Here is a 60,948-nt window from a genome sequence, read left to right as displayed (position 1 = left end):
TCTTGCAACACAGGAAAGCAAAGGTAGCTCCTCAACAAGAGCAATTTCAGGACCGTATTTGTAAATACTGAATTTCTAAGTAATGCTGGTTTAGCTTTTCTTCCCAGACAGACTATTTGTCAGTGGCCTAAGTTTGTAAAGGACTTGACATCTTTCACAGTGAAACTGTTTAGTATTTTGCCACCCCACTGGTGTGACATGTCAGTATTTTATCTGCACCCTCTAATCATTATAGATGACATCCTCTTCAGTGCCTGTGCATGGTTTCTTGTTTAACAACCTTCTCTAGTAATGTCATAAGATGTGTCTTAATACCCCAGGGCAGTGTAAACAATTGGAAACGCAAGTGGGGGAACTTTGACCAGCTCGGCGCTGTTTCAAAGTCAGTTTTGTCTCATGAAGTATTACAGTTTGTCTCCAGGGCTTCAGGAAATGCCTTGCACCCCAAAGTAGCAGCATAGGCACAATAAACAGGATTCAATCCTTGCAATTAATTTTTTAATATAATACTGTAATTAGACATTACATTTATTACGTTGAAGGATGCTAATGGCAGCTCTGGCTGTAATAGGTGACTTGCTGTAGCCAATATACAGGTGTCCTTCAAGACCATGATCATTTCCTTTATGGGCTGATCTTTGAGGGTGGGTTGGTTGGTTTTAAGTGTGGTAGAGGCTGTAGATTTTATTAATTAGCCACAAAAATGTGTTCGTGCTCAGCATGAAAGCATACTCTTTTCTTGACCGAAAACTTCACAGGTCAAAACAGCTGCATCAGGCACTGCTGATTTAATGTCTGTTAGGTTGCAAGTCAGGATGTTTCTACAGTAGCCACAAACATTTTACCTTTTAGGTTTCTTCTTGCTTTCTTTGCCAATACTTTTTCCTGAGGTAGAATTGTTATTTTTGTTATGAGACAGTCCTTGGCTAACACTCAATGGTGTCCAATTCAATCTCTTCTGTTGTACTTGCTGCAAATAAAAGGATATTATTATTGATTGGCAAATCTATTGGAAGGCCAGCATTCCAAAATTAACAACGCTGTCTTAATAGCCGAGACATTTTGAACTTTTTAATATTAGCTCAAGCTTACTCATATACAGTTAGGTTTTAAATATGTTTTTTCAAAACATTGAACTGCAGAAAGAGTCCCTCACAATCTTTAAAGTGACACTGGTTTCTTCCAGTACAAGACTAAAGACTATGAAAAGCGAAGTCCATAGGGCCTGTTCTTATACCTCTCTTTGTGGCTTCTGAAAGGAGGAGGGCTCTTCTAAAGTGGAACGGGGGCAGAAGTTCTCTGCTTCGGATCATGTTCTGGGAGATGACAAAGCAAGTCTCCAGAACTGTGGTTTTCCTGAACCCTGCCAATTAACTGTATTTGATTCGTCTCTGGAGGAAGATTGGCTTTATCTGGAGGAAGAAGAGGCTTTATCCAAACCAAAGCCTGTATATTCTGGCGTGATAGGGAAATTTTCAGTAGCTACAGAAGTTCGTGAGCGGTGTGTGCACCATGAAAACAGCAGCAGCGCTTAGAATGGTAGGTCAGCAGCAGAAAGGAAAAGACAGCTTGAGCCAGATTAATCTCATACCAGGTTTTGCAGAGTTGACACAAAGTCTGGGCCATGAGGCTTAGGATTCTTGAGTGTCTGTGTTGGTCTAGTCAAATACTGGTACTTAAACCGCTTGTTGTAGCGTAACCACGTAAGCAGTGCTTATTAAAGAAACACAGACCTTTTACCTACCAGACAAGAAGCCACTAGTGGATCTGCACTTACAAAGAAGGGAGGTAAATGCCTGATATGTTTTGAAGTGGTAAAAGAAATGTCCCATCCCAAGCATGTGCCCAGAGCTTGAGCCCAGACCTGCAGTGTGGGACCTTGTCTTGCTGCCTGGGCTCAATATCCCTGGCTGTGACTTGGAAACTGCTTCTCTAGTATGTGAACATTCCCTTTGGTGCAGCCCTTGTGTTCCCTTGATCTTCTCATGCCTGGTGTATTTGGCGTGTTTTAGGAGTCTGGTTTTGGTATTAGGCAGTGTTTGTTGGAGTCTGCAACTGGATCAAACATGAGGACAGATGAAAGGGAGTTTGAGAGGAGAAGGAGGGGTGCGATCCTCCGTGAAATGAGGTGGGGACCACTCCCAAGGACCATTTGAGTATTTTTCTGTAGGAGATACCTCTTATGCAGACCCCGAGAGCATTGCTGATGCTCTTGACTTTGTCTCCTGCCTTCTGATGGGGGTTATTGCAGCTCTGGCGTCTTCTCCCTAAGTTTTGCAGTTAGCAATGTTGGGAAGTGTTTTGCAGTTTCGATGTAAAATATATAAGGTAGATGTCCTGTGGATCATTCTGCAACTCAATACTTATTATTCTGTTGCCTCAGCTAGTAAAGAGTTGAACAGGGTAACTGAATTTAGCCCTTCCAGTCTTGTTTCTCTGTGTCCCTGCTTAGCACCTTTATGGCCCAAATCACAAGTGACTTTAGGCTAAAAATTCAGACTTAAAAACCCCTATACCTGGACGGCATTCTTAGCAAGATACCTGTTAGTTTGTGTGTTGTCTTTTTCTGAAATAGATGCAGAGATTTATTACACAGCCACATGAAGCAGATCAAAATGGCAGATACTGCGGCGAGAAATGCAAAGAGAACTGCTACAAAATGTAAATCTTCATAGATGATCTCTGCAGGGAGGATAGAAAAAAATAATATTATAAAATTGATTATGAGCAGATTAATGTTGAAAGACAATGTAAAGCCAAGAACTCTCATCTAGTTTGTACCATAAACGTTGACTATGATGGTGCCGTAGGTGTTGGTTCCATGCTCCTCAGTTACGGTGATAAAATAGTAGCCGGCATCTCTCACGCCCACGTTCAGAAGCTGTATTGAGCCATTTTCAAAAGTGGTCACTCTGTCCTTGTAGACCGTGGATATGTTGATATAATTCCCACTTTTCCACTCAACGATTGTGGTGGTGCCCCAGCTGGACACATGCTTCCACTCAATGGTGGCGACGCCTCTGCAAGAGTATTCAACTGAGAGGAGGATGTTTTGTGCCACCGTTGCGTTGATGTTGGGTTGTGGCACAACTAATGTTACTCCTCCAGGAGCTGAAAGACAAAGGAGGATGATGAGTGTGGAGGTGACGCTGAACCAACTGAACTGGGCAGGATGGGACCTCTGGGGCGTGATTCATCCTACCCATCACAGTGGGCTGATTTAGGAGAGGATGGATTATGCTCTGCAGTTTCTCTTTCCTTCTCCTGACCATAAAAGCAATACTTAAATTAAAGAGTAAATACACATTTTTAATCAGTGATAGGCAGGAGAAACACTGCCACCATCCAGGACAAGTAATTATATGTCTTTCTGCATTTTAATACCCATGAGGGCAGACTTTGGACAAATCTTTTGGGGGAAGGGAGTGTAACATTTTCTGAAAACTCTGAGCAATGCTTTTGTATTCATCAGTAACTGGCCTTCCTTTAAAATCCTGCATTTAAGTGGAAAGTTTAATCACCATGGTCAAGGTAACCTACTAAATTAATTACCATCTCCCGAAAGCAAGAACTGTAGAAGGCTTAAGTATGTGAAGACTTGGCAAGGACTTTTGTAATATTTTCTGGATGTGTAATCAATGTTTGAGACAACAGCTTCGTAAAGGCAGCAGGTTATATGCCAGTGCAGACACACTGCATGTAATCAAAGGTGCCCAGTTTCACGCAAAGTCAGGGACTTCATGCTCCTGATGATTTCCAGGAAAAAAAAGCACATGAAAGAATATTTAATTCTTACCCAGTTCTCACTGATGTGATTACAGAGTTGTTCGTAACACTGTGAAACTGAACTGACCATGTAGTTTAATGTGTAACTGCAATAATTTCTGCATGAAGATTTGGATAAACACCAAACATCCAAGTTTCAATTGGCATACTTTTTTTTTTTTTAATAATTAGTGGCATGTTTGAGACACTTGGCTGGAGACTGAAATCCTGTTATCTACCCGCAAAAATCAAACCAGGCAAAAAGGCAGATAAAGCACAGAGTAAGCCTCACCGGGAAATGCCTTTTCCTGGTTTGGCTTGGAGCAGCTCACCCGCTCTCCTCTCATACTGTGCCAACAGCCTGAATGCAATAGCAGAACCAAAGAAATAATGCTGAGCTGCACGTGTCTCTAATGCAGCAGGCAGGGAGGATGAGACCCTCAGCTACACTGCAGGAGCGCAAAGCTGGACCCCTGGGGATGCCCCTGGAGGTTTTTCAGACTTCAGGGAAAAAAATGGTTTAAAAAAAGCAAAGAAAAAAATCTCCAAGGGAAAAAAAAAATCTTTTAAAAAACCTTATTAGAAAATAAGAAACCCTCTCTGGCCAGCAAAACCTCAAAGCAACCACAAATGGGGAGAGATGGGTAAATGAATTACAAGCCGACTTCACTCTATTTGCAATCCGTAGCAGAATTCAGAAACTCTGCTGGTCAAGGCGAGGCTGGGAAGCTCGAGAAGCCAGTGTGATTCCCAGGTCCACACCTATGGGACCGGCACAGGAGAAAGCCCCAGCCTCTATCTGTTTATTAAGCAGATGGGATCTCAGCTTGTGCCCAGATAAAACCCCTGGGATCCCCATTCCATGGGTATCTTGTCATGCTCGTGTTGCTTGGCAGGGACGTGATGCTTTCCGGGCAGCCCAGCACATCCTCAGCTATGCTGTGCTCTGCCCTCCAGCCTGTGTGCGGGAGAGACTGACCAGGGCTGTGAAATGGGGTTTGTGCCAGCTGGAGAAACAGAACAGACGCGAACCTCTGATAATCGCTGCAAATTGTTCTAATTGTTTTCTGCTCCATGTTTATTTAAAGGCCTTTTGCTCTGCTTCTGACTAGACAGGAACTGAGTGTCTCACCAGTCAGTGACCCTTTTACGTTTTGATAAGGGTATGGCTTTTTTTTTTAAATACACGATTGCAAGGTAAATGTAAAAAAAACTAATAATACTTCTATTAAATTATTTGCAAATGTGTTCTGTCCCTATCCAGCACACGAAGCCAAAAAAGGCAATGCAATAACCATTCAAAAATATGTTTAATACATAGTCTGCCCAGATCACCTGAAGCAGTCTAATCTAAACAGAGCTGCATGAGCCTTGAGAGCAAACATTACACCCACCTGCAGCACAGTGCAAGGCCATCATGCGCTGCTGATTGCAAAACCAGACCCTTCACACCCAGTACAACATGCACAGAGGAGGGTACTGGTGCTGCTCAAAGTGCAGCAAGTTTGCTGTCCCTGGCACGCTGCTGCTGCACTCCAAAAGTATTCACCTGGCTGAGAGTCAAAGCTGCTGTAGCAACACAGCCGGGCCTGCAGCGTGCTGGGCAATGGGTGGAAAAGGGCTGGCAGTCAGGAGCCGCCAAGCAGGCTTTCTAAAATGGGGAGGACAGCTCCAAATTGGAGCTCCAACACTCAGGGGACAGTTCCTTCACCCTTCAGTGTCACCTGGATGATGAAGAAGACAGCCGGACGTGTCCAGATGAACACCCCCGGTGGCACTGCCCACTTCAATTCCCAGGCATGGGGGGGCTGCAGCCTACTCTGGCTGTCACTTGCAGAGGACTGGCCAGCTCTCCGTGTGCTGCCCTGTCCCCCCGCACTCCCACAGGGTGATGGGTTAAAATCCACCTTCCCTTCAGTACTTAGAAGGGGCCGGTAAGAAAGAAAGATGGGGACAGACTTTTTAGCAGGGCCTGTTACAACAGAAGGGGTAATGGTTTTGAACTGAAGCAAGGGAGATACAGGCTAGACATGAGGAAGAAATTTTTTGCAATGAGTGCAGTACTGGAGCAAGTTTGCCAGAGAGGTGGTAGATGCCCCATCCCTGGAAACGTTAAAGGCCGGGGTGGACGGGGCTCTGAGCAACCTGATCTGGGTGAAGACATCCCTGCTCATCGCAGGGGGTTGGACTAGCTGACCTTTGAAAGTCCCTTCTCATCCAAACCGTTCTATGATTCTGTGACTCCCTCTTCGCCGCTGCGCTTCCCAAGCGTGAGCTGAAGCCCTTCGGGCTGGTTAAAAGGAATTTATTTCCTCCTCCATGCTTGTCCCCGCCGTCACTGGTGAAGCCGCGGGGCGGCGGCTGCTCGGGGCTGTCCCCGCCGGACCGGTTGCGGGGCTCGTTCCCCCGCAGCCGCAGCTCCCCGGCCGGGCTGCAGCCCCGGGCTGGCCCCGCTCCGCTCCCCCGCTTCCTCAGAGCCTTCCCAGGCCTTTTGCAGCCTGTGGAGAGCAGCGGTGCCTGCCCGAGCCCCCTTATGTCCCGTCCCCAGCCCCTCCCGCAGGTCTCCGCGCTCCGGCGGGGTCAGGCAGGGCTTTCGCCGCATGCCGGGGGTAGCGCGGCGAGGAAGAGGAGGAGGAAAGAGCCGGGGGAAGAAGCGGAGGGGAGAAAGGGCCGGAGTCGCACACTTACTCTGCAGAGCCCACCCGGCGGCCAGGCAGAGGGTGACGGTCCCCACGACGACGCCCCGTCCCCGGCAGCCCTGGAGCGGTCTCATCAGAGAGAAGCCGGTGCCCCAGGGGTTGCATTTAAGCGGCTGGGCCGGCCAGCGCGGCCCGACCCCGGGGGCTGCCCGCCCCGGGCCTCTTCCTCGCTCCTCTCCCTCCTCTTCCTCCCACTCTTGCCGCGGCGCCGGTCGCTGCTCCCCCCGGCGCCCGCCGCACCGGCCCCCGGGCTCTCCCACGCCTCACACCCCGCGATCCTCCGATACGGATTGAGGATGCAATTGGCTGAGGAAGAGAAAGCGCTGCCCGGCCGGCTGCCATCGCCCCAGCCAGGAAATGGGCGCTAATGGGCGGCCGGGGGGGCCGCAGCCCTGCCCGCTGTGCTGCTTCCCAGCGGGGGGGGCGAGCCGTGCCCAGGGCTGGGGGCACTCCATCGAGGATGCTTTGTGTGTGTGTGTGTGTGTGTGTGTGTGTGTGTGTGTGTGTGTGTGTATGATTGCTAAGGAAACACCCATCTGCAAGGGAAATTTCCTGTCGGGGTGTTAAAAAGAACTTTGTCGCCCCGAGGAGTCTGGTGATGCTGCGGGTGAGATGGTGGGGCTGGGCAACAGCATCTCTGTGTCCCCAGGGTCATCTCAGATGACCACGCTGGAAAATGAGCCTGGTTCCCATCCCACCGTACACAGCACAAGTGCTGTGTGTTTATCTCTTCCTTCCAACGTCTTCCAGAGGAGGTCCCTAGAAATGCTTGTTTTTCTTTTGGACAGCATGAGCTAGGGAGAAATGTGATTAGAAAACATCCAAGTGCCCCAGTCCTGAAAATTCATCCTCACTCAGGGGCGGATGCTACAGAAGCCACGTGCACACCCAGGGTGGGGAAAGAATTAAACACCAGGTTGGCCCTTCTGCAGGTCTTCCATCCCCTTCTTCCTCTTGTTTCCTCAAATTTTCTTTGGTAGGGCATGGATAAAAGAGACACCTCAGTCTGCTGGTCAGCACAGGCTTCTCAGAGCGGATGGGAGGGGTCTGCCAGAGCCCTCTAAGCTGGGCAGCCACACCTCCCACTGCACTGTGTGAACTGGAATATCGTGTCCAGTTCTGAGCCCCTCAGTTCCAGAAGGACAGGGAACTGCTGGAGAGAGTCCAGCGCAGGACAACAAAGATGATGAAGGGAGTGGAGCATCTCCCATGTGAGGAAAGGCTGAGGGAGCTGGGGCTCTTTAGTTTGGAGAAGAGGAGACTGAGGGATGACCTCATTAATGTTTATAAATATATAAAGGGCGACTGTCACGAGGATGGAGCCCGGCTCTTCTCAATGACAACCAATGATAGGACAAGGGGCAATGGGTACAAACTGGAACACAGGAGGTTCCACTTAAATATGAGAAGAAACTTCTTCTCAGTGAGGGTAACAGACACTGGAACAGGCTGCCCAGGAGGGCTGCGGAGTCTTCCTCTCTGGAGACATTCAAAACCCACCTGGACACCTTCCTGTGTAACCTCATCTGGGTGTTCCTGATCTGGCAGGGGGATTGGACTGGATGATCTTTCGAGGTCCCTTCCAATCTCTGACATTCTGTGATCCTGTGATCCTGTGACTAGTGCAAGTTTCCCTACATACTGGTTGTCTGCGAGGATGACAAGTGAGTCCTGTGAGGGTCTGGGTGGCTGAAGCACAGCCCTGGGCAGGGGACGGAGGAGGACTGGGGCTGGGCTTGCTCAGGGCTCAGCTGTGGGGGACCTGCTCCCCCTGGGGCTTTCCAATGAGTGTGGTGCAGCCAGATGAAAGCCTCCATGTGACTTTAGGGTTTCCTACCAGCACACCTCAGAGGGCACTTCTAGGATTTAGGTCAGGCTTTGGCAATAGGGTGCAATCTGCATGGACTCCAGGGCTCATCTGTTTTATTCAGGGTGCAAGAAAATCTCCAGCTTCTCTGACTTCTGGTGCATCTCTTGAAGCTTCAGCAGTGAAAATCAGGTGAAGGGACAGGAGGAGAGAAGTCAGTGAGGACACACTGCCCAAATATTTGATCTCACGTAGGTTTTGCAGCCTGCCATGGTGCTGGGGATGCCTGAAAGTGTGTTTGCACTTCATCCACAGAGGCAGCCTACGGAGTGCTTCCCTTCCACCCCATCTGTCTGAGCTGTGCTTGGCCAAATCACCTCTGCTGCGTCAGGCCGGCATCGTGCCTGGGTGTCCCTGCTGAAAATGAGATTACAGGAGAAAGCAGCAGAGCCCTTCCCCTGGGAGAGATCCCCGCTGGCAAAGCTTCTTCCTGATCCCATTGCTTCATGGCAGTTTTATTCCCGAAGACACTAAAGAAGGTTTCATGGTAATGTGACTTTATGTCATTTTCCTTTTCCATTTATTTCAACCTTCATTTAAATTATTTTTGAGCTCTTGGCCCAGTGATCTGTTTTGGCAGCACAACATACAGGGTATATGCTCATATAAAATGAATTGAACTTTGAGTAATTAAAAATGTATCACACTGGTTGTATTAATGTAATCCACCCTATCAGAAAGGCAGATGATAGTCATGAAGTTGAAATGCACATCTGAAGCTTTTCCCAAATGTTGGGATTTTTGCTTTGCAGCACAGGTCAAATGTTGAGCCCTGGGATAAGAAATGAATTTTTGTTTTCAGCATCAATAACAACATAAGAGCTTTCAGATTCCTTCTTTTTAGAAGGAAATTATAAAACATCTAGAGGTTGGGTTTTCTTAGTATAAAATGCACCTCAGTGATGCATATGACAAAATGTCCAGTATTAAGAAAGTATTTAATCCAATTTTTATAAATTTACCTGGAAGCCATCTGGTTCCTTTCTCCCCGAGAGCCCATTGCAAGCAACATTTTCACCCCCTGTGCTGCAAACAGCCCCTTTGCAAGGGAAGAGATTTCTCTTAAGCAGAAATGCAGCCCGGTATGGAACGGCAGCAATGGGGAGCGCTTTGGGCAGGGTGGGAGCCCGTGGCATCACAGCAGAGGGCAGGGGTGATTTTCGGGACAGGTTCCCTATTGACAGCCCGTGGAGGAGCGTGGCTGTGGCGAGCGGCACTGTAGGGGGTCGTGTTTGGAACCATGGGGTGCAGCCCCATCAGCCAGTGACTACAGTGTGAATCACTTGACCTCAAGGAGTACCAATAATAGCTGTATTATTGATTATCAGCCAACATATCACCAAATTTACCCCTGATGCTTGGCCCCTTGGAGTCACTGCCTGTCTCCCAGCACTCCAAGTGCAATGGGGGATGAGCCTCAGGAAATCTCTCCTGCTGTTCGGATAAAATTTGAAGAGGATGCTGCGGACGAGCCGGTGGTGGGTCCTGTGCGTGGGTGCAAGGCTTCAGCGTGGAGCTGGTTCTGCTGGGTGGGAGCAAAGGGTGCGCCCTGCCCGGCTCTGCTGCATGGTGCTGGTTGGGTAGCTACCTCACAGTCCATTTACAAGAAAACCAGACGGGAGTGTTAATCCTGAGATTACTTACCTTGGCATATTCATGATGTATTTTCCTAACAAGGTTTTTTATTGGAATCCTGTCCAACCACATTCAGATGAAGCTGATGATATGCTGCTCTGGGTTATAGACGTTTCATCCGTTAACGCTGCTCTTCTGGCTTTATTTTTCTCTGCTTGTCAAACAGCAATTCTAGGAAATATATATGTATCAAGCAATATTGTACAGGCTGTAAGAAATTAATTATTCCTTGTTTAGTTACAAAGTGCCCTTAAACTAGCAGGCTCTGAGAATGATTTACAAGCTTTGTAAAAGATTTTGTTCACAATCCCTACACTGCTGTAGACATCTGCAGACTTTTATTGCTGCATGATCAGTATTTTAAGTTACCCTTCTCCTTCCCTTTGCTTATTTCCATTATTTTAAGGGATTTTTTCCCTTCCTTCTCTTTACCATTTGAGAGTCTCTCAAGTTTGCCTGGAAGGCCTGATTTCTCTTTCTGGTGTCATTAATAATGGAACAAAATCACATTAACAATTGCAACTACAGCCAGATAGAAGCCAGAAAGCTCCTTTCGCTCTCTAATATGCCGCATGACTCTGAAATGCTTTATAAAGAGGGTTTGCTTTTTTTTTTTTCCCCCTCACCTTTTTCCATTGATGTCTTTTTGGACTCAACGAAATGCTTGACCTTGTCTTTTGCTGAGGAAAAGATAAAAGCCACCAGAGCTAAAAATTCATAGAGATTCCAGACCTACATTAGCATTTAAGAGATATTTTCATCCTGCGATTTCTCGCAGGAGAAAATTCAGCAACGAAATGTTATGAGGGGCTGTAGGGCTTTGCGTCTGCAGGGTGGGAGGGCTGGGAGCTGCTCACCGCTGCCTTGGGATGCTTTTGGTCGATGCAGAGAGCCAGCAAACAGCTGGCAGAGAGCAGGAAAGAGCTGCAGGCTTCTGAACCAGCAACAGAAATGTACACCAGGCACAGGCAGACAAGAAAAAGAGGAGACATTCTGCTGGACCTTCCCCTTTCATATGTAGTTGGTGGTCCAGAATTACTTTATTCTGGTCTTCTGGAAGTGAAACGAATATTAACTGGGAGGTCTTAGTGTGTAAAAACATTCCTCTCATCCATATAAGATGAAAAAAAGTATTTTTCAGTATTTGAAGTAGAACCTGGCCAAATCTGCACCTTCTTTGTCATTGGTTTCTTTTTGCCTTTTATTCTTTTTTTGGCTGAAGCACAGTACAAAAAACCCTTCTCTTGCCCCAAATCAATCAATAGCTGTGAGAGACCATGGGCAGTCCCAGTCTGTCAGTGTTCCTCCACTTTTTAAGCAATCTAGATGGCCTTAGTCTCCTTGTGGTTTTGGTCTGTGGTTTTGGGGGTTAGGAAAACAGAGGAAAAAATGAAATGAAGTGAAACTCAACCTTGAAAGATGCAGAAATGTATATCTGAGGACACACGGATGCTTAGTTGGAGGGAGACATTTGGAACCAGCTTTTCTCAAATGGGAGGTACTGAAAGCACACCTTTGAGTGGGGTTAGCTGGGTGATTGTTTGCCCACAAGTCACTGTTTAGTGTCAGAAACAAAACAGGTTTTTCCTATGTGGCATTAAAACTCCCAAGGTGTTACATCCTCAGCCCTCTGCACCCTTTGGTAGTTACAGAGATAGCCATACACTCGGTTTCTTCAAACAGGAAACCAAAACACAAAGTTGCTTCTTCCTAGGAAGTTTATGGCAAAACAGAGAAAAAAATCATTTACTTTTTTGGGTCTCTGAGGTTGCCTTCATCCCTTCCAGACGGTGGGGCAAGAGCACAGGGCACAGTCAGCACAGGGGTGGTGGCTGCAGGCCAGCACTACAGTAGCAGAAGGCATGTTACATGGCCACTGCAATTCATTGAGGTCTTCATTAGCCTTTTTCTCTTTCTTTTCTTTCCTCCTTCTTTTTCCACTTCCTCATGCTCAATACACCTGCCTGCATTGATTATCAACACTAGCTGCAATTCTTGCACCACAAGCAGTGTCAAAAAAACCAGCTTGACCCAGAGAAGCAGCTATGGCACCAATCATGGAAGGTGTAACAGCCATGAAAACATACTCAAATCCTTCAAAATTAGAAGTACATCTTGTAGGAGTTGTCTACAAAGGCTTTCTGGTATGGCTGTGCCATCAAGATCTTCCCAGAGACTGAAGGAAGGCAGTGGCCACATCCATGACTCACTTTTACTACAACGAGTGGTTTGGGATTTCCAGCCAGGTGCAGTCGGCACGTGTGGCTGGGGACCTTGGAGACACTGTCTAAAGACACAGGTAGGCTGGCTCTCCCAGAAAGCTGGATATGTGTCACTCAAAGGCTTGTTTCTCAGATTTTATAATCCAGCTCTATAAATCAAAGAGGCTTAAAGAATCCCAAGCATCACCCAGTAGGTAAGTCTATTATAAACAAAAAACAAACAGTTTAGTTCGTCTAAAGCAGTTCAAGAATTTGAATGTTATTTGATGAATATTTTCAGGATTCTTTTCCCAGGCTAGAGTGCAAAGGCCCATAAGCAGGGTATACTGTCTTTCCCCTTTTGCCTTGTGTTCAACAGCTCAGGGGTGGAAACTCTCACCCAAGAAATGGGAGACTGAGGTCAAATGTGGACAGTTCTGGTGAGGTGGAATGGAGGAGAATAACTGGATGCCCATTTCTTTTACCTTGAAATGTTAACCCCACAGCACATAGTAGGCTTTAGTTTCAGAAAAGAAAGACAAAGTAATAGGATCATAGAGTCGTAGAACCATAGAATAGTTTAGATTGGAACGGACCTTTAAATATAATCTCTTCCAGCCCTCCCGCAATGAGCAGGGACATCTTCAACTAGATCAGGTTGCTCAGAGCCCCATCCAGCCTGGCCTTGAGTATCTCCAGGGATGGGGCATCTACCACCTCTCTGGGCAACCTGGGCCAGTGTTTCATCACCTTCAGTGTAAAAAATTTCTTCTTCATGTCTGGCCTGAATCTCCTCTCTTTCAGTTTAAAACCATCACCCATTGTCTTATCGCAACAGGCTCTACTAAAACGTCTGTTCCCATCTTTCTTATCGTCCCCTTTTAAGTACTAAAAGGCCACAATAAGGTCTCCCCAGAGCCTTCTCTTCTCCAGGCTGAACAACCCCAACTCTCTCTGTCTCTCCTCCCAGCAGAGCTGTTCCAGCCTCTGATCATTTCTGTGGCTCCTCTGGCCCCTCTCCAACAGGTCCATGTCTTTCCTGCACTGAGGGCTCCAGAGCTGGACACAGGACTCCAGGTGGGGTCTCACCAGAGCGGAGCAGAGGGGCAGAATCACCTCCCTCCACCTGCTGGCCACGCTCCTGATGCAGCCCAAGATACGTTTGGCCCACTGGGCTGCAAGTGCACATTGCTGCCTGTAGCTGGAGTAAGAAGGCTACATTAATAGTCTTCCCCTGACTGGCTGGTCTGTAGTAGACACCAACCACAAGGTTTCCTTTGTTGCCTCGGTCTCTAATTCGAACCCATAAGCTTTCAGTCTGCTCATGGCTATTCTTCAGAGACAGCTCTTCACAACCTATCCATCTCTTGATGTAGACTGCAACACCGCCACCTCTCCTTCCTCACCTGTCCTTTCTGAACAGCCTGTAGCCATCAATAACTGTGGTCCAGTCCTGGGATTCATCCCACCAAGTTTCACTAACGGCAACTAGGTCAGAGCTTTCTAGAATCATGGTGGCTTCCAAGTCCGCCTGTTTGTTGCCCATGCTGCATGTATTAGTGTAGAGGCACTGCAGCTGGTCTGTTGGCCATATCACCTTCTTAGAGGAACACCCCTTAATCCCTTTGTGGTGTTTCAAAGGTGTTTGCCTGCTGGCTGCTATTACTTCAGGTATCCCTGGCTCACCTCTGTAAGACTTCAGGTGTGCTGCAGTGTAGACAGCACAACTCAGAGCAACAGGCTGAGGGCCCTTGCTAGCATTCTGTCCCTTTAACCTTGGCATGTCATCCCGCAGATTGTTGGGGGCAAGCCTGAGATTATCCCCCTTCACGTCCAGTTTAAAGCTCTGCCAATGAGCTGCGCTAGCTTGTAAGCAAAGACCCTTTTCCCCCTTTGAGAAAGGTGAATCTCATCTGATTCCAGCAGGCCTGGTGCCACGTAGACAATCCCATTATCGAAAAACCCGGAACTGTGGCAGTAACACCAGCCATGGAGCCATGTAGTAATAGTCTGGGTCTGTCTGTTTCTTCCAACTGGAAGGAGAGAGTTAAAAGTAACCTGTGCTCCAAATTCCCTTATGAACCATTCCAAGGCCCTGAAGTCTCTTTTGGACTATGCATTGTGGTAAAAATAACAGCAAAATAATAATGCACTTCTGATTAAATAAAAATATTTATGTTCCAGGTTGGCCAGAACACCAGAAGGTTAGTCATTCATATAACCCTTTGCCTCACATCAATGTCTGAAGTTATTGTCTGTTGTATAGAAAAGGTTTTGGTTAGTGTTACACCATACAAAGAAAATATAAAATGAGCTTTTATGGTGTGTAAGAATCATCTGACTATTTCCAAGGTGCTCTAATTCTGCTTTGCTGTCCCATGGTACTTTTCACCTTTAATCATTGGCAGTGTGAACATTTTCAACTGCAGAATTCAGCAAGGCAAATGGCACATCTGTCCACTCTGTGCAGAATGAGAACAATCATCTCAAAAAGGGGCAAATAGAAATGTGACTCTTGTGTCTTCCCTTTTTTCCCTGTGCATTTTAATTCTATACTCTCCATTAGAAGAACAGCACAAACTTTTGTCATCTCAAATCTTGGGATGCCCAAGGCTCTCAAGCCTGTCTCCCATCTTCAATTCAGTCACTGTCCTAAGATGCAGGAGATACACACAGATTGGGTGAGAACTTAAATAGAATTAAGAATGAGTAATAATTAAGCAAACAATAATTAAGCATGATTAAGCTGGTCTAGTTGCAATGGACTATTTAACTATCTACACTTTGGTCTCAGCAGATTTTTTATGTGGATCACCTGAGCACCTCTCCATGTCATTTGGTGTAAATTTGGTGCAAAGAATTTACTTCAACCTGGCCTGTCAGCACAACCATGTCCTCACATGATCTAAGTGAGCTGACTAAACCGGAAACCTCTTTTTCTATCACTGGCTTAGTCTCCCTCAGCCCTTTGCAGAAGGGCTGAGCAGGAGCTGCCCACAGGGTCTCTCCAGAAAGCCAGTCTTGATGCTCCTGGCTGCAGACAGCCTTGCTGCCCATGTTGGCTCCCATGGCTGCACATGGTGCCTCCAGGGCAGCTGGAAATATTCAGCACTGAAGCAAATTGAATCTAGCCCATCCGGCCCAGCAGAATGATTGCTGAAGCATGTTAGGCATGTTGCCTTTTAAATAATGACTGTGATTGAGCAATGGTGGTGTAATTATGGTGTCTCCCGCAGAGGCAAGTGTGGGTAACTCAGGGCAGTCACAGCTCAGACCCTTGCACACGCACCGTGGGTGGTTTCCTGCTGGAGCACCACACATGTAACAATGTCAGTTATAGCCTTGGCCCCAGTCCCCACCTCAGCCTGTGTGTGGAGGGGGCTTAGGAATTGCTCCAAACGTATCAGAGCTGGAAACTTCATTTATTTTTTGCCTCTAATTTTCAGGAGTGCAGTGTGGGTAGGTGGAGGAGGTCACGCAGCACCATCAGCAACAGCAGAAGACCTCCCAACAACCTTAGCAGAAGCTGGTGCATGGTGACCTGTGATGGGCTGTGGGTGCCTTGGCAGGGCCCAAAGGCCACCAGCCACTTGGGGAGGTGTGCATCAGATGGGCAGGTGGCAGGTGATGGTGCCTGGTGGCAGTTTGCATCTCCTGGACACTTCTGGTGGTAATGGGTGAGCCACATTCCAGGCATGGAGAAAGGCCAGTTCTGAGAGGGAAGCGCTGGTTTGTGTTACTTGGGGCTGCACTTAGGTGGTGCTAGAGAGTAAATATTTAAAATTCTCTGCAGTTTGGGTGTCTGGGTGGGAAGTCAAGCGACATTTGTCCCTAAATCCTCTTGTGAATAATGGTGATCGGGTGGACTCAAAACTACCCAACACGGCACATCTTGCAGGACATGCCAGGGCTGCAGTGTTTAAGGAAAACGAATCTTAAATTGTCTTAGCATTTTAGTACTTCCTCAAAACTTGATTTGAAGAACAGGAGACCCTCCAGTTTTACCCAGTGACAAAATCCTTGCCTGACATTCCCACCAGAAGGACATTTAGAGTAATACAGTCCAAATAAAATTTCACAGACCAAACACTGACCTGTGCATTATCCCACCTACAAGATCACTGCTGAGGGAGCATTGAGTGCAGCCTTTGTCCTACCTCACCTGCTGGTCCTATTTCTTCAGTCTTCCCCAGAAACATCTTTTTCCTTTCTTGCCGTGCAGATCAGGATTGGTACCAGGGATTTGCAGTGCCTTGCAAGTCATGTAGAAACATCAACACAGCAACTGGTGAAAAAAAAAAGTTTGATATTCAATCTCTATTTGTCTCTGATCCTGATTAAATGTTTGATGATAGATTCCTGCTTTTGGGAAAACCTCTTGAAATCCTGCAGAGGACCTGTCTTTTAATTGGATGAACTGAAGGAGCCCCAGGACAGAGATTGAAGCTTTGATTTCAGCCTCATTTCCACTTTTATTTTTTTTTTCCCCCAGTCCTATTCTCAGACTGATGCATGCAAATGTGACTTCCCTCCTGATAGGAGGTTATGTAGCCAAAGCAGCTTCAGCAAGGCTGGTCTTAGATCTACCTTGATGGGATTAAGCAGTAATCTTTCACAGACAGCATGCAAGTTAGCATGAATTCATGCTAAGGTGGCATTAATTTCCTTGAATTATATCAGCAGACAACATCTGCATGGCCTTCAGTGACTGCAGTGTGGTTAAAGGCCATCTTTTCATTTATGCTTTGCTCTTCAGGTAGTCACCAGTACACAGGTGGGCACCAGTGCTCACAGACATTAAAGACTTCATTTCAGAGTACTGTGGTGTTGTGAGTCACCTGAGCACCTCAGAGAGCCACAAAGATGGAGTGGAACATCTCCCTTATGAGGAAAGGCTGAGGGAGCTGGGGCTCTTTAGCTTGGAGGAGACTGAGGGGTGACCTCATTAATGTTTATAAATATGTAAAGGGTGAGTGTCACGAGGATGGAGCCAGGCTCTTCTTGGTGACAACCAATGATAGGACAAGGGGTAATGGGTACAAACTGGAACACAGGAGGTTTCACTTAAATTTGAGAAGAAACTTCTTCTCAGTGAGGGTGACAGACACTGGAACAGGCTGCCCAGGGAGGAGGAGACTCTGTGGAGTCTCCTACTCTGGAGACATTCAAAACCCGCCTGGACACCTTCCTGTGTAACCTCATCTGGGTGTTCCTGCTCCGGCGGGGGGATTGAACTAGATGATCTTTCGAGGTCCCTTCCAATCCCCAACATTCTGTGATTCTGTGATTCCGTGATTCATCCAAGCTGTCGTATTTATAGAATAAAGTGGTTGATTCGCAGTCAAACTGCATACAGTTGGAAAAGTATGCACAAGACTCCCTGCACCCACAAGTTACGGGTGTTCAGTGCGCTGTTCTGCTTCCTTATGGATCCCCTGGAAGGAGTTCTTGGCCTGGCTACGGCTCAGGCCTTTACCTCCTCTGGAGCCTGGACCAAACTGCTGCTGGTTTGGGAGGAGAGGGTCAAGTGCATCCGCCACATGCATAAGAGAGAATACTCTCACTTTGAGCACCAGATGACTATCCTGCGCTGTGCTCATCAATCCCGTTTTCTTTGTGTTTCTCTTCTTTCTTGTGGCTTTTCTGGTCTTCCACTCTTCCCTCTTGTTTCCTTGCCCATACTAACAAACACTTTCAAACTGGCAGGGCTCCTTACCTCTTTCTTCTTAATTCTATCTGATAATCACCAATTGGACAGTTAACCTTTGCAATTAGTTATCCTAGTTAGGATTGAAAACTTAGTATGATTAAGGGATGTGCAGGGGAATTAACCCCTGTTAGGCATTGCTTCAACTTGTCCTGTTCATTTCTGTTGCACATCCATCCTCAGACTGTGCTCATCATGCTATGATCTGAGTTCTGATCAGAGGTGCGCAATGTTGCACAGCTCACTAAAATTGTAAAAAATGTGGAAAAGTTGGATGTTTTTCAGTTTGCTTTTGTCCCATAGTGTAAAATTTCTCTCCAATCCTGTCATTGTGTCAAAGTCTGTTATTCCTGAATTAAGATCATAGCTGAACTCTAGGAGAAAACAAATCTCACATGTATATCAAAGAAAACCCTGTTGTGCTCTTTCTTCAATAAAATGCAAGTGTCACAGCTTGCAGTTGCATAGCAAGAATTCCAGAGTTGTAAATACACTTGAATTTTCAATTCGCCTTTCTTTAAAAAATCACACACTCTTCCCTTGTTTTTTTCACAGATAACATGAGGTTCAGCATACAGAAGGTCTGCTGATGTATGACCCAGTTTAGATTTAGAAATCCAAATCACACTGTGATCTTGACTTCTCCATAGTTGCAGAAAGGAATTTATCAGCATTAAGCTAAAAGCAGTAGTGGCTATCTGGTGGAACCTGGTTGCCCATCTCTGGCTATGAGGTCAGGTTTGGGAGAAGTAAGGAACAGAAGACATCACTGGGGGTTGCAGCTCTGAACTCTGGGCTGGAAATCACATACCCTAGGGCTCCCCTGAATGAATTCCTCCTTAAAACAGAGGATAAGTTTCAGAAAAGCTCCCCATTTCACTGTAGCATTTTTAGAGATCAAGAATCCACCTCAGTCCTTGGCAAATTGCTCTGATATTTAGTGTAGCTTACATTTAAAAGCTGAGCCTCATTTATAGTCTGAATTTGTCTAGTTTCAAATTCCGGACATTGGATCTTGTCATGAAACCTGCTTGTGAGAGAACAGACGCTATCAAAATAGCAGGAACCTGCTCTGGGTATGACTCACCCCATCTAAATTTCAACATTACAGTGCACAGCATCACTCAGGGCTTCCTTTCAGGACAACACAGGCAATAGTTTTAGATTGCAATTCACCTGATCTGTCTATGGACATCTGTGTTAGATTGTTCAGTAGCCCATAAGAAGTGCATCTGGATTATTTGACCAGCTGAGCACACAATGTGGACTGCTCCTCATTGCCTACACAGTCACTGATAAGTGCAGTTAAATAGCATAATGCCAAGAATCAACCTCACTAGAGATTCACATAGTGGATGATAATTTCCTACTTGTCATTACGTTTCAAGACATGATATTATCCAGTTGTTAATCTGACTAATGTACATGGAACTGGTTATGTGTTGTTCTTGTTTCTTAATCAAATTTCTGTCTGATAACATCTCTCCACAGGAGATGAAGTCTAAAAACACCAAGGAGAACCAAGACAATGTAAGCCTCAGGGTATCTCAGTGGATCCTGTCAACCCAGATGACATTGTAGTGCTGCCCAGATGCTGTTGTTTGCTGCTGTAGATCTGTTCACTGCAGATATTTTATCCTGCCAGTTCAGTCCCAGGTCCTGGGATACTGTCTGTCCACTTTGTGTGAATATTAGTGCATTCCCTGGGTCTTTCTTGGAGTGAATCAACTGGTTTCTTCAAAACCAAAAATCAAGTGCTGTTCTGAAGACAGTTCACTCCCGAGGACTGAGATTGGACTAGATTGGGCTCCGCCATCTTCTGCAGTCTTCCACTTCTATTCCAGCAGACTTTGCACGCCACTGTCTGGTTGCATTTACTCTACCACTTGGCCTAGGGGCTCAGGACTGCTCCATCACACAGAATTATTTAAATAAATGACATAGACATTGCCTTTGGGTCCACTGGGTCCCCCCTCTGCCTGATGGAGTGACCTAGCACAGGCTGTATCCAAGAGGCTCTTCATCTCCTTTGAGGTAGCTGACCAAAATCCAGTCCAGCCACTCTTTTCATCTGGAAGCCTATTTTCCCACTTTTAGAGTCTTTCTGCTCATTGTCATGCATAAACCATAACAGCACCAGGAGCCTTATCACACCCATATGACCTATCACACCTTTCTGACCTTTTTGTCCCAGGTTTTGTTAGTTTTTGTAAACAACTGCATGCAACCAGATAAGCCAGACTTCTATTGTCATGGGCAATTTTGGGTCCAGACCACTGTACAGGAAATAAAAAAAGGCATAGTTTTATGATAACTTGAAAACTAAAACTTTCTAGGATTCAACTGCTTGTTATTACTGATGACTAAGGTGAGAACATATCTGAAAGGAGCTCCGGTCCAGCCCAGCAAATGGATGCTGCTGCTGAAGGTACCTTTAGGTAGTGCCACGAGACTGTCATTTTATTCTTCCAGAGTGACAAATCCCGCAATGGCTGAGGTGGCAAAGCACCTCTGGAAATTGTCCAACCTCTTGCTCAGAGCCGGGTCAGTGAAAGTAGGTTGCTCGGACTTGTGTCCAGTTGGCTTTGAATATCTCCAAGGATGGAGACTGCATGACTTCTCTGGGTGACCTGTTTCAGTGCCTGATCACACTGTGAAAACTACTTTTGCTCTGGATTATCCTGTGTTTCAGTTTGTGCCCATTGTCTCTTATCCTCTAACTGGGCACCGCTAAGAAGAGTCTGGCTCTGTTTGTTTTCCCTCTTCCCCTTCAGGTATTTATATACATTGATATGATCCATATGAGCCTTCTCTTCTTCAGACTGAACTGTCCTGGCTCTCTCAGACAGTCATGAAGATGATCCCCTACCTGAGGGGCAGAGAAAGCTGTGCTTTGCTACAGCAGCATTCCCATCCCTGTGGATGATGGGTTGCCTTGAAGTTTTCAAGATCAGCAAAGTGAGCTTGCTTCTTTTAATGTGGATTTACAAATGTGCTGTCATGGGGGATTAATGCCTTTGAATTCCTGCTTTTTTACAGGAAAGTGAAAATCAGTGGTGAGCTAGAGCAGGAGAAGTTATTAGAAGACTGAAAAGCTCTGCTAGCTGAGGTGATGTATTCTCTAGCAGAGGTTTTAGTAAAGTCTGAGAACTGTGAGGGAAGATTGGTGTGTGGCACATGGAGCAGAGCATTCATGTGGAAACCATGAGAGGATCATCCTGGCCCCATGCAGCTCATGGATCATGTACAAATATCTCCCTGACAGTGCTAGAAATGTCTGGCAAACCTGCGAGTGCTTCTTTGCTTTCTTGCTGGACGCCAGCTGTTATTCCAGCGAGGAGGCACGTAATGAAGTCCTAAAAATGAGCCTAAGTGAGAAGGGGAAGAGTTGCAGATTTCCCTCCAGAACTGTTATGTTCCTATTTTTCTCATCTACATAAACCAAACATCCAAAGATACCTGGTGAGGATCTGATGAGATGCTGAGAACTCATCGCAAACCAAATGCTTCCCAAATTGCAAGTTTTTGTTTGTTTGCTTGTTTGTCTTATTAGACATGACAGATATGATGTTATTATCCTTAAAATAGCAAGAAACAAGTAGCAGCTCTCTAGGCTGAGAAAAGTTAAAGGATACTGGAACTGTACAGAGTTATTGACGTGGACACATGTAAGGGGCAACGGCGGTAAATTCACAAGAGGGAAGGTAAACTGGGGCCCTCCAGTGCCCAAGCAAATTTTTTATAAAGCAAGGGCAAAGAAAAGAAAGAATTGCTGAACTGGAGGCAGTAACCTGTCAGAGGAATGATTTCATGGGAGTTGGGTCATTTTACCCCATGCTGGCAACACCTCAAGGACTGGGTGTGCTGGACTGGAACAACTAGGAATTTTGTTATTAAGTATAGGCTAGAATTGCTTTTATATTTATTTTACTTGCAGCTAATTGCTTTCAAAACTTTGTCTGACCTTGATGAATGTTTTCTTTTTAAGCTTGCTGGGGGATGTTCTGAGGAGGGAGTCATATAAGGGTGGAAAATGGTAAACATTCAGGAGAGTACAGTAATTGTGTCTTTGCCATTTTAATCTCTTCACGTGAAGCAGAGCCACAGAATTTAGTGGTATGAAAATCAGAGAAGCTTTGTAAAGACAAAGTGTCTCTGCTGAGCATGCCAGGTACCCCTTATAGCGCCAAGGCTTTCCTATTTGAAGTTGCTGGGAGTTTTCTGTGGTGACACTGGGTGGTGACATGATGGTGCTGGTGACGCTCTTCAGCAAGGTCCTACTCCAGAGCACTGTCTACCAACTCTGGCTCTGGATGCTGTGGATCTATTGCCCTCCAGGCCAAGCACATGAGCATGGAAAGGCTTTAATGTCAAACTCTGGGAGTCTGCAGAGGAACAGAAGGAGAAGTTGGACACAGTGGTGTAGAGGAAAGATACGTCCATATGTAGTCATTTGCCTTTCAGAGCAACTGGGTGGGATGTCCAGTGAGTGGGATGGAGACCTTGACATGAGGACATTGGACTTTTACTCTTATCTGGGCCAAGCAGCAGGTCCATGCCCTTGTGCAAATGTTCTGTGTCAGCTTTGGTTTCATTCACACAGAGGACCATACAGGTCTCCAAACTAGGCCATCCCCAAATCTTTCAGGGGAGAGTGCATGAATCAGTGTATAGCAACTGAGATTTAACAAGAGCCCAGTTCTTCTGGCGCTATGGTAATGATAGCTTTGGTGTCTGCCTCAGCTAAGCACGACCTCACATGCTCCCACTCAAATCACTGGGCTGTGAAAGACTTCAGTGGGTGACTGCCTAGGACCATAGTTAATGGCAATGCTTTTAATTTGCAAAACAGTTTTTTTCCCCTTTTCTAGACATGTAATAATTAATATTTCATGACAATGTCCAGAGACACAGGAAAGAATTTCTGGTCTTGGTTTAACAAAGCACATCAGCAGGACTGCAAGCACGGGAAGTTGTGTGCCCAGGTGTTTGCTAAAACTAGAGCAAAACATAAAGTTGTGTGATATTTTTCTGATCAGGACCAGAATCTCCACCTTGCTCAGGATGGGTATTTTAAAGGAGACAGATATTCCCCATGGGGAGCAGAGTCATCAGAGCCAAATCTAGAGCTTAGGGCTGCCGGTCCTCCTCCCAAGCCACTGCACTTGCCTAGGTACAGTTCAGTGACACGTGGCTACTCGCTGAGCTTCTGTGACCATGCATGGTGGCACCAGCAGAGTTTCTCTCCTTGTGCATGCACAGCAGGGTGTTCAGCACATGCTGGAAGCAATTCACCAAGCAGCACATTGTTTTTGCCCTCAGCAGCTCAGTTGGCTGTCAGGGTTGCTCTGCTGTGGGCTATTTTGGATATGTCAGTAAATATCTTCCCTCCAACAGTGCCAGATGGTTTTTTTTCCATGCACAGCAACTCCTACAACCACTTTGTAAAGTTTTTGTGGTGAGGGGTTTCCCAGAGTGTGGTTCAGGCTGGCTGTTGTGGGTGGGTTGCACTGAACCCCGTTAAGCCACTGCATGGCTGCCTAAGGAAGTATAAAATGACAGCCATCCATGAGCCGTCACTGCAGGATCCTTCTGAATCCTTATTTCAGCTCCCATCTTAATGGTACATCCCACTGAGGGATGGTCTTGGTCTGGCAGACTTCAGGTTGGAGGCCAAACACACCAGTTTGCTGGGCTGCTTTTCTTATGACCCATTGAGAGTTTATGCAAACAAGGTATCAGGGGCTTTTCTGTACAGACCTGGTGGGTTGAATCTTTTGGGATCTTGCCCTCAGGATTCCGTGTCCCTACAGGCAGGTTCAGTACCAGTTTCCAGCACCTTTCTGTCATCACAGTTCTCTGAGGTCTCACACACCAGCTTGTGCATGTGTGCCACAGCATCCCACCACTCTGCTTGGGTAATACCTTCACACGAGTGATTTAACCAGGGGCTTTCAAGAAGACTCATTGACGAATCTCTCAGGCACCTCCGTTTTTTCCAGCTGGTTGAGTTTCTGTAAATAGTGCCTATGTAAAACTTCATTATCCGGTAATTGAGGACTGCTCCTTCACCTTGTTCATCTGCTTCTGCCCTGCCAGGTCAGATGAGAGGGGATGTCAGACTGGCTGCAGGGCTGAGACCGTGGCTGAGGAGAGGCATATGCAAAAGGTTTGTGGTATCAGGGAAAGCCTTCTAAAGAATGGTGCAGAACTGATATTACTGCTGAGCTGCTGTGGTGGTTGCACTGCATGCAGTAATCTGTGTATTTATAGGTCTGATGTGCTCCCCAGGGAAGATTATGCTAAAACTCAAGCTGTTGTAGTGGGAACAGGTTTGCTCACCTTTTTTTTCTTTTTTCTTTTTTTTTTTTTTTTTTAATCAAGGATACCCAAACTATTAAACATTAATTTTGTGGTGAGAAAAGTATGTGACTTGAGAATTCCATAAACATTGGGGCATGATTTGCAGCCTTGCCTTTGGGTGGGGTACCAGGGACACCCTGAAGCAAAGAGTGCTGAGACCCACGGTGCCCCATGGTCACCACCACAAGATCATGCTCCATCACCATGCACCTTTAATCACTGCAGACTTTGAGCTCACACATTCTCCTTGATGAACAGAGTGCATCTTTATTACCCTGTGAGGACTTTAAATAATTAATTACTGGTGAAAGCAATGGGAAGAGCAATGCTGTTTGTGCCAGACTGTAATTGCTGGAGGCACCTTGACATTTCAAATGAGTCCCCACATTTAATCACGATTCTTTTCCAGTGCAACCGCTGGTGAACCCATCTGTTTCTCCATCTGTTGCAGGGGAATGAGGGTGCTGGCTCCCCCCGTGATATTGCAAACATCCCACCTGTGGGGAAGGAGGTTTCACTCAAACAAAACCACAGCCAGGTTGGAAACAGCAATTATTGTCCCCAAGATGAGAAGCACGTTGAATGTTTTAAAGGGGAAGAGCTGACTGTAGGTCCCATTCACCAGGGAGCAGGTCAGGTAGCAGATGGTGGGGCAGGCTTGACTGCCAGCAGCCTCAGGAGGAGCCCAACCAAGAAGGCAGCAGCTGAGCCGTAGGTGTTGGTGTTGGGAGCAAAGAGGGCACAGCAGAGCTGGGGGAAGAGCAGAGCATACACCAGCTCCCCGCTGAGGAGCCAGAGGTCATAGACAGAGCTGGAGTAAAAAGCCAGGCCAGCAGCCCCTGCCCCAAACACCAGCATGGAGGTCCTCATGGCCCATAAGACCTCTGTCTCTGTAGCTTGTAAAACACGAGATTGTAACATTACAGACACAGTGTTTACCGGCCAGGGGGGCACCACTGCCCTGCCCTGGGCTGGTTCCAACCAAGCCCTTTATGCTTTCAGACAGTGTTTTTGCCATCAGTGGTCACCCATGGTGGCTTGTGTAATTTTAAGGGGCATGGTTTTATGCTGTTTTCATTAATATACTAGTCCACTATCAGTCATTTTTAAAGAGCAGAGCTCACAAATGTGGGTGCTTATACCCCGTCCAAAGGCATGAACAGCCCTGACCTATGTGTGAAGCTCTGGCTCCAGAACTCAGTTCAGCAGCGTGAGGACAGGCACCTCTAATCGCAAACCACACAGGCTGGATTTGAAATGGTCTTGAAACAAAAGCAGTTGTCCTGACACCAAAAATACTGAATGCTGTAACCAAGTACCTTTTTCCTCAAGAGTTTCCTGTAGATGTTGTGAGCAAACACGGAGCTGGCGGAGAGAAGAGCTGAGTCTGCAGAAGACATTGCAGCAGCAGCGATGGTTCCTAACCCAGCAATGGAGATGGATACTGGGCAGAGATGGTGTAGAACAAGTGGCAGTATTGTTGCCGATTCCCCTCTCTCAAGTGGACTTGGAAGACCACAGCTTGTCTGGTTCCAGTCTATAAAACAGAACAAGGAAAAGACACAACAAATCCTTCACTGACATTTCTGCTGTCTTTGAAACTGCCTTTCCACAAGGCCAAGTTACAGCAGGGCTAAGGACTGGGACCCACTCAGTATTTTAGGACTCAGATTCATTTATTGGATTCTTTTGATCTCTTGTGATTCCCCTTAGCTGCTGCAGCTCTCACTAGATCAAATATTTTCCTTTTCCCCAGTAGCATCTACAGAAATAACTGTGCTTTTTGTGTTTCCTGGAATGTGACACTTTAAGGTCAACCTTCTAGACCTCGGTCATGAGGAGCAGGGAGTTTTGTTCTGGTGCCCCTAGTGACAGATGGATTCATGAGTTCACCTTTAGTGATCCAGCTGCTCTTTAACCCTTGCTATAAACCAACACAGGACTGTTCTCATGTGCAGGGGCTGTACTTCTTGATTGCTTCAATCAGGTTTTCTCCTGGGCATTATTAGTAATATAGTAGTATTACTGGGTCTTGCATACAGAAGTCATTAACACAAGCGGGCATAAGTTTTCTTGGAAAATAGGATTATACAGCATTTTACAGGGTCTGCCGTCATCTTTTCTTACCACAAGGTCCATAAGATGCCATTTCACCATGATGAAATAGCTTTAAACAGGTCTTGGACCTGCTTAAATGTCTCTAGGTAGTCATACACTGAACCTCAGAGGGCTCCACATTCCTGGCGCAAGCTTCTAGCACTGAAGGCTTCTAGGTACTCAGAACTAGGTAATTTGAAGTCTAAATCAGGACTTCTTTGACAAAAACATGTTGATTATTCAGAGACAAACTATTTAGTTTTACCTGTTGATGCTGCCACTGTGACAATGAACACAGAGGGAATGGACATTAAAAAGCACCCAAATCCAGAGAGGTAGGAGATGAGCCTTGCCTGTCCCAGCAAGGCAGCGGAGAGCACTCTTTGGAAGTAGGTTTGCCATGGGATGCTGCCAAGCACCTGAAACATTCAGATGTTACTGGCTGCTGGTTACTGAAGGGCGTCATCCATCCATTCAGAAGAATGATAATCTTTACTGTTATAACTCCTCACTTCAAATGTATAAACTTTGCCCAGCTTTAACTGTTGAGGATGATATTTGTCATGGCTGAGGGTCTGTTTTTCTTTGTTTTCATCGTGATGGATGTGAAATTTTGATCAAAACAGGTTAATGGTTCGGCATGCTGAGAAAGCGAAATAAAACAGGTTAAAAATAAGTTGCTTGACATAGTAAAACAGGCACAGAAGAAAGAAAAGAGAAGTGTTTCAGGAATGGAACTTTTAAAATAAATCTACACAAACTTAGATAGAGTATAATACAAAATTAAAAATAAAATCACCATTTTCACTTTCTTAGCAGACAGATTTCATCAGATAAATCTGAAGATTCAGTCCTTGCCAAACAAGCTCAAGCTTCTTGTGTGCCCCTACTACCAACCTAGTGAGAGCCTAACACCTCCTGCAGTCTTAGCTATTTTGTTGGCTCGAAAGTTGGATTGCACAGTGGAGCCAGTGGCACCATGCTTGCTGAGGACCTGCAATTGTGTCATTTTAATATTATTTTTCCAAATAGAGGGAATTTTACATAATTATGTTAAAATCACACTATCGAAGCTGCAAGACCAGCCTCTCAAAAGGTAGGAAATGCGTCATTTAGTGCCAGGGCTGGAACCAGTTGCCTAGATGATCTTACTCAAGAGGTACATACCTTCATGTGGGTAAAGGATGGAGTGTCCCTACTGCTCCTTTCCTTCCCACAGCTGAGCCCTGTATCTCCCTGGCCCATTCAATGTGCTGTTCAGTGACTGAGATAAAGTTTTACACATCATCCTGCCCCTGCCAACTGTGCAGCATAGGGTTCCTGGATGGAAAAACCCACAAGTTTTCCAGACAAGAAGTCCCCGCACAATCCCTTCTCCCAAAAAACTGTCCGAGAAATACTCCATACCAGGTAGAAGAAATCATCCAGCCACCTTCAGAGATACTGTTTTTCTATTTTCCCAATCCAAGGGTCTTGGTAAGATATATGAGTTGCAGTAAAACAAATACTTTCCGTCGCAGAGTTCACCAGGGGAAAGGGGATACAAACCCACTAGGATAGGGACAAAAATAGTTAGCCATTTCCTGAGGATCCATGTTCTTGAAGAATCTGTTAAGATGTTGAAATTAAAGGTAGATGTAGAACATAAAGTTACATGAGAATAAACCCAGACTATGAGTCTTCCTTTCTCCCCTTTCCTGACTCTAAATCTACATGTTTCTGCTTCTTGGCATCATCAAGAACATGAATCTGTAATTTAAGTCAGTTGGTGCCTTCAGTAGACAGATCTCTTTCCTTTCCAGCCAAGATTGTTCTGGACAGGTTCTGTAGCCGTGTTCACCCAGCAAGGCCAATTGCTTGTGTGAGCACTCAATGAAATGCATAAGGACCATAAGACCTTTCAGGAGAACCATTCTCCTGAAAAAAAACTGTAGGGCAAGGGTTATTAGAGTTATTTTTTGCCTGAGAGATACTGAAAAGAAGAACAGGATTTTGTCCCTTAGTTAGGAAACTGTTAACAAAGAAATGCACAGGACTTGCCAGGCTGACGGTTATGAAAACCAGCTGGATGACATCTGTGTATGCCACAGAGTAGAGGCCTCCCAGCAGAGTGTAGAGGATGACAGTACATGCTGAGACAATGATAGCTACAGAGCCTCCAGTGTCCAAGATGACCCTCATTGTTGCTCCTGCAGACAAAGTTGTCACATATTTTAAGATAGCTTTCATATGTGCAGAATACAGAATAAACAGGGGTATGTTATTCCCTTGGTGCCAGCACACCACACTTTATGAGAAGCACACAGTCTACAGAGAGCAGGCAGCCTGAGGACTCAGGAGGGCCCATATTCCCTTTCTGCTCCTGCTGCCACCTTGCTGCGTGGTCTTTATCAAGGCACTTTGCCTTTTTACATCTGCTTTTCCACAGGCAATGTGATGGTACTAATTCATATTGCCAGACCTCTCTGCTATAATATTATTAATATATACTACTGTCATTTATTTTAAACCTAAACCCATGTTTTCCAGAAATGAGAAATGCTTGTGTTCCTCTGACAAAAGGAGACATTAGTCCAACACAATTCCTGAATTTATATTATACTCTGATAGTTGTGCCACATGACCTTTAACAAATATAACAGCAAAGTGAGTATTTACCCAGGGATGCCAGGAGAGCTGCAAACCAGAACACCTCTCCTAGCAGAGGTGGAATGAAGAGTAAGCTTCCCATCACATTCCCATAGGTTTCTTGAAGAGGATCCATCACCGTCACATAATTCTTGGATCTCATTTGATTTACAAAGAAGAAACCACCTATCAGAAGTGAAGACATTTTGGTAGAATTTTGCATGTATTATATTCCAGTAAGTAAGAGTACTATGGTATTTGGGTATCAGACCCATACAGTGAATGTGGAATTCATACATAATGGACCTTAGAGAATGATGCAGCTAACCAGACAGTAGGACCTCAATTCGCTTGCCTAAATATGGGGTATTATCCGTCTGAGAGGTCCCAGGTTACAGAGGACATCTGCTTACAGCTGGCAGTTATGACCCTCCACTTTTGGCAGACATACATCTTTCTGGAGTGACTGCTGGAGGCCAGGTAGGACGCTCTAGGGCACCCCAGATGCCATAAGATGTGGATAAAACAGGAACTTAGCTCAGATGACATCCACATACAGTCTCTTCTCCATCTCCAATGACCTACCAACATGAGACACAAAGTTTTCTGAAATACATCCTGTGGAAAACCTCAGTAGTCAGAATGAGGCATTGAAGACTCATGTTTGGCTAAAAAAGAGGGTAACTTTTGTCCTTGAGCATGTGATGCAACATGTCGATATGTGTTCCTTTTCTGGTTACATTTTCATTTTGATGGCTTCATTGTCTGTTCCCAGAACTACATTATTTTAATCTGTACATTGAGCTGAGTCCCACCCGCCTTCATCTAAATATTAGACTTCAGACGTAGAGCCATCTCATTAAAACCAAAGAATACGTACTGTGCCTAACCCTGAAGCCAACAGGACTGCTTGTCTGGGCACTGCTGACCTGAGTAAAGATTGCAGGATCAGACCTGCACTCCCCAATTTCATTAGTAAGAATTGCTCACATAAGAAATGCTGGCAGTAAATTCCAAGCCTGAATCATGTTCATGTCAGTTGGACTCCTTTGTCTGACTTGAGAATAAAGGTTATTGTTCTTTTAGAAATCCTTGTGCAAGGTGTGCACAGGTCTCTTTGCTGTAATCACCCTGTGTCCCTAGAGAGTTATGGTATAACTCAGTGAGGACTGGAAGAAACTTTGGTCTTGGCAAGAAGATTGAACTTCAGCATGAGTCTGATCATTCTTGGAGTTAGAAATGGCAACTTAGGTAATTTAGCTTAGTTTCAACAAAATAGTGACCACCTGGAAAGTGGGATAAGCTGGATGCACTACAAATTCATCCTGAGATGACAGTACTCAAGAGAACGCATTTTAGTGGAAAAAATCAAGATAGTATTATTTCATCACACAGAAATTTTGAAGAAAAAAATTTAAATTGTATCAATGCTCTCGATAGTCTATGAATAAGAGACAATGATAAAGCAACATGCATGTAGCCACATGCTTCTAAAGTTCTCAAATAAGATTTTTGTCCTATAAATTGCTCCAAGCAGGTGAAACTCTAGACTAGATCCAAGCTACCCTAATTTCTTATGTTTCAGTTTAGAGGATAGCATTACAAATGCTTATTCTGGATCTGAAGAAATACAATTACCTTTAAAATATACTCTATATGCTGTTACACATTTTAATATACTCCTGTGATTTTTTTTAAAAGCTTTTCTGTCCTGATTACATGAATTATTTACCAATAACAAGGGATAAGGCAAATCCCATAGGTGCCTGGACCCACAAGAGTCCTTTTGAAGGCAGGTAGACAATTTCAGCTGTGCCGTTGATATACGCTCCTCCAACCCAGGTGGCTGTAAACATGGAAAATGGAAAGGGAAGAATTGCGATACATATTCTCAACTAATCTTGTAGAACACTCTGAGAGCCTGCAAACATTTATTTCATACAAATATTTAATCACACTTCTATTTTCCTTACAAAGCTTTCTCCCATAGTGAGACATGCTGCCGAGTATGAAACAGTTTTAGAATCTTACGCTAAATAATTTCCCAGGTTCAAGAATCTGTGTGTACATAGAAAAGCTCAATGTTTAAACAGTCTGAGGCAATTTGAATAGACCAATTTCATTTTTTTTTTCAGTGGAAGGCTTTTGCTAGAGCAAACAGAATTGCCTTTGTTATTCTGCTGTGACTGATAGCTGATCCTTCATGAGCGTCACTTACACAGTCTAAGAAAACAGAAATTAGGAAAAGAAAATGCAAGCAGACGTTGTAGTCAGAGTACAAACCTACAACATGGACTTAAGTGTCTTAGCCAGGCAAATACCACTTGGGGAAGCCTTCACAAAAAATGGGGCAGAGAAGCAAATTTCAGATGATGCCAGGCAGCAAGGAGAGAAAAGGGAAGCGGAGGGCAGCAGTCGGTGGGGAAACATTTTCTCTTTATGACAGAAGCCAATGCTCGCCATGAGTAGCAATTTATTCCACACAGTACTGGATTGTTCAAGGAGTAAAATTCTTCTGTTATGCTGGATAACAGAAACTGGTTCAAGATTAAGACCGCAGCCCTCCTTAATGAAACGTATTGTATTCAGTCACTCCTAAATTAAACTCTTTAACTCTTAACTAAACTCTTAAATTAATCTCTTTAATTTAAAAGAATCTACATAAACATTAGGTTCTGCTCAGTGTGAAGAGGTTTGGAAGAATCCGTCCCAAAATGATTCATGAAACCATACTCCTTTAAAGCCACGCTTAGGTAAAATCTGCCCTGACATTAAAGGAGTTCACCTGCTTTGAAAGAAACGTCCCCTAGATCTACGTAATGCATGTGTTTTAAGAAGAATTTTAAAAAGTCCTTTAAGAAAACTTACCTGTTGCAGTAAACAGTCCAACAAATACATTTATATTCCTGCCTCCAACTATGGCCATTTCACTTGGGTTTCTGTTCTGCTGGTCCTTCTTGCTTTTCCAAGAAGCCCAAATTCCAGTAGCTAAAGTTAATGTAAAAAACCACACTCAAAGATACTAAGCCTGGTATATTTAGAACCATTTTATGTTGCTTAGTTTAGATGACAGAGAGGAATAAAGGCTTGATGATGATATTCTTTGATCAAGTCCACAGTCAGAAAAAAATAGGAAAAAAGTGACACCTTGTAAAAAAAATGCTAAGTATTAGTTTGCTGTACTTTGCAAGGAAAGATACACTACAAAACAGAGCCTTAAAAAAAAGTCTTGAGAACTGGTTGCAGAGTCTGTCTCTCCCCTTTTTCAGAAGATATCCAATCTTATTTTTCTGGGCTGCAGAGATTAAGAGGGTAGGATTTAGTATTCATAAGAGCAATGGAGCACTGATGTGAGGGGTAATACTAGCTTGGCATAAAGAAAGGGAAATGCTGTATTTTGTCTGATATGCAATGGTATGAAAATAATCTGTATTTCTCTAGGTTCTAGGCACAAGATTAACACAGAAGATAGGGCTAAGAATTTGTCTGTTTAAAGCTGACTGAACTAAACCCACAATAATCATCAAAATAAATCTAGGAAACAGTAAAAGAAGATTTTCCACTGACCAGCCAAAGGATCTGCATGCTAATATTCAAAGCAAGAGCATTATCATTTCTCTGCTGGAAACAGACAGGAGAGCGAGATGTTGTTAGACTCTGCAATAAAATTACAGGAAAGATACGGACTTTTTAAACTGCTTTGTGATGCTCCCTTTAAACAAACATAATTCTGAGAAAAACTCATATATGTACTAAGGAATGAAGTTGGTTACATTTATTATAGACTTGCCATTCCTATATCTTTTTAGTTGCGCTGTGAATCTTTTTCATGTCGCGGTATGATTTTTCATAATCAATTCTATGTAAAAACAGCCCCAAATAGGGCACTTGTTTGTCTTGCATTCATCTGTGGAGTGGGTAGCTCCTTTCCACGTGGAAATCACAGATCTCTTCTTCACAGACGCACTCTGAGCAGGAGTTTGAAAGCCCAAGTATTTAGGAAGGTTTTCTGCAGTGTGCCGTCTCTTGCAGGTGGCCAGGAGTAGCTGTGCATGGAGATGACAGTGGCACAGGTTGAGCCTGTCCCATGGGCAGGACATGGAAGGAAAACATGGACACATGGGGGATGGGAAGAAGCAGGAGAAGTGCAGGAACCCCATGTTTTTTGTGACGCCACTTTGTACAAGGGAAAAAAAAGGGTTTTGGTAAGTTACGCAGTAATCTGGCTGGAAGACTCTGTAAGAAGTGTTTAAAAAAGTGAAAATGAAAAAAAAAGATGAAAAAGCCTGAAAACCAGATGATTATTTATCCTGCCTCAGGAGAAATATTCCTTAATATTTATAAGAAAATGCTATTTTGACTAAGGGATTTTAACTTTGACCCAATTATTTATGTACTAAAAGAGACACAGTGCATTTTAAAGGCACATTTTCCAGGTGGTAATTAGAAACATCCCCTTCCACCTTAAATGTACCTGCTGTATCATAAATAGTCATAGAGACTGCAGCTGCCAGTGGCAGTGGAGCCATTGCTTTCTCTGAGTTGCCTTCCTTGATCAAAATGGGATGTTTCAAAAACTTTTAAAAGGCTGTTTACACACAGACACATGCTAAGCTTTTCTTTGCTATGAACACATATTTCACATCGTATTTCCTAGGCAGGAACAGGATGGGGTTGAATGTGCAAGTGACTGAATGTGCCCGCAGCTGGGTCTGAGCCCACTCTGCAGCCGGACGCTCCTGGGAGGACACAGCTGGTGTTGCATCCTCCGTGTGGGGGTCAGCGGGATTCTACATGTCCAAAGCAAGAAAGACTTGAATTTTTTCTGTGGCATCTGCCAAAAACATCTGGGCTGCCTCTATTTTTTATCATCTCCTGAAAAAACAAACAAGCAAGCAAAAACCAAAAAGTGGCAGCCATAAAAATCTGCAGGGAAACTTCATTTATAAACCCAGAGGGATGGAGGGCAGATGTGGCAGGACAAAATGTAAGTGAAAATGTTACATGATGGAATGAAGGAAGCTTAGAAAAAAAGTATGCATAAGGTAGTTCAGCTGAAGCTGTAGTGTTTTTGATGATATACAGTGCAGGGAAGAAGGAATGTAAAAACATGAGGTTATACCAAGTTCCTCACTGAATCTGCTGTTGTGCTCCTTGGCCACTAGATGACTCTCAGCTAATGCATCTATTTTACAAATGGAGAGATTTTGAGGTGGGTTTTACCTTCCCTCTCACAATGGAGGGCTGCGGCTTCAGGTGTCAGGTACTGTGTTGCTCCCTCCAAGCTACCTGTGTAACCCATGGGCAGAAATATGCAATTTTAGCGGCTGATTCACTGACCTACTTTAGGTCCTGTGAGGCAGGACAGGGTGAGGGCAGATGTCAGTCTGCTGGACTCAGAGCTGCTTTTAAGAGTGGAGTCACTGTACCCAGTAAATGCTTCAGGGCTGATTTGGCTGCTCAAGTAGAGATGGGTGGTGCCACCCCAGATGCTCTAAAACCTCTGAGACATCCACATGGGCAAGTGGATGGTACAGAGGCCATGTGGGAGACACATACCCTTCTGGAGCAGCAGCCAGGATATTTTGGTGTGTCTTCGATGTTTCTGAGGGATACTCAGCTGAGGTCCTGCTCTCTCCTTATCACTTGACCTTGATGGAATAAGCCTATAAAAATACTGGAAGAAAGTGAGGAGTACTGTGTCCCACAGAAGTTTTTTATCTATGTGGAAATGATCTGCACCGTAGTAACCGCTTACAGCTACTCAGCTTTGAAGAGAACCAACTGGAAGAAATAAAGAGGGAAAAAACAGTGGCTTCTGTGCCTTTGATATAACCCTTGCCCTGCCTTTCTGGGTTAAATGTGCTGCCTTACTGATGATGAGCTTTAGGTGGCCCTCTGTGGCCCATGGGTTCAGCATGAAAGGGAGTGAGAGAGGTCCTGCAGGAAGGGCATTTCCAAAGGGTAGCTGTCCCCTGTCACTTGTCTGGAAAGGGACAAACCCAATGAGCTGGTGCTCTGAAGGAAACTAAATACTCTGAGAATCCAGAAAAGTAATTTTTAAAAAATTATTTGGGATGTTTTTGAAGTTTACTTGCAAAGAGTGGTTGCCTGTGAGGAGCTCTCGGGGCAGGAAGGAACGGAGCTGGGGATGGAACTGTAGAGAGGCTGTGGCACTGGGAGGTTTGTGGGGATCAGCCTCTCCATTGCTTTGCTTTGCTCTTCATGCCAAGAAAAACCAAGCTTTAGGGCCTGAGGCATCTGAGGAATTTGCATCAAAATGTTCTGACAGTTCCTCTTGAAATGAGATGGTCTGAACTAGTCTGTGGTTTCCAACCTAGTTATTTGAATCATGTCCTTCATCCTGGCAGCTGAAATGCTGGGCCATAGGTCTCTGAACATCCACAATTTTTCAGATGGTGTCCTTTATTCCTATCCCAAGCCAATCCCAGGAACTCTTTTCTCTCTTCCAACCAATGCAGATTTGCATGTGGCTGGTCTCCTGCGTGAGTTTCAAATGCAGGAGGGAGAGGGATAGTTTGATTAGAAAGTAACATATTTTTACTCCTTGTGTGAGAGTCTGTGTAGTGAGACTTCACAGTGAAAAATAAATATAAAAATTAAACAAATATTTTGTCGTTATGCCTGTGTGAGGTTTTTACCGTCAGTTTTTTAAGACTGATAGATATAGAGATAGATAGAGAGATAGAAGATGAATAGGGATAAAAGATAGATACAGAGGAATATTGCGGGTTCCGTAGTGTTACTAAATTCTTCGTGTGTACAATGCATAGAACATTTCTGAGACAAAACGTCTCTTTTCCATTGTTAGATTTCACTCAAATAATTATTTCCATTTTGGAAAAAAAATCCAATTTAAAATCTATAGTAATCCCAACTCTGAAACATGATAGTTCATCTCTGGTCAAGCCAACTCTGTCTAAATCAAAATTATTATTAGTAGTAGTATTATGTAGCCATTTTCTTTGGAAGCTCCAAGGCACAGAAAAGCCTGGGTTTGCAGATGTCCCTCAGCACTTGGTGCAAGGAGCTGCCCCTGCTGCGATGCGCCGGTGGCTCCCAGACAGGGCTCTGGTGACACTTCTGCAAGCTCAGGCTTTGACAGGTGTCAAAGGTGATTTAGGAGATCCAAAAAGTCAAAAGCTGAAATTATTTCACCTAATTTTAGCCACCTTTAGTTGTCTTAGCTAAAAGAATTTTTAGCATCTTTGTGTTTCCAAGAGACAGGTATTTCCTTCAGTCTCCCACATCTTTGTGTTGCCGGCTCCAGCCAAGATACTTGGGTCTCTAGAGATCTCCAAGTGGCTCTCAGGTGTGACATGGGACATGTGGGAGACCCTTGCCACCTAGAGTGTCACCTGGAGGCTGAGCAGGATGCTTTACTGCATTTCAAATGCCACCAGATGCTCCTGTCTAGGGTGGACAACTGGATCTTGCCCGGAGAGGCAATTCCTCCTGCTTGCTTTGGACATCTCTTTCCATGCGGGCTGGGGGAAGGCTGCCTCTCCATGGCTGCATGGCTTGATACCTACCCTGGGAAAGACTCCTTTTCAGTGATTCAAGTTAGACAAGGTGAATTTGACTCTACTTTCTCTGTTATTCCATGTCTTTTCCTATCAGAGCTAGTCTGAAGTCACAAGTCCTTTAGGTCACACAAATCAAGCCAGAAAATAACTTCAGAATAACAATATTTAATATTTACATATATCAGTGAAGCCAATGACTGCACAGTTGACAGGACAGAGGGTGTCCCTGTTACCACACAGATGTGACACTAAGCATCCCCAGGGCAGGACAGCTTGGAACACACAGATGGAACAGTTCAGGATATTTACTTTCCCATGCTGGAGGTGGTGTCTACCGGGGGATTCCTCTCCCTCTCCCAGTGCTGGCACAGCCTAAACTGGCTTTAACATAGTGATGAGAGTCAGGGCGACAAAACAGAAGGTTGAGGGCATGGCTGATATTTAGGGACCATGAAGAGCTCATGGAGCCCCTCTGCTGATGAAAGAGTCTCTCTGTCTAACTATGTGCTGAATATCCTTGTTTCAAGCTGCCTCTTTGACTTTTTTTTTAATCAATTGGCTTTACTGAAATTATTGTTTTACATGGTAGTACTGTCCAGGCTTCACTGCTGACAATGAACATTTTTAAACCACCTGGCAGGTTTGGATGCACCTAGTCATGCTTGCAAACTTCAGTGAGACTTATGGTGTCTTTTTTTGTTTTTGTTTCTTGTTGTTGTTGTTGGTGGTGGTATGTTGTTTGGTTTGTGTGGGGGGGTTTTTTAAGTATAATGTGTCAAATTTTCTTCTTCTAGAGGTGAAGCTATGTTCCAATTAAGTGAACATGTGCTCCTCATCTTAGTGCAATTCTCATTTTTTCCCTCATTTTGTGTAAAGAGGACATCTGTACAAAGTGTTTTATATGCTGCATTAGAGGGCAGCACAAACAGCCCCGTGTGTCTGCAATAACTGTGTTCTAATAACTTGCTCCCATGCTTCAGTGCAGAAATACCTTTGACTGAGGAAACATAAATGTGTCTCTTTGAAAGACAGACTCCAAGTGCTTTAAATATATTCAGAATTTGATACCTGCATACATGTGCTCAGGGTAGATAAAGGTTATTTTACAGTTTGGCTGACTCAGAAAAGTCAGTGGTATGTCCAAGAATGAGCTTTTGAGGAAGTCACTGAAATGATGGGGTTTCTGGAATTTGCCAGTCATAGACTTCAGCATCAAGGGCTTGATCCTGAGTGATGATGGGGAATGACGCAGTTCCTGGTCAGGATTACTGTTGCTGTAACACTAAGGCTGACGCAATTTGTTGCCTTTCAGATGATATCTCTTATTTTTTACTAAGCTGCACGTAATTACTACCTTTATCAATTTAATGTTTATCTTTACCAGTTAATTGCTTTGTCCATGTGATTTACTCTAGAACAGCCCTACAGAAATTAGTAAGACTCCTATGCAGTCTCACGAAGGGCAAAATCGGTGCTGAGTTTTTCGTCCTTTTTGTTAAAACGGACATTCTTGCCCCAAACCCTACCATTTGTATTGACCGAAATGGCCTTCCAGGGCTAGCATGTCTCTGAGATACTTCTGAGAAACTGATTTAGAAATGCACTGGACTTTATTAAACATGACAGCAAGCTACCAAAGGAGCGCAGGGGGATCTGGCTCTGGGGTTGCCGAGGGAGGCTGAAAACCATGTACTTCAGTTGCCTCTGTGGTGTCACAAATGCCGTTTGATATATTCTCTGTGCATCCTCATTTAAATCTGGAAGTGCCCAGTTGGGAAGTTAGTAGGAAGGGACAGGTGAGCTCAAGGCAGGATTTGGAGGGGATGGGAGATTATTTACATCGAACCAGAGCACCTGCTTCATGCAGCTGATTAATGTATACATTAACAGTGGTTCAGTTTCTCATATACACAAGAGGGAAAGCAGTGAGCTTTTATCTGGGGACCCTTGTGTTTTATGCACAAGTATGGCAGTCAGGATGAGACAGATTAGTGGTTTTGCCAGTACCAGAGATTTAGCAGGAATATTTAGAGAGATGAAAATCTGCAGTCTGAGATCTAAATCCTCTAGCCCTTTTCCACTCTGACTTCTTTATAAAAAATTCATTTTGCCACATGAAACTCCTAAACATTTTGGGTTTTCTTTGTCATCCCCCATAAATACAGCATAGTGCACTATCCTTATGGTATGTGAACTGGTAGCTCAGGGCTTGTGTTGGCATCCCCTGTAGGTCATTCACATTCCGGAAATATTTGTCTGAAAGGCAATGAATGAAAGATGATTAATATTCCAGAGGGATATCAGACTTACTGCAAGCATCTCGTACAGTGAAAACAAACAATAAAAAGGAAGCAGTGGTGAGAAATGAAACCTGAGAGAGTCTTTCTTTCGTTTTGTAAAATGACTTTTTTCCTACTGTTGACCAATCAAAAATACCTCTACTTCTCTTTCACTTGCAGATGCTGGTGTATCATTACATTTTATCAAAAAGGCTTCTTGAATAGGAACACAATCATGCAACTGAGTGTGTCGAAACATCACACTGCTCCACTGTTTTGAAATATCTGAGGATGGAGTTACCCCTGACTACAAAGTGACAGAGAGAGAGACGGTGTGTAAATGCATCTGCACTGCCTCAGCTCCCCAGAGGAGCTCATTCAGGGGCTGTGCAGATCTCTCTGATCATGTACGATTACCAGAGTTTAAAACTAAAAGTGGTAAGAAAGTAAAGCACTCTGATATCTTTTACTGCATACCAACCTTTCTTTTCCTCATACATGTGCCGCATATGAAGCCAGTAAGTCCATTGATGATTTGAATAAAACAAAGAACAGCTTCAATCACACCGATGGCCAGGAGAATAGAGAAAAGGACGATATTCCAAAGGATGATGTTTTCAGGTTCTTTGCAAATGCTCCATGTTGTCTGGTTGAACAAATAATTGTCTCTGTGATAAAGAAAAATAATTGGCAACTTATTTGAAAATAAAGATTTGATAATGCTTTCTGTGTTACATTTTCTGAACTTATTTCCACCATGTAAAGTGAGTCTCAGATTATACTATAATTGGTAAAAGCTGGTGATTCTCTTCAGGATTCTCCTTGCAGAGGTGCAATTAATGACTAGAAATGAGAGCCACATCTTTGCTTTGTTGCATGCACAAGAATCTCTCTTTTAATTTATGGCAGTGCTAATAACTAAAGAGAAAGGTCCTTAATGGTTTAAAAATGTGTCTCCACATTCTCCATTCCTGCTGTGGTTTTTCAGTCCAGTCCATTCATTGTCTCTAGCTGTGGCTTGAAGAGTGTGGTTGCAAGATTAACTTTGAAGATCCAGAGAAGATTATTGCTTTGCCTTTCGGAAGCAGCTCGAGTAGACTCAATGAATGATGATTTAACAGATTAATGTGGCACAGTTATCAAACACTTCCTGTTGACTCTGGTGGGAGTCACAGCTCTGCAGCCTTTTGAATATGTGGTACAACTTGCACAAGGGGTTGCTGACAAGCACAACAGAAGAAACTCAAGCAGTTTTTACCAAAGGTGATCCTTGGTCAAAGAGATGACCAGCTGGAACATGTTACTCAGAGGAATGTGAATTTAGGTGTGGACTGGGTGGACCATTGGTTCACTTTGGAAAAATTCAAATCTGCTATGAAAACATGAAGGAGGAGAATGAAAGCAAATATGTAGAAGCTTATAAGTCATACTCACTCCAAAGTGTCATTCCTGAAAGGGTAGAGGTATTCCCCATCACCCGTGTCACACAGAGGACCCCCAATCAGCCCCAGCGAGGAGATGACTGCGCAGTATGCTCCTCCTGCAAATCCCAGCACAGCCAGGACCACCGACAGCAGCATCTGAAAGGCAGAAGACCTTCAACGTCATGTGCACGGAGGCACTGAGTAGCATGGAAAGATTACATCAAATGGGAAGGAAATGGCCTTTACCTGTTTCCTACTATATGCTGGAACTCATAATAATAGTATGATATTTGTGGAATAAAAAATAGTTTACTTTTTTTCTGACTACTGCAGCTATCCTAGATGTTAAAAGATTTCAAACTGTTTTTGTTTTACTCTTAAAAGTGGGTAAGCCCAGAGCTTTAATTATGCAGAGTTTTATACTTGACCCATCATTTATAAATAATCTGGTGCATCTTCTTTCAAAAAGCTAATATGAAACCAGTGCTGGCTTGATGTGGTCCACATTATGTGCCTTGGCATTCCCAACTCTTTGCCGAGCGCACTATTCTCAGCCCTTGTACCAACAGAAACCAGCAAGCAACTATTGAACCAGGTATGAAAGCAACAGAATATGCATTAGTTGTTTTTGCTGATTGATGAGGAATACAAAAGAGCCTTTCTTATTTCTCCTTTCCTTCATTTTGCAACAACATGACATGTGGTTACCACTGCTTGTGTTGAGAAATCTAATGGTGTTGCATGTGGCAATGAACCAGCAGTGACTTCAATTTATATGTAATACACCTGTACGTTTTACATCGGCCACTCCCACAGAAACGTCACCTTTACTCTGTTTCAGGGTAGTTTTCTATTGATGGATGTGATGTACGTGGTTGCTGTTTGTATATGGAAACGAGAATCTCAGGTGGCTGCTACTGGTGGTGTATGTAGGACAAGCTTCCAAGAGTCACTGCTTGAGGTTGTTCACAACTCTGCCAAGAAGAAGAGTGAATAAACTGTGGAGCAGACAGGCAGAGCCAGGGAAAGGCCTGGACCAGGGCCAAGGCAGCAAGACTACCTGGGAGTCCGGGCAGAGGCTCGGCTGAGGAAACTCTTGGGAAACATCCCCATCCATGACTTGGGTTTGAAGCCAAATACCTCAGGCGCTGAGTTTCCCTGTTGCCAGCAAATACCAGTGAAATCTAATAGCCTACAAGGAAGGTAGAAACCTTCTCCTGATGCCAGTTGCTCCAAAGAGCTCTGTACTACAGAGACAAATAGAAATATCCACCATCCATGTTGCAGATTTGTGACATAGTCTTGAAAACTATTCACTATTTAAACATGTTCAAGCTGATGAATGCAGTTTCCAACTTGCCAGCTGATGATATTACTGCCTTCTGTACAACCTCACAGGCTGCCAGTGTGTGAATGGAATTATTTTGTGTGTCCTTTTGCCTCTAAAGCAGTCCTTGAGTTAGAAGTTGCTGGTATTTCCCATGAGATTTATTTCATCATCACTGATCAATAACTGTTCTTGTTTTGTTTCACAAAGCTGGACGCTCTTTTTTTCTTTATCTGCATTTTGGCTGAGTTGCCTCCTAGCAGAGCTTCATTGTCAGCAAAATGCAGGTGATTTAGCACATTGTCTTGAACCAAAGCAGTGCTGCTTTGTAGCTGATGCACTATCTCTCATAATAAGATCACCAGCCAAGCCTTGGCACAAAGGTGAAGTGACTGATGCTCTGTCTGAAACTCCTGCCTACGCAGAGCCACGTCTCCCAAACTATTTTCTCATTTACTTCAAATGTGCATTCTGCATCATGGTTGAAGGATTTTAATTATGCTAATCATTAGTTTTAGCACAATATAACAGTGCGGGGAATCCCAAAGACAATTATGATAGAAAAAGTCAAATGATCTTTTGCTACTTCTATGTTTTATGATAGTGGTGAGTACTAGCAGCACTCGTCACTTCTATCTTTGATGGCTGTTCTTTGACACATGATTTCTTATTTGAAATCTGCTGGCTGTATGGCTAGCTTCAGCTCACATATTTCATTTACTGTGCACATGGTTATAGAGACAAAGACTACTTGTTGCTGCAAGGCGAGTCCGAAGTTGCTGCAGGTGTTAGACTGGCTCTGCTGGGCATTTTCCAGACAGACAGTGGCATCTTACCTCTTGCAAAGGTTTTACTGACCATTTTTGCAGATTTTATTTTAATTTTTTCCCTGCTTTATCCTTCACACAATCGTCTGTCTCTGCTGAGCTGATGAAGACTTTCATCTTTCATTCTTTGAGCATTGGCATCAGGTGCTTTGGTGAAGTTACCAAGTTCCTCTTGTCCCAGCTTGTGCTGCTCTTTATTGCCCTGGTTCTTGTTTCATGCACATTTCTTTCTTCTCTGTTTCTTTCTCTGGAGGTGGTATTTGTTTTGTTTTGTTTTGTTTTGCTTTGTTGTTGTTTTTGTGGATTAATGTTCTGTTTGATTATCCAGCTATCTTTGCTTATCTAGGTTTGTTTGTCTGGAAAGCTGCTATGACTATTCTTAAGGAAGGCTTAGAGAAAAATAGAGGAGTGCATTTGCCAATGCAATGACAGAAGCTGCATTTGGGGGCCCTTTTTTCCTTATTGCACCGGTGCAGTGGATGTTTTCAGATGTGTACACACTAAGCTGCAAGTCATGAAAGCTTTCTAAGTTTGTTGCTTTCCAAAATCATTACGCCACAATGCAAAGACAAGAAGCAATCTAGGTAGGTTTGCAGGCAACAATTTAAAATGGATTAATGGAAAAAACCTTACTCAATGCATCGTTTAATCACTATGAACTGGAGAACTCAAAAAGGTGAATAAAAACAATGCAAAATATAATTGTTGTTATTACTATTGTTGATACTTCAGCAGTGTAAAATACTTTGATGAAGTCTGAAACTATTAAACCAGGGATTGCACAAAATATAATAGGATAGTGTCCCTACCCTGAGGAAAATGGTTATGTTCTGATTGAATTCTGATCAATATTAGCTCTTTAGCCTTTTATTTCTCCTATGAAAAGCAATGATTAGTATTCAGTGTAAATTATCATTGTATACCTGAGGTCCCCAAAACAGAAAGGTGGCCAAGCTAGCCTTTGGATTACAAAGATTCCTGAGTAGCTCCAGGGTGGGCTCTTTCCCTGACAGTAGGTAGAAGTCAGTGGACAAGTCACCAAGAGCTGGGGACCGCATATCAGGTCCACCCAGACCCACCTCACAAGGAGCTCTGGCACCTTGGGCAGTTGCTGCCATCATGCATGTTTGACCGGTCCAAGGGCTCTTCTGCTCTTTAGCACCTGATGATTCACACCATACCCCACCTTGGGTAGACAGCCCATAGGTCGGGGTGTCTGAGCAGCCCTGTGTGCGTGTCTGTGCATTTCCTTCTGCTATCCTCAAAGTAAAGTTTCCTGGAGGTTTCTCCTCCTGAAGAAGCATATTACTGGCCTTCAGATCTCCCTGCAATACTCACTTCTTTTTGCATGCTTGGAAATCACTCTTCCCCAGGAACTGTGCAGGGGAAATAAATTTTAATGCCATTCAAAGCCACTCAGTCTTTGCTCATGTCCCCATCTCATCTCTGCTTTGAGCCACATTCTGTTTAAACCATAGGCTGACTTGTAGAGCTTCACCCCTTTCCACCTCAAAGAGGTGGGTAAATCACACAGTCCCAGAAGACAACATTTTCAAAGATAAAAGTCCTCACTGAGCCTATTCGCTAGTTTGCTTTGAGTAGCTTCATCAACTGGCCATCAGCTAACTCTATATGGATACCATAGCACATAGTCAAACTTCTTTCTCAACAATATTGTATTCCCCTCTAACAGCAAGTAAGGAAGAGGAGGAACAGCTCATAGGTCAGTGCTGAGAAGATGCAGACAGGATTCCCGGCATCCTTGTGCTGCTGCTGGGAATGGCTCAGACAGCAAGAGGGTGGTGGAGGGGAGCAGAGGAGCATGGGGGGCTCTGGGCTGTTGGACAGCACTGAACCCAGCCAAAGAAGGACAGAGAAGGGACATCTGAGCCATTGTGTAAACTGAGCCCAGTTCAGCTGGATTTCCTCTCGTGACTGACCACGTTCAGCAGGTTGTGGGAGCACCCACAGTATCGATGTTTTTCACTGCTGCTTTCTACATCATTCAAAATCAGGAGAAGCAAATGGCTCAGGCAGTGCGTTCAGGGTGCCCAGGCTCATATCCCACCTCTGCTACTGGCCCACTTGGCCATTGCTAATAAATCCTCCCTGCTGTGCATGTGACATCTGGCAAAATCAATGTAATGATGTGTCCCTTGGGAGGTAATTGCTGACATCCTAATGAAGAATGTTATTTTGGTATTATGAATAATGAATTAAGTAAAACATCTTGAAGCGGTTAAGATATTCTTATGGACCAAACTAAATATTAATTCAGGAGTACAAAAAAGACATGCTTTATTGTATAGAATATCTTGTTCCAGGATGCTTATGGGAAGGATGAGGATTGAAAAAACATTTCTAGGTCAGTTTATTCTTGCTAATAATGGTAGCTACATAGAAATCTGTGCCCAGTGTTTGAGGACTAATGGAAATGTAGAGTCATTTGGGTTGGAAGGGACCTTAAAGATCAGCTAGTTCCAATCTGCCTGCCATGGGCAGGAACACCTTCCACTAGACCTGATTGCTCAAAGTTCCATCCAACCTGGCCTTGAACACTCCCAGGGATGGGGCACCCACAGCTTCTCTGGGCAGCCTGTTCCAGTGCCTCACCACCCTTGTGGTGAAGAATTTCTTCCTTATATCTAATCTAAATGTACCCTCTTTCAGTTTAAAGCTGTTACCTCTTGTCCTATCACTACATGACTTGGTAAAAAGTCTCTCTCTAGCTTTCTTGTAGGTCCCCTTTAGGTATTGGAAGGCTGCTATAAGGATATAGTATGCTGCTTTATAATATTCTTATTTATCACAGGAAAAAGACTCACTGGCCTTTCTCTGGATGACAGAGAGTCCAAATTGCATTTGCACCTCTCACAGGCATAGCCCTTGGACAAATGCATGCTATGGGTCAAAGCCTTCCATGGAGAACAGCCTCCGGGAAGCAGAGCTGGCTCCTCAGTGCCAGACACAGAAGCTCAGGCTTTCAACATAGGCCTGCAAAGTAGGGGATCTCTCTGCCCCTAGAGAAGTAAGCAGGAATGAACCTGTAGAAAAGCAAAATGCTGTAGGAGGGTGTGGAGGAAACAGGACCAGGTGAAAGCAGGAGTAACAGGCAACCATTTCAATCTTTAGCATCGTTTCGAACAGGAGGAAGCTGGAGCCATTATTTACTTTATGTGGGTTGAAGTAAAGTAGTTTTATTCCCGCTCTGTCTTCAGCATGGCTTCACCACAGGCAAGTCCTGGCTGATCAACATAGTGGCCTTCTACGATGGATTAAATACATCAGTGGGCAAAGGAAGGGCTACGGGTGTCATCTGCCTGGACTTCCGTAAGGCCTTTGATAGGGTCTCCTACAACCTCCTTCTCTCTAGATTGGAAAGGTATGGATTTGATGGGTGGACTGTTCGATGGATGAGGAATTGGCTGGATGGTCACACCCAGAGAGTGGTGATCAATGACACAACGTCTGGATGGACACTAGTAATAAGTGGTGTTCCTCAGGGGTCCATACTGGAACCAGTACTGTTTAATATCTTCATCAGTGATATAGACAGTGGGATTGAGTGCAGCTTCAGCAAGTTTGCAGATGATGCCAAGCTGAGTGGGGCAGTTTACACGCCTGAAGGACAGGACGCCATCCAGAGGGACCTGGACAAGCTCAAGAAGTGGACCCATGTGAACCTCATGAGGTTCAACAAGGCCAAGTACAAGGTCGTCTTGCACCTTGGTCAGGGTCAGGGCAACCCCTTGTATCAATACAGGCTGGGGGATGAAGGGGTTGAGAGCAGCCCTGCTGAGAAGGACTTGGGGGTTCTGGTGGATGAAAGATTGGACATGAGCCGGCAACGTGCACTTGCAGCCCAGAAGGCCAACTGTATCTTGGGCTGCATCAGAAGGAGCGTGGCCAGCAAGTGGAGGGAGGTGATTCTGCCCCTCTGCTCCGCTCTGGTGAGACCCCACCTGGAGTCCTGTGTCCAGCTCTGGAGCCCTCAGTGCAGGAAAGACATGGACCTGTTGGAGAGGGGCCAGAGGAGCCACAGAAATGATCAGAGGCTGGAACAGCTCTGCTGGGAGGACAGGCTGAGAGAGCTGGGGTTGTTCAGCCTGGAGAAGAGAAGGCTCTGGGGAGACCTTATTATGGCCTTTCCAGTACTTGAAAGGGGCCTATAATAAAGATGGGGACAGAATTTTTAGCAGGGCCTATTACAATAGGATAAGTGGTAATGGTTTTAAACTGAAAGAGGGGAAATTCAGGCCAGACATGAGGAAGAAATTTTTTACAATCAAGGTAGTGAAACACTGACCCAGGTTGCCCATCAAGGTGGTAAATGCTCCATCCCTGGAGACATCCCAGGCCAGGCTGGACAGGGCTCTGAGCAACCTGATCTGGGTGAAGATGTCCCTGCTCATGGCAGGGGATTGGACTAGATGAGATTTGAAGGTCCTTTCCAGCCCAAACTGTACTATGATTTTATGACGCAGCTAAGTGCTTCAGCACTTTCCCTGGGTGAGTATGATTTCCCTCATATCAGTGCCTGAAATATCATAACATTCTTGTTGGCTAACTGAGCTCTCAGCCCCAGCCCAGGGACGCTGTAGATCAAGCTCTTCTTCTGCATTTCCCTGACATGGCTATTGATGGTGGTGTGATGGTTTGTCACTGTATGTTTCCAGCTGCTGAGCAGCCATTTAAGAGCTATTGCACAAACCCTGTAGTGCCATTTCAACACATAAATATCCACTTACCCCACATCTGTTAGCGCAACATCCTGCTCCACCTGCTCCCAGCATCATGAATGCCGGCAAAAGAACCTGTGAGAAAAGCACAAGCTGAATTGGTGTGCAGTACTTCTGCTGGGATGGTTTTTAAAGTCTAGAAGCTGGGGCATCATGTTCCTCAAATACAAACCACCACCTGCTTCTTGTCTGTGAGTTACACCTACTGAGATGTTGGTGTTTGCTGAAGAGTAACTCAGGAAAAGTGTGGGATTACAGCTAGAGCTGGCTGGCAAGTTTCTGGTACAGTAATTCTGGCTGCTGAAGCTATACTGCTTCTTTTCAGCAGGGCTTTGTTGTCTTTTTCCAGGAACAAAAATGTTGGTTTGGAGAAAATGGAATTTCTACTCAGAAAAGATGCATTACTGGAGTAAGAATTATGTCAGTTTTAATCTTCTAGGCATCCTGATCTGGATTATAATTGGGAAATCAGTCTTAAGCTTCCTGAAACACACTTGACTTTGGTTCCTTGTTCTAAGCTTCTTGGAAACCTACAAAATGGACTTCACTCGACAGGGAATTCCCAGTTCAGTTCAGCTTTCTCAGACTAATTACCAGGTGGAGCTGGACTGATACAATGGAGTCAGCAACCATCTGTGTCTCAGGATATAATGCCGCCTTACAGAGGCACTCGGGAGATAGGAAAAGCTGCATTTAGGTTGGTAGCTAGAGGGCAAGAAAGTTTCTGTGGGTGCAGCTGTGCAGCCAGAGCTCTCCTGCTCCCTGGCCTCTGCCCACCACTGCTTGTGTAGGCATCTCACAGAGCAACGCAAGAAAAGTTGGAGATGGTCCCTGTAAAGTTAATGAAAGAAGGAGACACACACCCACCCCAAACAAACAAACAAAAAAGCCATAAAAATGGTTTGATTATGTTTTGGAGAGAAGCCCCATATAGGACAGGCAGAGCAGAATGTCCATGATGAATGAAGCCCAGTGAATTTATGTGTGTAGTGTGAATATTCCTGTTAAAATGTGAAGGACAGTGTTATGAAACCTGATTAGGTTTGCAGGCTGCTAAATATTTTCCAATGGATTAGCTCTTCATTGCCTTTAATGCACACCCCAGGGGCAGCCTCCAGCACCTGCAGTGGGTGCTGCACCACAGCTGTGGAGGCCTGCAGGTGTAGAGCATTAAGGTTAAAGAGATGTTCCTCTTCCTGGAAATAAGTCATCTCTTAAATAATCACAGGTGGTCCCTAAGGTAGCCTTGGTCTCAGTGTGTCATGGTCTGGCACTCAGAAGGAGAGCTAATAGCTCTGTGCATCAAACCAATACACCCTTTCCTCCAGGGCTGTCTTTCCTCTTTGGAGACTTCCCATCTAAGCTGCGAGCACTTTTGTGTCCTTTTTTAGCCTAGTTTGGGATGAAGAGTTTGCTTGGCAGCTTTCTTTTTTTTTTTTTTTTTTTTTTTTGCATTGCCTGATTATAAACACCTGCCTTTTGATATGGGAATAAAAATTTGCTAGATTTGATTGTTGTCAGTAAAATGAGGTCTGTGAGTGAGCCACGGCTCCGTCAGGTGTTTCCCAGGGTTGCACAAAGGCTTTCCATCAGGAAAGACATTAGTATGACACATGGAGACAGCCTTCTTCTCTTTACTCCCTAAGCTTTTGAAATAAGGAAGCAGAGAGGTTTCGATGTCATATAAAATGCCATGGGAGAAGCAGGGGAGGAGGAAAAGGTGGGGCTGGCTGCTCAGCACTGGTGATGTATCTATCAGTCCCTGCATGAAGCTCCCAGGTGGAGACAGGTTCTCCAGCTCACAGAGCCAGGCAAGGCTGTTTGAAGTTGCCCTCACAGTCCTGGCTCTGGAGGCCGTGTCCTGCTTACAGGGGGATCCACCAAGATCAGACAACCTGTTAGCATAACTTTCTCCTCAGCCCTGGGTTCCGTTCAGGGCAACCTGGATGCACAGGGTGACGCTGTGCAGCCCTGTCTGTCCTCACTGTGGAGTCAGGTTGCGGCCCAGGCTCCAGCCACAGGGCACTCTTGCCTCTTGCTTAGCTCCCTAGGAGGCCCAGAAGCCAGTCTTCATTTTCCCATGCTTCCAGCACCTGGAAAATAGAGCTGATGATAATGCTGGTTTTCCCCTTCTCTGCACCTGTGGGCATTTGTCACGCTGTTTTCTGGAAAACATGAGCACTCAATAGCATTGTTTGTGGATCAATAATTACTCCTACTGCTGCATTTTAAAGGTCAATGCAAATTTTTGCTCCCTGCTCACTTACTGTTCTCATTTTTGATGTATGTAGTGCTGGCCACAGGCAAGCCTCTGAGGAAGCCTTAAAAGAAGGCACACTTTCAATGAGCCTGTGACGCTCTCATGCCTAACATCTGCCTTTCCTTTCATTGAACGCCAATGACTCCTGGGCTTGCAATGATACAAATTTTCCACAGGTCTCTCATGCAGTTCCACTTTTTTCTTTAGGCTTCCTTCCACAAACTCATGCTTACGTCCAAGCTCAGAATGAGTAATAGGCGCAAGTGGTAGCTGGAAGAAGAAGCAGGCAAGCTGCTGGTGAAGAACAATTTACTGTATGATCTTATACTACATTTCTGCTTTGGGAAATATGAATCTGAACCACAACAATTGTAGCTTTTCCATAGAGTTAAGTGGTAGCTGCACCATAGCCTGACTCTGAATGAGGATTTTTTTTTTTCTAAGTTAATTATTCTTAAACATTCATTTTTTGATGCACAGGTAGCCAACTCTGTGCCAGTTTACCATCTGCCAAGGCTGCATAACAGCCAGTACTTATCATAGGCATGTTGGCTTTTATCTGTACTTGCATGGATAATTGGAAGAATGTAAAGGGAGACTACTTTCTAATGAACTGGGAAGATCAGTATTCCCAAACAAGTTCCCTTCTAGTTATGGATATTCACATAAAATAATTTTTCCTGAATGGTGGAGTGGAGAAGTGGTCATACAACTTAGACACAGTCTCATACAGACCAGACCAAGTCCAAGAGGAGGTAGGTGGGTGTGTGGGAACACAGGGGTCATTTGGGATTTAAGCTATTGCAGCTCCATATTCACTGAGCGTTGGCTGGGTCTCTAACGACCACCTACTGAAAAATGTTTCAGTTTCTCCCTTAATGATTTTTGTGAACTATGTGAGCATAAAACCAGTCAGAGGAGTAACAAGGGAGTGCAGCCAATAGTGAAAACTCACCACCTCCAGCTGAACTTAGGACCTCAGCTTCACTTTGACTCATGGAGATGTGAACACCCATGTCATCCTTCTCCACAGTGAAAAGTCAGTCCTATTGCTTCCTCATCACTTGGAGTCCTGACTTTTATTTCAGGAATACCTTGTATTCCTGGGATCAGGGACTTTTTCAGTCTTGAATGTACTTCCTTAGTCCTGAACCCCAGCTTCCCAGTTAAGCTGCTCATATGTTTATGCAAAAGACATTTCTAGGACTTTTTGTTGTTGTTGTTGTTAACAGAGGTTTTCTTAGCCCTGAGTTTAAAACAAAACAAATAAAAAACAACCCATAAGAAACAGAGGAACATTTCTCTCTTACCAGTATCCCAGCTCCCAGAATGCCATGGAAAAACCAGACCAGATCAGTTATCTCACTGAGCTGCAGAACTTGTCCATTAGGGAAGTACAGGAGGATGTTGGAGACTATGGCACATGCTGCCAGTGGGAAGAGGGTGATCCCAATGCACTTCGAACACTTCCCTGTGCACATGGTAGCTCTCTGCTGAGGAAAGACACAGGGAGGTTTGGGTTACTGCTGCGCAGGGAGCACAGGATTTTAACAGTTTTCCTATTTAATGAAAGAATCAGTTTTGAAGCAATAAATATTCCAGTTAAGACTTTCACAGCTAATCCTATTCTACAGATCCTATTCCCTTCAGAGACTTTATTTAAAATTGAATTATTAAAAACTGGATTGTTTACCTGAACTTATTTAAAATTGCCAGGACTAATCATATGTTGGTATTAAATGAGAGTTTATTTTTAGTTGTTGATGGACAGTTGTATGTCCATTTGGAACATAAGTAACACAACCAGAGCCGCACAAACTGATACCTGGCTGCTGAACTTCATGGTGGGGCTGAGGCCTGGGGTGGAAGGGGAGGTGGATGCACTGGGTTGTCTGGGACCACTGTATTGGGAAGCAGATTTGAGATGTCCTGCAGGTCTAGAAGAGCAGATGACTGCCAGGAATGCCACAGAAACACGCAACCGTGCCTTGGCGCTGGGGCAGGCTGGGGAGCCACACCAGGGCCCTACCAGCTGCATTTTCTCTATTTCAGTCAAAAACATACTGTCAGAAAGAACTGGAGAATATTTTGTTACTGTTTTCTGTGTTGTACTTATTCTGCAGATAAGGGTAGATAAGACTGTGGATTATGGGGCTGTTTGGCCCCAGTATCTGAAAAACTGGAAGCATGTCTAACTCTATGGCTACTTGCTAAGGGCAGGCCACAAAGCCATATTCAGAGATCTGCCATAATGTGTAAAACAGCAGGTTAGTATTTCACAATGGTCAGGTTCTTCTTTTAAAATCAAAGAATCAACAGGGATCTCTGTAGGTCTCCAGTCTAACCTCCTGCTGAAAGCAGGACTACCACCAACACCAGGTCGTTCTGTCAACCATGGCTTTGCACAGCTGTGCCTTGAAAACCCACAAGGATAAAGCTACCACCATCTCTGTGGGTGACCTCTTGGAGGGCCGCCTCAACCTCACGGTGCAAAGATCTTTCCTCGTGTTCAACGTGAATCTCCCAAGCTGTAAACGTGGCTGTTGCGCCTCATTATATCCTCTCCCATCACTTCATCACCTCTATCACTTCCTTACAAATTTGACGTAGGCTGCTGTTAGATCCACATTCACCAAAGTGAGCAACCCCAGCTCATAATGCCCCATGTTGTGATCTAGAGATGAAAAGACCGATCAATATCAAAGTGGATCCACAGATATTTCTCCACATCAGGCTGTCAATTTCAGACTATTTTAACTAAGATGATTGAACTTTCACACTGCCATTAACTTCATGGCATGAACTGGTCACAACTTCTTCATGATGTTTTATCATAGCTTCGCTCCAGCTCAAGCCTTTCAAATGCATAAAAATAAAAAATGTCAGTCTGTGGGTTTCTGTCCTCAGAGAAAGCTGACAGTTCGTGACAAAGATGGTTTTGGTCTACCATGAGCAAGTTATAAAATGTAAGAGAAGGAAAATAATCTCCATACACACAATTTCAGTACACGCACCAGTGTTACACATGCACACACACACACATGCATGTGTACAAGTGTTACATGCAAATAGTTTTTGTAATAGCCAAGGCAGTAAGCAGTGAAATGTCCATCAATTTAGTCATGTGTGTTGGCTAATCTTGAAAGTTTTGTGACAGAAGTTGGTGACGAGAAGGTATTAAGCGGGATAGGAGTACAGAAATCAACCAAAGTTGGGTTCCCAAGCAAAAAAGCCCAAGTGAAAGACAGTACGAGTATATTTGAGAAAGCCAGAGACAGGCTGAAATTGGCTTCATTGACAGAAAAAAGACATCAAAGAGGTGAGGTAAAGCACAAAGAGAGACCAATGTCCTCAGACCTCTGTAACTGAGAGGGAAAACAGAAAGACTTTATGGGGTGCTGTATATTGCTGTGAAGTAGCTGGGGCTGCCAGAGACAACTTCTGAGTTTGCATTTCTATAGCAAAAAATTTGCATTCTCTGCTGCTGCAAGTTTAATTAGAGCACTATGCTTATACGCTTTATCTTCTGAGCACTTTACAATAATGTTGTGCTTTTTAATCCAGCCTTAAGACAAATTAACTGCCATTAAACTATTACAGAAGGAAACATTTTTAACAAAGATGTTTCTTGGTTAATGACCGTTGCCTATTGTTTATATAGTGCTCAAAACTGGGCAGGAAATTTTGCAAGCCTCTGAAAAAAAGCTGCAGCTCAAAGAGAAAAAATCTAAGCAGACCAACGATGAAAGATGAAGCAGGAAGAGAGTGGAGGGAAGCGTAAAGAATATTGAATATTTCACCCGTCTTTCTCTTAATGCCTGATGCATGCTGGGTTTTTTTTCACATTGACTTCTTTTGCCTATCTGCTTTCACATCTCGTTCTAACTTCTGCTTTTCCATTCATCTGCCCAAACTCACCTACTTCTCCTCCTCCCAGAGAGAAGCAAACAAGCACAGGCACAGCCTGGCCTCCTATAAAAGCTAAGTCTTGTAGGTGAGTTATAAGTGCTCTTCTGCATCGTTTGCACATAGCCAGAGGGCCCAATTCTTGCCCAGTGCAAAGGAACACGATGCTGCTTTGGCTGGAAGAACGGGGGTTTAGAGACCATTCTCAATACCACTTCATGCTGCAAGGAGAACTTACCTAAACATTAATCACCAGACCTTGCAAGAGCTTCTACCACCAACATCAATGATACTTTGCTACCTGTGTACATCAGAGGATCTAACCATGTTATTACGGCTTAGGAAAACATGTTGGGTTGCCAGAAGCACTCAAAATGCTTTATTTATTGAGCAAACAAAAGCACTTTCTACAGCTTCGTTAAGCAAGGTAGCCAGAGCAAGTTTCTCATTTTTAAGTAGGGTTTTAGAAAATGTTGCTTATTAATGCTGAGGGAAGCAGGTAAATAGCTTTGCTTACCTTCTACACAGGGCTAAGATGGCCTCCAGGCTCCAGAGTTTCCCACAGCTGGCTTTGGGCTCTCCAGCTCCTCTCCCCTGGAGCGTGGTGGTCCAACAGAGGCACAGCAATGATTTTGGGCAATGGCCTCTGTTAAACAAATAGCTGTTTCTCTCCACAGAATGAGGAAATACCCTGAGTTTTCTCTGGTTGGCCAGTGTGAGGTTGGCCTGCTACCCAGTATTATTGATTATTTTAGGGCAGTGTTCCAGTGGTCAATGCCTTGTCCCCCCTGGGACACGCAGATCTGAGCAGCAGAGACCTTTTTACTGTTGCAACCATGTCAACCATGTGCAGTTTGTCAGAAGAGGAGAGGCAGGAATGGCAGGAGTGCAAGCACATGAAGAGGAGCAATGGATGCATGGCAGAAAAATGTGATTGAAACACGAAGTGGCAACACAGCAAAGTATGGTCATCGGTGTGGAGTCATCTTCCGCACAAAATTTGACACTGGCTTTACTGTGAAGTGCGCTGCTGGGAGAGCTGGGTGAGGAAAGCGGAGATGGGAAGGGAAGAGAATTCTTAATAAGGCAGGGGAAAAATAAGGGAGAAGGGCAGGAAGGCTGGAGAAAGGGTAGATGTGTGACCAAGTGAAGAAACAAGGAAAGAAAAGCACAGTTCCAAGGACAAGAGAGTGGGAATATGGAAGGGAAACTGAAGACTCACTTTGGCAAAGGAGAAGAGAAAGGTAAAAAGAGATACTAAGGATGGTCCAAGAAATTAAAAACACAGCAAAGGGTATGAAGAAATGTTAAAATTCAACAGGAAAAAGACTCATACTGAGGAAAGAGGGGTGTAGTCATTTTCTTTTGCAGAAAATATAGTAATAACTCTTAAAATATGTCCAAACACTAAACCATATCAATGTATATGTTACTCAGTAGGTTAGGTTTGGCCTCAATCAAGTTAGGAATATGCTCAGTTCTCTCTTCAACTGAAAACATGTCCCCTCTGGCAGGCACCTGCCATTGCCGTGTTCTCAACATCCAGGTGAGTGACTTGATCACAAAAACATCAATGAAAGGGGCATGTGAATGAAAGCAAAGTTGCAAAGTGTTCAGCTCTCTGCCTTGATGTCTCTCATCTTCATTCTCATTGTTGGAGAAAACTTCTTACAACGAAAAATTGGTTGTGTAGGGTGGAATTCATCTCACATGACTTTAGATGTCCATGAAGTAGATGTTACCCTAGATTACCTTTGTTCCTAATGAGAGAAACAGACGCTTTTAAGGAAAAAACCCACCATATCTATCTTAGGAACTACTGGGGGTTACAATAAATAATTAATGGTGAAATAATATTAACACTTTTTCAGGCCTAAAAGTTGACATCTGTTGTCATATGAATCCCATCCATGAAGACTACCAGCGTGGCAGAGTGGATGCAAAAGCACAGGGGCAAAGCCTGAGACTTCAGTCCCTGGGTTGTGTGGTTAATACCATCAGTGTTGGAGAATGCAGGGAAGGTTGTCTTCATCAGTGATTCACAGCTAATGAAAATCTTAAGAAAGTCCATGGAATGATCTCAGGCAAATAAACTTCATTACAGTAGAAGTGGCAAAAAGGATGGAAACTGAGTGGAACCCACTGAACCCAGTGCCCCAAACTTCAGCTGACGTCAGTGGCAACAGAATTTCCCATGTTTTATGTGGTGGTGCTGAAACCCTAAGGAAAAGGAAGAAAATATGTCTCAGACAATCTTCAGACAGGGCAAAGGCACAAGGTCTAACGGCATTTAAAACATTTAAAGAATTAAATTTACAACAACTTGAACAACACCAGCACTGCCAGTTGGGGCACCTGGGGGGACCTGACAGCTCATGTAGAAAGTTAAGAAGCAAATAAGGAAACTTCATGGAACTGAAGATGAACCTTCCACCTAAATCTCATATCCAGTTGCTGATATTTTTTATAGACTCTTACTCTATAATATCTGTAAGTACCACCTTTCCCATCCTCACATAGCTAACACTCTCATTTGGGCCCAGCATCCCTGATTTTGATTCTGGTTTTCTCAGATCTTGCCCAGCTCATAGCCCTTTGGGTTGATGTGCAAGGCTCACCTCTGTAGTTTTTTATCTGTACTATGTCCCAGCACTACACATTCCTTTATTGAGCTTTTTAAGTTTCTTCTCTCCACCTTCCAAAGCCTATCCCATCCTACCCTACTTCATCTATTACTTATCATTAGTGTCTAGACTTGATACTCAGACTTAATTGTGTCTCTTAATTTCAAATACCTCTCAGTGTAATTCTCCACTGAATGCTTAATAGTTTTCAAACAAGTGCACAATGAGCAGAACTGATATTTTATTAGTTTTGTGCTTTTCCATTTGCCCACAGCAATCTGTTGTCTTTTGTTCTACTACATAGATTTCAAATTGTTTGGGACCAGTTCAGTGTTTTCATTTGTGTTTGTACAACTCTTTGTACCAAGGGACTTAACCTAATGAGGGCTTCTAACTATTACAGAAAAACAAAGATACCAGTAAGCTGTATTAAACACAGTCCTCATACTGCTTCAGGAATATCTTTAGATTTGCTCATTACTGAGGAGGATCTATATTCAGTCTTTGATGAGATCTGAACTAAACACTGCTCATTGTGGAGTACAGAAAGAATTTCAAAAAGAACAACAAAAGAAAAGTCCCTATTAACAGCAGAGAGCCTGACTCCTACCTGTTTTTCTGAAGTGCTAGACAGATCCTAAAGAAATTAAAAAAACAAGCTCTAGAACACTTAGAAAAACTGAGCTTTGTCTGTGAAGCATTTAGTGGCTAAGATGAGTGTATACAATTGTGTACATCTATTTTTCCCACTGCAATATTGACTTTGAAGGCAATGAAAGCATTTTGTGTTCCACTGATCAATGCCCCCTGATTATATTGACTTGCTGTACATCAGCTCTGGTCCTCATTTTGTTTCTATCCTTTTAGCTATAAACTCTTTATTAATTTTCCAGCTACGTGTAGTAGCACGGGTGCAGAGAGAAAAAACATAAATATGGGGCAAATCCTGTTCACCATGCTAGAAGTGAAAACCATTCCAGCCCTACAATTTCCCTGTGTGGTGCAATGCATGAGCTAGAAACTGAAGAATTACAGCCCCATGCAGGTTTTTGAAGGGCATATCTGACTGACCACTTACTCTATTAATAGATCTATCCATTTAGAATGCAACTGTGGTGTGCTAATGAGAAAATGCCCTTTTTGCTGCTGATACCTTGTGTAAGAAAGAGCCAGGCAGCTCTGCTGTTATTTATTCTAGTACATATCTTAAGTGCTTCCTCTAAAGTCAAAGCTTTATTCCAGGTACACAGTGATACTCCACTCAATTTAATTTTTTTCCACTTTGGCACTATGACACAAATTATCCCTTGCTGTTGTTTCCTGTGACACTTGTTAATGTTTTCTTCAAGTGAGAGAAGGGGAAGCTGGTTTTACCAAAGCAGAATCAGGAAGCAAACTGCTCTTAAGAGGCTTTTTCTGAGCTGAGCTGGTTCTGAAAAGGTTTGTCATAACCTGCCCTGGACCCCAAGCTGGGTCTCTCTGCTCTTGCAGCAGATATCCAAGTTAACATGTCCGCCTGTATCCAGGAGCATGAGGATGCCCTGTTAAGGTAGAAACAGCAAGGTGAAATGGCAGGGACAGTGTTATTCAGGTTTTCATTTATCCAGAGTATCCCAGACCCACATAAACCCAGCTAATAAAGACTTGATTGCATGACAAGAGCACCGAGCAAGGTGAGGGGCAGCTAAGTGCAAAAAGGCTCAAGTCTTTTATCAGATCAGAGTTAACCACAGTAAATAACATCAAACAACTGAGTGGTACAGGTTACTGTGCTTACATTAAGAATATATATGAGCCTGAAGAGCTGAAATGGAAGTTGTTCTGGACCAAGTTTGAAATAGGCTCTCCACAATCTTTGGAAGTATATTTACTGTACGATACCATCACACACACATGGTCCTAACACACAGCTTGTTCTGGATGTGCGCTTCACAGGGACAACAGCTTAAATGCCACACAGATGGATCTTATCTTCTGTTTTACCTGTGGTGTAGGGTTTTTTTTGTTTGTTTGCTTGTTGTTGTTTTGTTTTGTTTTTGTTTTGTTTTCCTTCCCCCCTGATACTTGTTTCCCTTCTTTCTTTTCCCTTGTATCTCCTTTATATGCACAACTCCCTCTTCTACATACTTAGGCTCTCTGAGGTGACATCTAGAGTCTGCTGAGCAATTTTCGCCCTCTGATGATGGTTCACACATCATTGACTCTGGGGACACTAGTGCCACTGGAAAGAGGTAGTCCTTTAGGAATAAACCCCGTGGTTGTCAGTGACACTGTGAGCCTGGGGCACACCACAGGTTTGCAAAGCCAAAGCTTTGCAGAAGTACCTTCTGCGATGAGAGGGAACCACGCCAAAACAACACCCAGCAAGCTCTGCCCATCCAGCGAAGTATTACCCACTGCTTGCTTGTGTGCATGCGTGTTCATCTGATTTATTGCAAAGCTCAGTTTATTTAATTATGTGAGTGTTTTGTCCAGGGACAGCACTATGTCAGCCCCACTGTTTTCTAAAGTGGCAATGAGCCATGACCTGTGGCCAGCGGTTGTTTGTGCTCCTAGTGCAGAAGAACACTGTCACTATCCAATATTAAAATAATTAGAGGTTTGTGCATTTTGCTGGTTTCATGCAACACTTCTTTCTGGTTTTGGCTCAAAGGTGTTTCTCATCCCTGTGTTTTGTCACTGGGTTGATCCAAGTGTGTGCTCAGGGTGCAGGTGAATTAGGAACTTAAAGCAGTACCCACTGGAAAATGCTCCTGTTTACCTGACCAAATGGAATAAATGTTGCTTCTTTTGGTGATCCTTCTCCTCCCTTTCTAACTTGCCCTGAACTGCCCTGTCTCTTCCAGGAAGCCTTCAGTAATGAAGACTAAATGTTGGGAAGATAGTGAAGAAATGTGGGTTTTGTCAAAAAACCACTCATTGCATTTTTTAGAGATATTTGGCACTGTCAGGAGGGCAGGTTTCTGCAGTCCAGGGTGGTGTCTCTGGTCAGATTGAAAGACTCGTGGCTTGGCTGGGTAACCTGGGAGAGATTAAAAACTCCCATGTGAGGATGAGGTACCTGGAGCACCAACTCTGACCAGAATGAAAGAGGAGGGCAACAGCCGAGAGGTTAGGAGCGATCATTAAGTATCTTGTTATTGCAAGGGGGACTGTCCTGTCATTAACCACCCCCATCTGGTTTTGTGCCAAAAAAAAGAAAGAAAAAGAAAATCAATACTAGTTGCGTTGGCATAGCAGTAATGTTTCAAACATGTATGTGGGGCCAGGTTCGTAGCCAGAATTACTGCTTGCTAGTAAAAGTACTTGCTACTTACTTTGCCTGTGTTGAAGAAACCGATATATGTGTGAAAAAAAAAATGCATAAGCCTTTGGAAATACAGCTGGTCTTGAGATCCTGAGTTCTGTCTGTTTTTCCAGCTGGTGCTGGCTCATTGAAGAAAGCACAATCCATCCTCTCGCTGATGCTGAAGTAGTTAGTCTGGGTTCACTTTGGGGCAGAACAGTAATTTAAATGTCCACATATCTTATATAGCAGAAGGTCCTGATGCAATTAGGGTAATAGTTCCCAAAGAGTGAAGTGCCTTTGGACATTTCTTAGAACTGCCTGGGTTTCTGAAAGTGATTGTCTGTTTGCACAGACAACTGCATTACAAAATTTTGCCAGAAAATAAGCAATCTCCATTTTCAAACTATACTTTTCTGCCCCTATGTCCACTGGAAAGCAGTTTCAGGGCTTTTTTGAGGGTGAGGGGATGCTGAGGAAGGTGGATTACAGGCATTTTTTTTTGTTGTCTAAAATTAGGTACCAAAAGGAGACATAAGTAATAGTCCTTTCTGAAAACATGACCTGTCTCTGCTTACCCACATATCTCTGTCCTTGGAGGTATATTGTCTCCATCCTTGGATATATTCAAAAGTCATCTGGGTGTGGTCCTGGGCAGACTTCTCCAGGTGGCCTTGCTGGAGCAGGCGGATTGGACCAGATGACCTCCAGAGGTCCCTTCCAGCCTCAGCTGCTCTGTGGTGGTGTGGCTCTGTCAAGGACTGTGGTATATAGGGACAAAAGCGCAGCACTGGGGTGACTCAGGGACAGCTACACAGCTCTTTGCTGAGTGCCACAGTCATGCTGGCAGCAGCGCCACTGTGCTGCCATGGGCTTTGGTCGCTGGTCTCGGTAGCAGAGCTGGCTCGAGTCCACAGCTCCCCCACAGCTGGCATGAAGAAGATATCAAAAAGCTGGACTTAAAAAGATGAACAAACTGTCTGGCATATGTTGCCGTCATTCCTCGGTGGTGTAATCTGTTCTTTACATTAGGGTGTGGGCCTAAACTGAGCTAAGAGCAGGACGTGCATCGGCTGCGATGACGGCAGGTCTCCAGAGGATGGGGGAGAAAGACAAGATCCTGCGGAACTGTTAAAGAGGAAGATAATGGGTGGAGACAGGATCATAAAAGAGTTGGTGAGAGATGAACCCACACACATTAAAGAAATGAAAAACCTGGAGGGCCTCCTCCATTGGGCAATCTCGCCCTGTGCAAGGCTGGGGCTTTGTGCCTGGGTCTTGCCCCACCAGCAGCACAGGGAGGCAATGAGCCACGATGTCTGTGGCCATCAGAGGGAGCTTGGTGAGAGCCCAAGGATGAAACACAGACCTGGAAACCTGAAGCAGTGCATGAAGGATGGTTGTTCAGCTTTTTGAACTTATTTTTCATACCCTTATGATACTTGTAGTATTGCATATGGTTATGATGAGATAAGGATTCCCTTCCCTATGACCTGCCAGAAACATCGCTGCCTTTTCCTCACAAGAATTGCTTTTTGAAAGAGGCTGAGATTCTTTTAAGAGTAATTTAATAATTTTATATAATAACAGCTTGCATCAGGCAACCTCATCCCACCATAAGCTCACAAAAAATGCATCTGATGTTGCCCAAGCCTGTTCACCAGCTGAGATTAAATGAATGGGATGCTTTTATTTGGGAAAAAGTAAACAAGAAAACCACCTGGATTCACAGAGCAGAGGAAGGCTCACCAAAGACATTGTGGATCC

The 60,948-nt window shown here is 44.3% G+C and overlaps 3 protein-coding genes across 3 annotated transcripts; all 3 read right to left on the bottom strand.

The window, feature by feature from the left end:
• Positions 1-547: 547 nt before the first annotated feature.
• Positions 548-6,716, bottom strand: VSTM5 (V-set and transmembrane domain containing 5). The gene is made up of 4 exons (XM_082053591.1): positions 6,454-6,716; positions 2,782-3,111; positions 2,542-2,682; positions 548-970 (listed from the first exon to the last, which is right to left on the bottom strand). The coding sequence occupies exons 1-4, from the start codon at positions 6,536-6,538 to the stop codon at positions 927-929; spliced, it is 600 nt and encodes a 199-aa protein (XP_081909717.1). The 5' UTR covers positions 6,539-6,716; the 3' UTR covers positions 548-926.
• Positions 6,717-24,870: 18,154 nt separating this feature from the next.
• Positions 24,871-33,458, bottom strand: LOC309435318 (high-affinity choline transporter 1-like; the record flags this gene model as incomplete). Its single annotated transcript, XM_082043427.1, has 8 exons — positions 24,871-25,127; positions 25,550-25,774; positions 26,600-26,753; positions 28,375-28,523; positions 28,993-29,148; positions 30,695-30,808; positions 31,831-31,950; positions 33,437-33,458. The coding sequence occupies 8 exons, from the start codon at positions 33,456-33,458 to the stop codon at positions 24,871-24,873; spliced, it is 1,197 nt and encodes a 398-aa protein (XP_081899553.1).
• A 5,178-nt stretch (positions 33,459-38,636) lies between these two features.
• On the bottom strand, positions 38,637-50,846 carry LOC309447039 (transmembrane 4 L6 family member 1-like; the record flags this gene model as incomplete). Its single annotated transcript, XM_082067297.1, has 5 exons — positions 38,637-38,765; positions 39,270-39,456; positions 40,223-40,368; positions 47,115-47,180; positions 50,676-50,846. The coding sequence occupies 5 exons, from the start codon at positions 50,844-50,846 to the stop codon at positions 38,745-38,747; spliced, it is 591 nt and encodes a 196-aa protein (XP_081923423.1). The 3' UTR covers positions 38,637-38,744.
• Positions 50,847-60,948: the final 10,102 nt, after the last annotated feature.

This window comes from Streptopelia decaocto (genome assembly GCF_964273445.1).
Source record: "Streptopelia decaocto genome assembly, chromosome: 1".
NCBI lineage: Eukaryota > Metazoa > Chordata > Aves > Columbiformes > Columbidae > Streptopelia > Streptopelia decaocto.
This window is presented reverse-complemented; position numbering and strand designations above follow the sequence as displayed.

Coding starts and splice junctions, on each gene's coding strand:
- VSTM5 (XM_082053591.1), bottom strand. CDS start 6,538: ATGAGACCGCTCCAGGGCTGCCGGGGACGGGGCGTCGTCGTGGGGACC. Junction 2,683..2,781: donor CATCATAGTCAACGTTTATG/GTACAAACTAGA, acceptor TCCTCCCTGCAG/AGATCATCTATGAAGATTTA. Junction 971..2,541: donor GACAACACACAAACTAACAG/GTATCTTGCTAA, acceptor TTTTATTTGCAG/CAAGTACAACAGAAGAGATT.